This window comes from Aquarana catesbeiana, linkage group LG04 (assembly GCF_042186555.1).
Source record: "Aquarana catesbeiana isolate 2022-GZ linkage group LG04, ASM4218655v1, whole genome shotgun sequence".
In the NCBI taxonomy this organism is placed as follows: Eukaryota; Metazoa; Chordata; class Amphibia; order Anura; family Ranidae; genus Aquarana; species Aquarana catesbeiana.
The window spans coordinates 570,451,375-570,523,463 of record NC_133327.1 but is presented as its reverse complement, the minus strand read 5'-3'; positions in this window follow the sequence as shown (position 1 = coordinate 570,523,463).

The following is a 72,089-nucleotide window of genomic DNA, read 5'->3' as shown; positions in this document are numbered from 1 at the left end:
TGATCCCGGAAGCGACGGGCAGCATACTGAAGCCGGCCGGCCTTTGTTTTTAAACTAGCCTTTGTTATACAATGGAATTGTAAGTGTATCTCTTTTTACTTAATAAATTGTGAGAAAACATATTACGCTATGGAAGCCTTTTTTATCTATCCTTTCATGGGGGATGAGTGCCCAACCACTGCCTAGAAGACTCATGGTGGGGAAACCCATTGGGCTCCGTCCTTATCAAAGACCCGAGATTGGGGTAGAAAGCCACATGCCTGTATGATCTCCTTAACAAGAGATCATAGGAGCTGGTAAGGGGCAGCATTTTTATTGGTGGAGGAACCCTTCTGTCACCACGTTCTTCTGGGTGTTATGTTCGCATGACTCACATCGCATGGACGCTTGTCTCACCTACCTTTGAAGGAATGTTTTGCCAGTGAACTTTTTCTTTTCCTTTCTACCTTTGGAATGGACTGTATTTACTCATTTATCCATGTTCTATTCATTTTGTGTGATATAATTTAAAAAAAAAGTTTTTTGTCACTGTTTATCACTTTACTGTGGGTGCATAATCCTTACATATAGAGGTGATTGAATTGTTATATTCACATTTAATATTTAAGTTTTTAGCGCAGCTACTTTTGTTTTGTGTATATCATAGTGTGGGTGTCTCACGTTATAGTTGCGGCTTTGTGTTATTTGATCTTTTATACACTGTACACTTTTTGTATGCAGGTTTTATGGGGATAGCGCAGTAATTTTTACCTTTTTTATATGAAGATTTACTTAACTACTTAAGGACCATAAGCATTTGCCCCCTTAATGACCAGGCCATTTTTTGCGATACGGCACTGTGTCCCTTTAACTGACAATTGTGCCATTGTGCGACATTGTACCCAAACAAAATTTTTTCCCACAAATAGAGCTTTCTTTTGATGGTATTTGATCACCTCTGTGGTTTTTATTTTTTGCGCTATAAACAAAGAGCGACAATTTTGAAAATAAAAATATTTTTTTTAACTTTTTGCTATAATACATATCCAAAAAAATATATAAAAAATTCATCAGTGTAGGCCGATATATATTCTTCTACATATTTTTGGTAAAAAAAAAATGCAATAGGTGTATATTGATTGGTTTGCGCAAAAGTTATTGCGTCTTTTTTTATTGTTTCTACTGGTTATGGCGGCGATCTGTGATTTTTAGCAGGACTGTGACATTGCAGCAGACAAATCTGACCCCAAATTACACTTTTTGGGGACCAGTGACATTATTACATTGATCAGTGCTATAAAAAGCACTGATCAATGTAAAAATGACACTGGCTGGGAAGGGGTTAACACTAGGGGGCGATCAAGGGGTTAACTGTGTTCCCTCAGTGTGTTCTAACTGAAGGGGGGATGGACTACCGCATTTTCTCATTGTTTAAAAAATGGACTTCTGAATCTACCATCCCAAGAGGACACAGTGGAAGGACTAAACTTCATATTTGTTGCAGATGATGCATTTGCATTATCTGACCATGTGTTGAAACCATTTGCCCTTAAAAACCTTACAACTGATGAAAAAATTTTTAATTACAAGTTATCTCATGCTAGACGAGTTGTAGAAAATGCATTTGGTATTATGACCAACCGCTTTCGTATCTTCCATACAGCAATAAATGTAGCCCCCAAAAATTGACACTATAGTTCATTGTTGTTGTGTGTTGCATAATTTCTTAAGGCGTACTACCTCCACCTACATGCCACAATCCATGGTGGACCAGGAAGATACTCTGTCTGGGGATGTCATGCCTGGTGAGTGAGGTAATGATACTGAAGGGCTTTTAAACCAAGGCCGTGCCCCACCACGTCTTTCTAGTCAACTAGCCCGTCAGAATCGCCTGGATTATATGCAATATTTTCTGGATCGTGGAGCAGTAGATTGGCAAAAAAAACTCTAAATGGTATTTGTAAATTTGATTGTCTGCATTTAGCAATTATTTCAGTACTAACCACAGGTGTCATGTTATTTTTGCCTTAAGAAATCAAATGTACAAAGGTACTGTTAACTTTTGGCTTTAAATTTTGATGTGTGGTGTAATTTTGTATGTATTATCTTTAATCTAGATTTTCTTATCTGTACATATAAAAGTGTATAACAAAAACCTATACGATTACTTACCTGACTGTCTGCCATTTCCTCTAATGTTCCATCTTCTTCATCTCCTGAAATATTTCCATTGATACAGTCTAAACCTGACACAGAGAGTCGTGCTTCCTCCTGGTCAATCAGAAAACGGAGACTGTCAAAATAGCACAGGGGTGGCACGTATACTTGATCTGCACCTGCACCAGATCTTTTGTAATGATTAATTTTTTCAATCCTTTTTTGAATATAGTACGTAGATTTGCTATTTTTTTGGTCACATAGAATATATCTGCTTTGGCATACACAACAGTGCATAGTTCTGCTAATTCCGCTTAAGACGGTCTGAAAAGTCTTTAGAGCATACTTTCCATAGACATGGAAGGTCTCGGTACATTTCAAGTAATTGGGGCAGGAAATGTGGTGAGGTAAATTTGTCCACCATTGCTCCTGAAATAAGAAACAATGCATCATTGTACAGCCAAACTACACCAAACAATTAATACCCTAGAACTATTGTACTGGTCTGCTTACCTTCAATTGTTACAAATCGTCTGTGGATTGGTCAGTGTAATCATTCATGACAGCTTTCTGTATGCTGGGTCGGCGTGTACCTTGGTGCTCTATGAGAGTTTGCAAGTTCTGCCCCTCTTCATCCGGCGCCATCTTTAGCAGCAGAACGATGGCTGAAGAAAAGGACCATGCCGTTCCTGAATGAATAAGCCGGCACAGGGTAAAAAGCAAGCAACACCTATGTCCCTGGATGAGATGAAAACTATGGTGAAGATTCTTGATAAAAATGATTATGATGGGAGGCTCTACAACTACCCCAGGCCTAATACAAGAATAGACACCATCATGGAGAAGGTTGTCCATGTGCTTGAGACGAAGTATGGTGTGGAGCAAACAAAGGACCAGCTGCACAAGAGATGGTCTGACTTGAAGCATAGGGAGGAAGCCCAGTTGCAGAAAATACAATCAAAATAATCAAATGATCAAAAAAGGTATTTTAGATTATTTTCTGCCATTTCTGCTCTCTCAGCTAGGCAGGCAATCCATCTAGTCTTCTCTGCAATGTCTTCATCAATGCAAACTATATTCTTTAGCAAGCATGCTTTTGTTATTACATTATTATGTGCAGGAATACTGTACTGTGCTGCAGGAAAGGTGTTTTTTTTAATATGTGTAAACTTCCATTTTAGCCACATTTAAAACAATTTACACTTTTCAGGACTCTACCCATATTGTGCGCTTGAATTTTTAAAGGCCAATGTTTTATGATTTTCTATTATCTTAAACCTAGAAAGACACAAGAAAGCACACTTTGATACCAGAACTGCAAAAACAGGAATGGATATCGTTCAGGTTGATGACACTGCTATAGGACCTGATGATGATGCAGAATCATGCCAAACTATATCAGATGTTGAAGCAGACCAGGCACAGCATTCCTCTGATAACATCACAAGCAGCACAGGTAAGCCACTACACATACACTTTAACATCAACTACATTTAAAACACATTTTCCTGTTTTTTGTTTTTTTTATATCTTCAACAGCACATCATCTGTCTGAGGAACATAGATTCAATTCCCTCACTGCCCAAAGATTGCTAGCTGATTTTTTGAAGTGCTCATCAGAGTTAGAGAAATGCAAAAGATCACTTGACCTCTGTCCAACAAAGTTTTATGTTTGTAGTTGACACTAGGGATGGGCCGAATGGACCCCTGTTCGGTTCGCACCGGAACTTCCGAACACAGTGAAAGTTCGGACCCGAATAACGAACCCCATTAAAGTCAATGGGACCTGAACATCAAAAATCAAAAGTGCCCATTTTGAAGGCTTATATGCAAGTAATTGGGTATAAAATGGTTATAGGGGTCCGAGTCCTGCCCTGGAGGACATGTATCAATTAAAAAAACAGTTTGTGAAAAACGTCATTTTTAAATGAGCAGTGATTTTTTGATTTTTAAAGTGAAAGCCTAAAAATGAAAAATTCCTATCAATATAGTGCCTGGGGGTCCCTTTAGTCTACCAGTAAAGTGCCAGATCTGTACCATGTCTAGAATCTGCTGCAGCAATAATTGCATTTATAAAGCCAAAAAAAAATGACATTTTCCCTGCAAACTGCTTTATTTTGCTCAACAACAGCTGGGGAGCCAGTGTGTATGATGAGGCCACAATGTAGTGCACTGGGAACAAGATTAGAGATTTTTTGTTACATTCTGGTGTCACTTTGACTTTGTATAGAAGTAACGGGTGCGTAAAAATTGGTCTTTGGGTTTCGGTGGTGACTTCCCACCATAACCCTATAGAGGTACTCTTGATGAAAGCAAGAATTGGCCTTGCTGTAAAAAATTGCAATGATATGCACCTGTCAAACAGGTGCAGAAAAATTACTCTTTTGGTGTCGGGGGCACCTTCCCATCATAACCCTATAGAGGTGTTCTTGATAAAGGCAAAAAAAATTGCAACGATATGCATATGGTTGGTGTTTTTGCCATGTTTGATGTACCTGAAACAGTTTGCAGATAACAACAGTGCGATCTGCTGAAGAAGTTTTGAAAAAGGCCCAGACAGCTGTGCTTTGGGGAGTGGCCCGGGAGATAACAGCTGCAGAATGTGATGGAACAGGGTGGCTGCTCTCTACTTTTTCTTGATGTTGGCCTCCTTGGGGTTGTGCCGCCTCACCTTCAGTTTCCTCCTCTGCTCTATCTGGCACCCAAGTCGCATCAGTGGCCTCATCTTTATCATCTCCTCCAGCTTCATCATTACCACTGGAGACAACTTGGCAATACGCTGCGGCTTGGGGAACATGAATGCCAATTTGTCTACCAGTGTTCCTCCCTCTCTCTAGGCTGTTCTTGTCATCCTCAACCTCAGAACCAACATCAGAATCCAGTAATGGCTAGGATCATCAAGAAGCAAGTGTCTGATGCTGTGGTCAAATAACTCAGCTGACTCCTCAATGGCTGATGTTGGGGCTATGGAAGGAATAGATGTGGACAAGGAGGCAGGTTTATCCACTATGGCAACTGCAGGGGACTGCACACTTGTCTCTGCTTGCATGACAGAGGATGAGGAGGATAAGGAAGGTTTAGTAAGCCAGTCCACCACCTCCTCTGCATGCTGCGGCTGGATAATGCGGACAAACTCACTAAACAGAGGAAATTATGCCCTGCCTGAGGACTGACCACCACGTCCACCTTTGCCTGTGGACACATTTGTTGCTAGCCCCCTTACAGTGCCAAGGAAATGTCTGCCTCTCCTTGTTGTCCTCCCAGACATTATTGAGAGGGAGGGGGCTTATAAGCAAATGTAAAGAAGAAGTTGAAATCTGTACATAGATGCACTTTAATCAATGTAAAGAGGTATTTGGTGCACTTTCATTTAAATATTCACACTACACAGACACACTCCACGGATACACTATAATATACTGCAATATAATTCGCCAAACGTACAGTGACGCACAAAACTGTATGCCGTTAAACTGCCAGTAACGCACACAGAACTATATGGCATTAAACTGGCAGTAACACACACAAAACTATATGGCGTTAAACTGACAGTAACGCACAAAACTATATGGCGTTAAACTAGCAGTAATGCACACAGAAGTAAATGGCGTTTAACTGGCAGTAACGCAACTAAATAGACAGTGTTCAACCGACACTATACTAACGCTATCTGAACTGTCCCTACTTTAGCTATACACTAATGTAAAGATTACTGACACGGTCTCGCTACACTACACTGAAACCATATGAGCTGTCCCTACTCTACACTAATGTATGTATGAATGACACGGTCTCACTACACTACAGTGAAGCTATCTGAGCTGTCCCTACTCTAGCTGCACACTATGCAAAGCTGAATGATGGTCCTCCTCACTACACTCATACTATCCCTAGACTGACACTAAACTAATATTCTCCACTGACAATTGAAGCAAAATAGCACAGTATAGCACACTAACTAACTAATAGCACTGAACAGAGTCCTGTTCTATCTCTCTTTATACCAAAATCACACTTAAAATGCCTGCCATTGAAAGAATACTTTTATACTGTGGGGCGGGAATGAGCGAAGATTGGATAAAGTTATAATGGCAGTGTCCAATCATTACTCTGACAGTGCTCTGTGCCCTGATTGGTGAAGCTTTCACTGCTTTAGCCAATCGGGACTTGCAATGCACTGTTCAGCACCGCAATGCGTTGTGGTTGGTTCGGGGGGCCGAACAAACGGTTGAATGACCCATTTGTTCGGCTGTTCTTCGAACATCCGAACAGCAAAAGTTCGGCCCAAACTTATGCTCGGGCCGAACCGTTCACCCATCCTTAGTTGACACACTATGTAAAATTGAACATGTGTCACTTTTGTCAATGTATTTTTTCTTTCCTGTTTGTATAGTTCAGTTCATGTGATAATTGTTTGCAAAAAATTTGCACCAAAACTTCAGCTATTTCTAATGTTGAGGACAAGCACTTTTTTGCGGAAATACACACTGTATCTGTAACGTGGGTGCTTCATGCACACTTATACCTCAGGCCTGCCTAGGAAAAACCTGGTTTGAGCAAAGCTGTCTTTAAAGTTTGTGCAGTCAGTCACCTCTACTATGTATGCAGGCACAACAAGTCAAATATGTATGGACACATATGGTAGTAGTGTTTTCATGCAACCAAATATCCCATATGTGGACATGCATTCATTGCACTATAGTAGGGGTGACTGCCATCACAAACTTTAAAGATAAACTCAAACCAGGTTTATTCTGCAGGCCAGACTACTGATAATGTTTGTAAAAAAAATTACAGTTTTGAAAACCATAAAATGAAAAATCATTGTTTGATGGATGTATAATGTTATGTAAAATGTGACAATAATGTTTAACATTTTTGGACGCTATTAAAAAAAAAAAAAATGCACAAAAAAGTTTGTAAAAATATTTCTTTACTTTATCAAAAAAATAACAATTGCAATAAAGTTTTAATATTGCATATTTGGTCTGTTGTACTATTTTTTTTACAAGATAGGTATATCAAGATTGACGAGGTTGCAGGTTATATAGTTGGTGGTGTGTACGATTTGGTGTGACCTTTTGACGTGAACGTTCTTTGGCATGGATATTTCCCTTCCGGTTAAATGTTTTTCACCCATGCGCAGTAGCAACCATTTGTTTTTTCACAGACGAATAACACATTAACCTTGCAATTTATCGTTCATACGGCGGAAGTTTTCCAAACCTACCGTTCATTTTTTTGCCATAAATACGTCACAACCGATTAACGATTTGTGCCCATTAACTTACCAAAAAATGAATGAAGTGTTTAAATGACCGATTTTCGTCCGATTTTTCGTCTCGTATATGGCCAGCATAACTCTCTTTTATGGACAACACCTGACTCCGATCAGTTATACACCTGTTCAGGAACACTTTTCCTGCTAAAACAGGCACTATCTGCACCTTTACACAGTGACAGACCAGCCACCTGTCAGGCTATATGTATACTTTCATTTGAAATAGGAGGTGAAAAAAATACATTGGTCAGGCAACGCAGACACCTTTGCTGCCATAGTGCAATGTGCTGGGTGTTCAGTGTGCTCTTGTGCCTTAAAGGAGGGTTGGGCTCCCTCTATTCACTTGCACTCCATCTATCAATCAGATTGCATATGCTCCAACTGTGGAGACTCTTAAAAGTCAGAGGGAAGGACTACAGGTAACAGGGTGCCTTGCAGCTTACACATGTATTTGAAAATGTGTGCGACTAAACCCCTGTTTTTAATGCATACTGTTAGACAGGTCAATTCAGTTGGTCGTAGGCTGGTCAATTACCTTGTTAACACAAGGATGTTTTATAATGATTTTTAGACAACCGTCACATACTGTATGTACTCTTTTGTACATATGCAGATAAGTCATTATGAAATTCCCAGCGGGGGAAGATGCACTATTATCTGATGTATGGGTTTCTTTTCTACTTGATTTCAAGGTGACTTTATCTGGCAAAATGTCAGTTGGGATCCAATTTTAATTAACCCCATTTTTTGTGTATTGCAAATGAATATATAGTCTTTTATGAGCAATGGCTGTAGTCTAGATTAAGTTGTTATGAAGGAGCCTCTAGCTTTCTCGAAACAAAACGCAAACCGATTGTTATATGTAGTAACATCTCTTTTTTAAATGTATTCTCTCTTTATTTTTGTTTTCAAAAATATAAACAATTGACAATACATACAATTTAATATTCTTATTACATATATATAACCTCCCCCCCCCATCCTTCTTCTATTTATCCATACACACAAAATCTCCTCTATTCGCCACTATGCTCCCTAATTCATATTTCTATATGTCTCTCTGATCTCTTAAATTGTTTCCAGTTTATCCAGGGAATCTTCACATGTATGCATTATCTCTTCAACTTTGTATATGTTATCAACTTTTGTGGCCCATTCCCCAATACTAGACATTTTTTTGTAGGTAAGGCAATAAAGACCTCTTGTATTGTATTGGTATTTCCACACAGTGAAATACACTTTCAAGGATCCCACCCTACCTGCTTCCTCGTTATATCTTGTATAGTAATCCCTTCCCAAAATACTTTTATTTTTGGGCAATGCCACCATATGTGCCCCAGAGTACCTAATTCTCCACATCCCTTCCAACATAGAGAGTATGCCTCCCCTTGACACTTCTGAGCTATAACAAGGCTTGTATACCACCTTGTCAATACCTTAAGCTCATCTCCTTTGTTTTCAGATCTACCAAAGAAAAGCTTGCCCTCTTTAATATTTTTAGTCTCTGGTGTTCATTCTCCAGCATCACAAGCTCCTTCTCCCACTTGCTCACATGTGAAGATATTTTTGGTTTTATTTCTCTAATTAGTATACAGTAAATACGAGAAATTAAATGTTGAGTACCGTATATACTCGAGTATAAGTCGTTCCGAGTATAAGTCGAGACCCCTAATTTACCACAAAAAACTGGGAAAAACTTATTGACCCGAGTATAAGACGAGGGTGAGAAATGCAGAGGGTCAATAATGTCCATCTGCAGCTGCATGCCTCCCTGTGTCCTGTGCAGCCTACCTGTACCCTGTACATGTGTGTCCTGTACATGTGTGTCCTGTACATGTGTGTCCTGTGTGCATGTGTGTCCTGTGTGCATGTGCAGCCTACCTGTGTCCTGTGTAGCCTTCCTGTGGCGATCTCCTTCCTCCCTGTGGCGATCTCCATCCTCAGACAGCGGCCGTGTGATGATACTGTTCGGCGGCCATTCCACAGTTCAAAAGCCGCGCCTCCTCCTCGTCTGTGATAGGCTGACCGCTGACTGCCTATCACGGACATTCTCTCATTCTCATACCACGGACGAGGATGAGAGAATGTCCGTGATAGGCTGTACACTGACAGCTGTTCAGCCTATCACAGAAGAGCAGGAGGCGCGGCTTTTGAAAGCTGGAATAGCCTCCGAGCATTATCATCACACGCTGGCCGCCGTCTGCCTGCATGACACGCTGATCATGCAAACAGACGGCGGGGACTCGAGTATAAGTCGAAGGGAAACTTTCAGCCCAAAAAAAAGGGCTGAAAAATTCGACTTATACTCGAGTATATACGGTATTTCTCAGAGGGCTGAAAAGTTTTTTTTATTGGTAATAAGTTGTTTCTTGAATGTATTGGATGAGGTAAAGAAGCTATAAAGTGCAGTATTTGCGCATATCTCCAACTGTCTAATTGTACTATACCCCATTTTCCCTGCAATTCTTGAAGTGAACATAAAGTGCCCCACTTGAATGTATCCCTTAACTGTAATGTGTCATTCTTTACCCAACATAAAAAAAAAAAACAGAGACTCCTCTGTGACAGACCTAGCCGGGAGAGAGACTTTTGGAGGGGACTGTCAGAAAGGTTACCTGGTTGGGCGCCGGGGCGCGCCGGGGCGCGTTGGCGCTCGTGTCCCTGTCCGTGCTGGGGCGCGTGTCCCTGGGGGCGCCGGTGTGTCTGGGCCGGCCGGCCGTGGCGTCCGGGCGTTCGTGCGTACGCGCGTTCGCGCTAGCGCGCGTCCGCGTTAGCGTGCGTCCGCCTGCGGGCGTTACCTTTGACATGCCCGGTAGTGTGGGCGTGCACGCTGGTGTCGGGGGCGCGCTCGGGCGCGTGCGGGGGCGCGGCGCGCCTTGGCGAATCGGCGCGTGCACGAGTGCGGCGTTTTGGCGCCAATCAGTCTATTTGAAGCCTGCCTCTGCACTGACCCGGTGCTGCCTGATCAAACAGCTCTGTACCTTGTCCCGTGATCATCTTGTGTTCCTGTATCCTCGTAGTGTTTACCCGTTGTGACCCGGCTTGCCTTTGGACCTTCCTTGACTGCTGCCTGAACCCGACCCCGGCTTGTTTGACCTCGTTTCTGCCTTATCCCTTGTACCGTTGCTGCCAGCCCGTTGCCGACCTCTGCCTGTGTGTGACCAGCCTGATTAGCTCCTGCTCAGCATCTGCTCTATCCAGCCTGAAGACCCACCGGTTGCTTGCCAGACCACAGTGCTCCAGGACTCTAACTTCAGGCCCTCATACCACTCCGCATTCGCGGGCCTCCTGTCTACTCTACCAGGGGCCCCGAATCGGATACATAAGGGAGCCTACCCTCTGCCCAAGCGGACTCACCTGTCTGGTAAGTGTGGGACCTGACAGGGACTGAATGCTAGCCTCTTGCCGATCGATCATGGGCCCTGGCATTTGGGGGAGCGGTGCTCTTTGTGAGCTGTGTGCCTGGGGACCCTTGAGGTGGTATTACTGTGGATTAGGGTCCTGGTACCCCAGGACACACAGACTCTGGGGACCCTGGATTTGCCATATTATATAGTGACTGATTCATAATGCTGGGACAAATACTGTTGGGAGGTGCTGTTGTCAATTCCAGCCACCTGTCTGTCTGTTGCCTGCTAGAATGTGTATTGTAAATAAGTCTCTAGTATGGGATCTAAGAGTCATTAGATCCCCATTGTTGTTTGTGTTAGTTAACTCTGCTATTGTGATAATGTTGATTGGGTTTTGTGAGCTACAAGACGGCCAGTCTTTCCTAAAGGTCATGTTTGAGTCATCTAGGCTGTCTAAATAGATTAGTTAATTAGCCCAAGTTAATTAGGTTTCTGGTCACAGGTGTATGTTCAGAGTAATATGAGCCGGAGGTATGCACCTCCACTTTTAGTGTATAAAAGAGCCTGTATTTTTCAATAAAAGAGTTTCCTGGTTGAGCTTAAATACAGCCTGCCTAGTGTTTGTTCTGAGCTACACAACTGGACTAGAATAGCACATAGCTGTAGTTCTAGTCCCGGGGCATCGGATGACTGAACCATCAGATGTTGCGATCTGCAATCTGATTCTATAGCCGCAGAGGAGTGTCGGGAGAGTGGAACCGAGCAAGCAGGGCCTCGTTACATCCTCCTTCCCTGGTAAAAAAAATAACAAGTGTCAATCAATTCAATTAAAGGGGAATTCTATTCCCAGTTAAATTGTTTATGTGCGTCATCGCAAATTCTGAACATATTTGTAGTGAGTGGACTAGTGTTTTTTCTTAACTCACGGACATTTTGTGGAATCTATATAACTTTATCTAGTGCTACTTTACTACGTGCAACCTCTATCTCAGCCCAGCTTTTTTTTAAATTAATTTAATAAATTTTTTATTAAGATTTTCAAATATACATACACAAAAGAAGGATAGGCCTGTAGGAAGATAACTATAACATAGCCGAGTTTACATTACAATATAAAACAAAAAAAAACCTTAAAATGTTATATTAACATGTCTCAACACAGTTCACATTTGTAACCTCAGATTTTAAAAGGTGGAGGGGGGGTCGCCCCCCCAACTCATAATACAGCTGGATTTCAGTCTGAGTGTCTGGAGGTGGGGACGGCGCCCTTCCAACCAACCAGTCCCAATCTCAACCCAACTTTTATTTGGATTATAATTCAACCATATGTGAAATTCCTATGGCTTGATAATATCTTTTAAAATCTGGCAATGCCACCCCCCCTTCTTCTTTTACCTTTACCAACACTGCACATGCAAATCCTATTCTGCCAAATAAACTTCAACGCTACTGACCTCAATATCTTAAAGTACACCTGTGGTAAATCAATTTGGATCATCTAGAATAAATACAGTACTTTAGGAAGAATTCTCATTTTCACTGTATTTATTCTGCCCATCCAGGAAATGGGTCTACATCTTAAAGCGGAGCTCCACCCAAAAATGGAAAACCTGCTTTAAGGGAAGGTGACCCCCTGACATGCCACATTTGGCATGTCATCTTTTTGGGGGGGAGCAGAGACCCTCTTTTTAGAGGGTTCCAGCTCCCACTTCCTCCCAGGGCACTGCGGCGCTGGAAGGTAGATCACCTCTCCCCCTCCCTCTCGGCAATCATCTGGGACACGTCACAGGTACCAGATGATTGCCTGGCCAGTCACAGCGAAGCCACAGCCGGGCGCCCACAGTGATAATGCCGACGCCGCAAAGAGGAGAGGGAGATGAGCGGGGCTTCCCCTGCATCACTGGACCCTGGGACAGGTAAGTGTCCAATTATTAAGTATGCAGTATTTGTAGCTGCTGACTTTTAATTAATTTTTTTTAATTGGAACTCCGCTTTAATGAACTCAGTTCCCCCTTCACCAAGTTCAACAGTGGAATATAATTCATCCTGTATAATGTAATGTACCACCTGCGGACCGTCCCACGCACATATACTGCAGCAGGGGGCCACTCTGTGCCAGATTACATACCTAGTACGGGATCTGTCACATTCCTGGGTCTGGGGGGCACGGGTGCACCACGGGGGGGCACACTCCTGCTGTGATTGGACACAGCAGGAGCCAACCAGCAGTTCCGGCGAACTCAATGTCCCCGGGACCCTACGATCTATTAGGACACAAGCAGAATGGCAGTCTGCCTATGTAAACAAGGCAGACCACTGTTCTGTGAGAGGTGAATGTACTGATCCTGTGTTTCTGATAAGCAAGAACATGAATCTTTACAGTCCCGTAATCAAAACACCTCCCTCCACAGTTAGTAAGCACTCCCTAGGCATACATTTAACCCTTTGATCGCCCCTGATGTTAGCTCCTTCCCAGCCAGTGTCATTAGTACAGTGACAGTGCATATTTTTTAGCACTGATCACTGTATTAGTGTCACTGGTCCCCAAAAAGTGTCAGTTAAGTGTCCGATTTGTCCACCGCAATATCGCAGTCCTGCTATAAGTTGCTGATCGCCGTTATTACTAGTAAAAAAAAAGAAAATAACAAAAAGAAAAAATAAATATCCCATAGCTATAACTTTTGTGCAAACCAATCAATATACACTTATTGTTTTTTTTTTAAATAAAAATATGTAGCAGAATACATATTGGCCCTAATTGATGAATTAATTAGACTTTTTACATTTTTTTATTGGGTATGTTTTATAGCAGAAAGTAAAATAAATAGGTTTTTTTTTCAAAATTGTCAGCCTTTTTTTTGTTTATAGCGCAACAAATAAAAACCGCAGAGGTGATCAAATACCGCTAAAAGAAAGCTCTATTTGTGAGGAAAAAAGCATAATTATTTTTTTTGGGTACAGTGTTGCACAACCGCGCAATTGCCAGTTAATGTATTGAGTTTATGTATTGCCGTATCGCAAAAAATGACCTGGTCATACAGGGGGTAAACCTTCAAGAGGTGAAGTTTTTAAAGAAGGTGTTAATTTTATCCCTAGATATTTAAGCTCTTTTTTGCCAGATGAAAGGGAATGTTGGTTGGTTTCCCGCTGTTCTTTGGCTGATACTGTAACCTTCAAAATTTCTGACTTTGAAAAAAAATATATTTTTTTTTTTACATTTCTGCATTTATTTTCAAATTTGAGACTTTCCCATACTGCCTCAATTCCTCTACCACATTTGGCAGCGTTAGCCTTGGATTTGTTATATAAAATAATAAATCATCTGCATATGCAGAGGCCTTAAACCTACTTTCACCTAATCTAATCGCTCTTACATTCACATTTGGTTGGATCGAGGTCAACAACAGATCCAGAAAAAGAACAAACATCATGGGCGACAAGGGGTACCCTGCCTTGTTCTATTGATTAACTCAAAAGATTGGGACAGTGAACCTTAACCCTTACTCTTGCTGTGGGATGGTAATATAATGCTGTTATCCATTATATCATTTTAGGCTCTAATCCTAGATCTTTCAGAACCGCAAACATGAATCCCCAGTTGACCCTATTGATTGCTCTTTCAGGGTAAATTGACAGAAACATGACTGGGGACTGTTCTTCTTTGACTCTATGAATTACCATCAATGTTTTAAGACAGTTGTCTCTGCCCTCTCGCCCTTGTATGAAGCCCACTTGATCCTTATAAATCCATCTCGGCAACAGGGGTCTCAAACTTTCTCAACCTCTCTGCTAGTATTTTTTTATATATCTTCATGTTTATATTTAATAGCGATATTAGCATATAACTTGAGGGTAACGTTGGGTTAAGGATTCTACTCGCATATTCATTTCCTCACACAAAGTTTGGGAACCAATTGCTTCTGGAATTAGGGAAAAAAACATCTGGGTTAGGGATCTTCCCACTTGCCATACCCCCCATTGCCCTTATTACCTCCTTCTGTGGTATTGGTCCCTCAAGGGTATCTAAGTCATCTTTAGAAAACTTTGCATGGCTTTCTCTTTCTTTTCATCTGTCAAACCTTCCTCCTTACTGACCTGGTATAGCTTATTATAGTATTCGTGAACACTTTTGCTATTTTGGGTGTGGGATATACCAGCTCATCCCTCTCATGTTTTATTTTAGCTATAAAAGCGGCCGTTTTTTTATCCTTCAAAATATTTGCGAACTGCTTATCAGGCTTATTCCCCCATCGTTACCTCTCTCTCTCTAGCAAAATACTAAATGCACGCTTTGTTTCTTGTTCCATACTTTCTTTTAATCCCTTTTCCCTATTAGTGACTCCAAAAGAAAGATATTCCCTTGGTCTAATTTATACTTTTGCTCTAGTTCTGCTTTCCTTTCTCTCTTCTTTTGTGTACCTATTGCTATTAATATGCCTCTTATATACAGTAAGCCTTATGTGCCACCCAAACTGTTGCTAGTGAAGTTTCTTCTGGATCATTAAGGAAGAAAACATATCTATCTCTTCTCCAGTTTTCTCTAGTACCTTAGGATCTTGTAAAAGAGAATTATTTAATTCCTGGCATGACCTATTGTCCATATCCAGATTAGGGGTCAAAATTGTACATACCCTGCCCCCAAATCTCCCCAAGGTAGGAGTGGATCCAGGGGGGCACTTGACCCCCACCCCCCCGAGAAAATAGTGAGCGGACCAGCGGGTAAGTGGCCGGCAGGCCAGTGAGTGGGCCGACCAATGAGCGAGTGGGCACTTCAATCATCCTGACACCATATCAACCATGGTGCCATGATGATTGAAGCACCAACACCAACCATTGCCCCGACAAATTGCCCACGAAAAAACGCACCCCCCCACCTTGGGTATAGAATGCATTAACATAAAAAACCTCATGTCCTCACTTTAACAGAACAATATGGAAAATTAAAGTTTTAAACCATTCACAAATCAGTCAATTATTCAGTAGCTGCCTAAACATACAGTACTTAGGCCTAATACAATGAACTGTATTAACAGATAAAATATTTTGTATTCCTTTTTTTCCAAGTTTCAAAAAGCTTTATTGTTGAATAAAGAGTAACATTGAGACAAGGTGTCACCCACGCAGGGGTGTAGTGGGGTATAAAGCAGAGAAATAATAATTGTCAAACGTTTTCTCAGTGCGAACAAGGAATGGGCTATCAACTTCATATTTGAAATGTTAAAGGAGAACTTAAAGTATGAAACAGATACTTGAAATACACTGTGAGTCTCAATATTTCAGCCACTAGTCGCCCAATCGCCCAGGCACTCCTATTGGGAACAATCTGTGCCGTGAGCCACCAGGCAATCTGCATATTGGTTGCTGAAAGTACCAGTGTATACTAACGGATAGGAAAAAATGTGACTAATAAACTTGTCAGTCCAAAAACGTTGTGATGTTCTCATCAAGTAACAAAAGGGCAAGAAACCCAAACTGTGGAGCGTGAGCTGTGAGATCACTCTGTAAGTGGACAATAGCATATTTAAATGGAAAATGGAAGAATGTTACTGTCATAGCCCATATTCCCATCAACAGAGGCTAAAGGGGTTAATGGGGAAAGGGACATAAAAGAGGGGAAGGGGATAGACAGGTTGGAGTGAAGGGGGGGAAGCAGATAGGAAGGAGGGAGAAGGGGTACAGGTGCGTCTTCACTGAGAGCAAGTCAGTGAGGTAAGGTTGAAGTCAGAGGACTGCTGGGAAGGAAGGGTGGCTATGGGCCTATAGAGATATGCCGATATGACAGGGTTTCCAAATCTATTTAAAAATGTAGAGTTTGTCTAGAAAAGTGTTAGATGTTTTCTCTTGGAATTGTATTCCTTTTTCACAACAAAAAGTTGATTCTGCCAAAAGCATTGGATTGTTTAACCAAAGTTAGCTGGTAGATTTAGCAAGGAAGTCTGCTTTGGCAATGGGAAAATATTCATGAGCTTTGATCTGCTTGGCTTCCTTACAATTGCCAAGACAAATTAAAGGAGTTGTAAAGGCAGAATGTTTTTATCTTAATGCATTCTATGCATAAATGTTAAAAAGCTTTCTGTGTGTAGAAGCCGCCCCAGCAACCTCTAATACTTTTTTTTTAACAAAAAAGTTTATTCAGATCTTCACAGAACAAATAATCTATATCGGATTATATACAGATACAGACATCAATCAAAGTTTTCCTTACATATCTTTACAGATGTAGAAAATTAACAGCAAAATCAGCATTGTGTTGACGTGAACCTTGCGTCAGATATTTCAAAAGACAGTACAAGCCTATTTGCTAAGACATATATCTAAGGTTGGGGTGGGAGGGGTCCCACTGATTACCTTCAGTGCACTTACCCTGACCTCTCAGAATCAAGGAGAGACATAGAAATTGGTTGGAGGAAGGGGTTTATGTTAGGTGTATTAGGTAATGGCCTGCACATCTCAATCAATAGTTAGATGTTTTGCCTTCACCCATGCTGCTCATATTTTCCCAAACTTTTTAGGGCAGTTTCTTCCCATATATGTCATTTTGTATAGTGGCAATGCCTTATTTACCAAGGAATGCCAGAGTTGTCTGGTGGGTGGTTGAGGTTGATTCCATTGCAGTAAGATTGCTTTCCTAGCATATAGTGTGGTGTAGAAGATAAATAATTTCTTCCCCCATGAGACCTCAAGGAAGTCGCAGATACCCAGCAGAAGAGGGATGTAGGGGACCTTCATTTTCCCGATAGAATTAATATCGGTAAGTATACTTTTCCAAAATTCTACCAATCCAGGGCAGGACCAGACCAGATGGAAGAAGTCTGCACTATCCGGGCTACATCTAGGGCATCTCGCTGTCCCATCAGGGTAAATTCTCGCCAAGCGTGCTGGCGAGTATGCACGATGGAGGAACTTTAATTGCATAAACCTATCCCTTGCTGAGATTGCAAGGGGCAGATATTGCTGAATGCCCTCTTCCCACTCCTTATCCGCTAACTCCGGAACATCCCTCCCCCATAGTTCGCACAACTGGGAGACTCTAGACGTGTCCCAGGACGCAAGAATATTGTATAGTGTGGATAGTGTTTTCCCACTATCAGGGGATCTGAGCACACTCTCCACTGGCGACATTTCCAGAACCAGCGGACCAGGGAACTGGGAACAGAATGCATGACGTAACTGAAGGAATCTAAAGAACATGTGATTCGGGAGGTCTTTTTCTCTTTTCAAGGCATCAAAGGAAATTAGTTGTCACTGAGATACTATATCCCCCAGGGTTGTGACCCCATGCCTAGCCCACATGACTGGGTCTAGGATGGAGCGAAAATGAGGCAAATGGGGGTTGCCCCATAAGGGAGTTGCTGGGGACCAATCATTGGGTCCCATGAGCTGTTTATGAACCGTGTCCCACACCTTAAGGGTCGCTCTCATGGGGAGAGTTACATGTTAACTAGATCTAGGGCCTCTGTGCACCAGATTCCTTAGCTCTGCATACAAACCAATCAGCGCTGCCTCCATGGTGGAAGCGGGGTTGGCCGGGTTCTCTGAGAACCACCATTTTACAGTTACTAAGACCGCCGCCCAGTAATATTTCAAGAAACAGGGCAAGGCCAGTCCCCCTAGTGTACCCGGTAGTTGTAAAGTTGTTTTAGCTATTCTAGGAGCTTTCCCATTCCAAATAAATGAGGTAATGATACTATCCAAGTGTCTAAAGAAGGTTATCGGTATAGGGACCGGAGTCTGTCGGAATAGATAAGTAAATTTGGGTATCATCTTACCTAAATTGACTCGGCCAACCGGAGTTAGTGGTAAAGATTTCCAAGTGGTGCATCTTTGGGATAATTGATTGACCACTGGGTTTAAGTTAAGGGTTACATATTTTGTTAAATCTCGATGAATTTCCACACCCAGATATTTAGACTGGGGGACCCTACGAAGCTGACCATCCGTCTGCAAGGAGGCAGATGCAGCGTGGAGAGGGAACAGGATTGACTTTCCCCAATTTATACATATGCCAGAGAACTTTCCAAAGTTATTGATTACTGAAAGGGCTGCCTGCAGGAAGTACCATCGTCTCTAAGGTACAGTAAGGTGTCTTCAGCATATAACCACCCCGTATAATCCCCCGGACCTCTGGTGTAGCTCAGAGGAGGGCGGCCATAGGTTCAATCACCAGGGCAAAGAGCCCCGGTGAAAGGGGGCACCCCTGTCTGGTTCCCCTGCTCAGGGGGAAGGTCGGAGAGAGTACTGTGCCTGTGCGTACTCTGGCCGTTGGGGCCTTGTAAACCATCCTGACCCAGGAGACGAAGACTGGACCAAACCCGAATCTGTGAAGGACTTCCCAGAGATAGCCCCGCTCCACAGAGTCAAAGGCCTTCTCCGCATCAAGAGAGGCCACAATTTCATCTTCAACATCTCCCTCCCCAGAGTCCAGGACCACATACAACCTACGGATGTTTATGTCCGTACCTTTGCCCGGCATGAAGCCTGACTGGTCTTCATGAATAAGGGTGAGTATTACTTCGTTCAGACGCCTGGCGAGAATTTTAGTCAGCACTTTTGCATCTGAATTAAGAAGGGATATGGGCTATGATGTGTATAATTGGGAGTCGTTCCCTGGTTTGGGTATTACCACTATGATGGCTTGTGCCATAGAGAGTGGGAGCTCCCCAGTTTGTAGGGTCCCAGTAAACATGGCATGCATCCTAGTGGCCACCTCTCCAATGTATTGTTTATAAAATTCTGGGGGGGAGACCATCTATTCCCGGGGTCTTTCCCGTCTGCAGGGAACTCAATGACTGTTGAACCTCCTCCAGAGTTATTGGGGCATCTAAGCTTTCCCTCGCTGCGGTTGTAAGGACCGGGAGCGTCACCCTATCTAAAAATTCAGAGAGCTCCTCAGGAGAATATTGTGCCCTAGAGGCGTACAGGGTTGAGTAATAGTCAGCAAAGCAGGCATGATATTCACAGGATCGGACGCTAGGGTCCCATCGCTCTTACGGATGCGGGCTATGGTGGAGACTGGGGACTGCTCCTTGGCCAGCCAGGCTAGAAGCCTGCCTGTTTTTTTACCTTGTTTGAAAATTCTCTGTGTTTGGGCCAGTTGGCGTTTGTTTGCCTTGGCCACTCTGAGCAGCATTACCTCCCGGTAGGCTACTTTCATATCTTGGGCTATAATAGGGTTAGAGGTAAGGGTGAACCTAGTCTCTAAGTCTAGGGCCTTAACCTCTGCTTCCTCCAGTAGAATCCTATCGTTCCTATGTTCCCTAGCTATGGATGACATATAACAACCTCTGATATAGGCTTTAAAGGTATCCCATACAGTCCCTGACGTAGAGGAGTTGGCGTTAGTTAACCAAAAGTGTTTAATCTCCTTGACCATCTCCGCTTCTATAGTAGGGTGTTCAATCCAAAACCAAGGCAGTCGCCATAGTCTGTCTGCTTGCGGAGTAGTAGTTTGCACCATACACATCAGCGGGGAGTGGTCAGAGATTCCCAGAGGGAGCAACTCAATGCCTATAATTTTGGGAAGCATGGGTAAACTGGCATATAGAAGGTCAATACAGGATAGTGTATTATAGGAGGAAGAGTGGCATGTGTACATACGATCTGATGGGTGTTTCCATCACCACATGTCCTCCAATCCGAGTACCTGAGACCAGCGGGACAGCACTGAGTCAGTGGCAGAGTCCGGGGACAATTTATCTAGAGAAGGGTTTGGAGGAATATTAAAATCCCCCGTGAGGATCACATTATCTGTGGGGAACTGAGCAATCAGGGTGATTATTTTCTGTAGCAGGGAGAGATTAGCTGGGGGCGGCAGGTAGACACCCACCAATACCATGGCTATCGTATCTATGATAGCATGTATCAGCACATACCTGCCCTCCGGGTCTGTAAGAACATCGAGGGGTTCAAAGCTGAGAGATCTGTGGACCAAAATACTAACCCCCTGGGCATAACTAGTGTGCGTGGCGTAATTATGATGTCCCACCCAAGGTCTCTTTAGTCCCAATACTCTATATCCCACCAATGTGTCTCCTGGAGAATGCAAACATGGGGCGTATATTTCATTAGATAATCAAAAGCCAGAGAGTGCTTGATTTTATGGTTGAGTCCTCTTACATTTCAGGACAACATTCTTATCAGAGCCATATCCTGGGAGGGCAGACAAGATCACCGGAGAACCATATACGTCTGGGACCCAAAGGAGGCTTCGTCCTACCCAGCACACAACCTACCAGGGGGCCCTTCAGGCACCTGCAGGAAGGGAGCAGAGCAGGAGACTTCAAAACACAACCTAATCCCTTGCTGTTATAGAGCCATCTGTATCGAAATGCACTCAAGCATGTAAGAGAAAAAGAACATACAGTAAAACAACAAAAAAACAGAACATCCCTCCCATCCCACCCCACACCCCGTTAACTGAACCTCGGGGTGTTTGAGTACCCAGAACAAACATAAACCAACTCACATGTAGGAGAGAACTCCTAAGGGGGCAGTGTGTTGCAATTGACACACCTAGGACTCGATTCTCTTTGCTGGAGTTCAGGGACTCCACTATATGCATTACCTGTAGGCCATTGCTGGTAGAAAAATTATTTTAGGGGGGAACAGAACAACCCGTCAGCGTTTAAACAGCCACTTACACTTAGATTACTCTTAGGGTTCAAAGAACTGTTAACTTAACCTGTATAAAAATAGACAAGATTAGCCAGTAAGTATCAAACAGTCATGCTTATACTTGAGACCTAACCCAGGGGGAAGACGTCCCACCCCTAACCCTTCCTTCAGTCCAGTACCTCCATAGGCGAAACACAGTTCTGGTAGAGGTATCAGTGTCAACTTCATTCTCATATCTCTGATAACATGGGCGCAGATTCAAAAGTAAGGGATGGCCAACACCACACGACACCCCTCCACCCCCCCCCCCATTCCAACAGCGTAAACGTGGCCCCCCCGACCCCTGAATATAGGTTGTCTGGCAAAGCAATGTTCAAAATTCCACAGTGCCAAAAATCAGGGCATCAATGTCGCACTATAAATTATGTCCCCATGAGGGTCAGGGGAGCCAGTCCCACCGGTCACCCGGTCCCATAAAATGAGTGGGTTAACAGAGATAAAGAACTGTGTTTCTTACCGCAGGTGAAGTAGAAGGGCAGTTGTGGTATTCTCCGAATTGGGGATCAATGATCGCGTGGCAGGGATTCAAGCCACCTGGACACCTCCTCTGGGGAAGTAAAGAATTTGGTAGCTTCGCCGTCCACCACTCTGAGCCGCGCGGGGAATAACATGTTATACTTGAGCCCCCTGTGTGCACTTTTGGTCCTTGACCTGGTCGAACGTCCTGCGCTGCCTCTGCGTTTCCACTGAGTAATCAGGGAATAACATGATCTTCGCATTTTCATATCGCAGTTCCCCCACTTTTCTTGCTTCCCTCAGGATCAAATCACGGTCACTGAAGTTCAGCATGCGAAAAATGAAGGTACGTGCCGGTGCTCCTGGTGGGCCACGAACTGACGGCATTCTGTGGGCTCGTTCCACCGCAAAAGTGAGAAGAAAATGGTGCCTGTGAAAGGAGAGTGCGCAGCAGATGCTCCGTATAGGCCTCCGGGTCCCGTCACTCAACTCCCTCCGGAAGTCCCACCAGTCGCAGTTTGTTTCTGTGATTTCTGTTTTCCTGGTCCTCAGCACGAGATTCCAGCGTTTTCATTTTAACCTGCAGTATGCGAAGGGAGGCATTGTGGTCACGGATCATATCCTCAGTGTCCTCTACCCTCCGCTCTGCCTCCGTCAGCCTGTCCCGGTATTTGTCCATATCTCATCTTATGAGGCCCATTTCCAATTGCATCTGCTCTATTTTTGTAGTGAAGGTAGTTTGGCAGCCTGTTACGGCCTGCATAAGTGCTTGAAACTGCTCTGTTCTCATCTGGGACAACTCTGCATGTGGCTCTGTGTGCTCCATCTGGGACGCCATGTTTAGGCGCGCCGCTCCACGTGGGTCTCGGGCCGGTGGCGGTGTTTTGGAAGCCGATTGCCGTTTCCACTGTGCACCAGAGTTCATCCTTCGCATGCCTGGTCTCAGTCCCAGCTTAACGGATAGAGCAGGGTGCTTGTATATCCCGAGTAGTTGGATAATGGTGTCTGCCAGGTGTCCCTCACTTCCTATCAGGCCGTTCCATGTGGGTCTCAGGCCGGCGGTGGTGTTTTCAGAGCCGGATGCCGTTGCCACTGTGCACCGGAGTTCCTCCTTTACATACCTGGTCTCAGTCCCAGCTTGTCGGATAGAGCAGGGTGCTTGTATACCCCTTACAGCTGGATAATTGAGCCTGTCAGGTGCGGAGCTCTTGTCCCTCACGTCCTATCAGGTCGCCATCTTGACCACACCCCCAACCCCTAATACTTACCTGAGCCCCATCTTTGTCCAGCGATGTCCATGAGTCCCTTGGCTGTCTTCCTCCTGATTTGCTAAGACACAGCAGCAGTGCCACTGGCTCCCGCAGTTGTCAATCAAAGTAAGTTAGCCAATCAGGAGAGAGAGGTGGAGGGGCCGAATGGCAGCTCTGTGTCTGAATGGACACACAGAGCTGCAGCTCAGCTTGGGTGCCCCCATAGCAAGCTACTTGTTGTGGGGGCACTCGACAGGAGGGAGGGGCCAGAAGGAGCGAAGAGGGACCCAAGAAGAGGAGGATCTGGGCTGCTCTGTGCAAATCCACTACACAAAGGAGGTAAGTATGACTTGTTTGCTATTTTGTAAAGTTTTGTTTAAAAAAAAAAAATCACTTTAAGTTGGATTTAAGACCTTTTGCTTTGGTATCCACATCAATGACCTCAGATCAGGAGTTACATTTGGTTTGAGTAATCTGTAAAGGCTATTTCTGGCCTTAATTCAGGAGATGTGATGGCTATTTTGTTACAACCTTGCCTTCAATGCTAACCATGTTTGATTGGCCAGAGCAGGGATGGCCTTATGGAGGAAAAAGAATGAAAACAGTAAAAATAATTTAAAAAAATTCTAGTCTGTATATAATGCTAAAAAAAAATTACAACATAAAAAACGTGGTGGCAGGTGAGAACATGGCTTTGTCTGGGCCAGCATTTTGCTCCTAGCTCTATCTATGGTCAGGTTTCTGCCCTTTATAACTTGTTTAAAAGCCTGTTGGCAGTAATCCTGAATGCTCGACTTTGAACATGTTCACCAGCAGCCAAACATCACATATAGTAGTAGGTTTTTGTTCTGTTACTAAATATGACAGCTACCTTTTTCCTGTCAAAAGATATTAGATAGGAGCTCCAGGCTCCCCCCCAAAAAAATTAAAAGTCTGCAGTTACAAATACTGTAGCTGCTGACTTTTAATATCAGGACACTTACATGTCCAGGCATCCAGCTATGTCCTCATCTTAACCGATTCTTCAATTGACTATCAGGTGCTGGCACTGCCATCTTGACTAAGGGAAACTGCCAGCTGGTTTTCTGCTGCGCATGCACGCATGTGAAGTGTCTCAGAAGGCTGCGGAGGAAGAAGGGGGCCGAACTTTTGGCTCAAATCGCCACGGAAAGGTGGCAAATGTGGCAGCGGAGGGGGGGAGACAAGTGGAGCTTCCCATTTTGAGGAGACGGCCGCTTTAAGGAAGTGGTGGGTGCTGTTACCAACCAGTGATGTCACCTTTACTGGCTGGGAATCTATATAAAAAAAGAAGCCGAGTATGTTTTTTTTTAAAAAAAGGGCCCTTCAGGTCTAGTATGAATTTTAAGGGGAACCCTATGCAAAAAAAGAAAGAAAGAAAAGAAAACAGGTTCCCCACATCCAATTCGCATGACAGGAGATTGTGACCGGCTCTCTATGGAGCCGGGTTCACATATCTCCGTTGCGGCTGTGGAGAGGCTTGCACAGGAACGCTGTGCATCTTTGGCTCAGTTTCAGGGCCGAATTCAGGCAAAAAATTTGGTCCTGATCTATCCCTTAAAAGTAGAACAGGGACACACCGGACCCCTGCTGCGAGCCGCATTCACCGGTGGTGTGAACCCAGCCTGAGGAGGAGTAGGAAAGAAAAGGAAGCAAAAAAAAAAAGGGAATGCTTTGAGGTATGGCAAAGGTATGGCAATATTGGAGGAGATATAGGAGGAAGAAAAGCATGCATTAGCAGCAGCTACAAAAAGGTGCTGCTATGCATTCTTGGGTAGGAGAAAAGGCCCCAAACAATTGGTGCTTTGATCCCTTGAGGAAGAGAAACAGAAAGAAAAGAGCCAGAAACAATCCACTAGTATATATTAATATTATTATACAGGATATATATAGCGCCAAGAGTTTACACAGTGATTTACAGCCAGCAGGAGAAGAGAAGAAGGAAGCCGGAAGTGCTGCGGTGGGAAAGAGGAAAGCCAGGGCAGTAGGGGGAATCTGCCTGGGCACACCTGGCACACCCTGTGCACACGCCTATGAGCAGACAGTACAATTACAATACAGTTTAGTACAGTAGGAATCAGAGGGCCTTGCTCGTTAGAGCTTACAATCTAAGAATACAGTATATTTAGAGGGTTGCAGTGCATAGAACTTTGCCAAATAAAAATATTTTTCTAATGCACCCTGGTGTAGGAGAAAAATCAGAGAAAGGATGTACTAGAATTACTTCAAAATATAATATAAAATACTTATTAAACATTCTACAGGTTCCAAAAAACTCTACAGGGCTACTATTATTGTCTGAAGCATTACAGCAATGCTTTGATAAGTAGTTAGGTTAATTAGGACCTATTCACTGCATAACTCTTGCAGATCTCGCATACCTATGCACAGATATTCAGTAGAAAATAAAAAGTTATGAATCAGCACTTTTCCTGATTAAGTCATGCCTAGCAGTAATCTATGTTCAGTGACAATATCATGCTATTAGAGATTGACTAAAGTGGAAATGCATTGTCAGAAAGGCCTTTGGATAAAAAGTAATTCAACACTTTAATGGAAGATATATGTTTCAGTCATATATATACATTATTCCTGTGAATGACATTTTGAGCATGCTGATATATTCAAACATGTTTATTAGGAGATCAAAGTCTGAGTGTCAGCAAATTAGTTTGTCTTCATCATTTGAAAACAATGGTCTTTACTGTCACTAGAACAATTCCTGCCTTCACTAAGACAAATGGGAAACAGAGTGCTCTTGACATTTGCAGATTTCCTTTGAATTGATGACGCTACTGAAATAAGTAGAATCTCTGATTCTTAAGTATTCAGCTGCTATTGTTTTTCTGACTTTGACATTTTTATTAAATAATAATAGATATAAAATTTGTGCTTTGGAAAAACAAGTAGAGACACTGCTAGACACATAGATACATTGACACAGAGAACAAACAAAATCTTAAAAAAAAAATCACACAAAGTCCACTAATGAAAAACTAAAGTGAAAAGCAATACACCCATTATACTGTATATGGATAATTAAATATAGAAAGAAGTGGACTTGGTTATGAATAGACTGCTGTTGTAAAGCTACTGACCAGGTGAATCAACATGTAGCAATGGGTAACAATACACTGTATGTCTTGCATTTGAAGTGGGGTACTTATGTAGGGCTCTGCGGGCGGGTATGTGTCTGTCAGCACTGGAATCTATGTCATGTTTTAGGTTTGCCGTATTATGTCTGGAACCTGTAATGTTTGTTATATGCACCATGTTTTTCAATAAACTTCCTTCTGGGAAAAAACAAATAGAAAAAAACCCACAAAATTGGATCAAAACACATACAACAATATCTGGTAAAAATTAGTGCATCTTTTTTCCATCAGTACAACGTATAAAACTCCATTTGTAAGAAGAGATCTTCTTTAACCACTTCAATACAGGGCACTTTCCCCCTTTCCTGCCTAGGACAATTTTAAGTTTCAGCGCTGTCACACTTTGAATGACAATTGCGTGGTCATACAACACTGTACCCAAACTAAATTTTTATAATTTTTTCCCACAAATAGAGATTTCTTTTGGTGGCATTTTCAAAAAAAGAAAAAAAAAGGTTTTCTTTGTTTCTGTTATAAAATGTTGTTTTCCCCTTCACTGACAGGCACTGAAGAGGCTGCACTAATGGGCACTGATGAGGCGGCACTGATGAGGTGGCACTGGTAAGGTGGCACTGGTGGGCACTGATTAGGAGGCACTAATATGTAGAATTGATGGGCACCGATAGGCTACACTGATATGCAGCACTGATGGGCACCGATAGGCTACACTGATATGCAGCACTGATGGGCACTGATAGGCGGCACTGGCTATTTAGGCTCTTTACCACGATTGGAGATGCGGTGTGTCAGAGTGACATGCCACACCACTGATCGCCACACTGCGCACACCCGCAGGCTTGCACTGGCTTGTTATCCTGCTGGACGTCGTATGAAGTCCAGTCAGGATAATTGAACCACTCCCCGACCGTCATTTTGCTATATGCTGGGCAGGAAGTGGTTAAAAGATCAATAAAGCCCTGTATCAAAATATCATGATCATAAATATGATATCAAGTACAATAAATTTTCCACTAAATTAGTAATCCACTTCACCCACTATAAATATCACACGTACTACTTGATAACAGGATCACATGTGTAGCACCCTCTAGTGTGTGCTACTAGTAGTGAGAGTAGGTAAACTATACTCTGACTCATGTTTAGCTTGTGAGTTTGTAACTGGGTCAGGTTTACTAGAGTTCAGGACTGGGTGACTCATCCTGGCAGCTCTCTGGTGCCTCCTCCTGTTTCTAGAATGTTGGTGTCAGTGTTTGGGTATGGGGAGCCCAATAACAGGGGTACACACCTTGGATAAGGATACTCAGGAGGTAAATCCATCACCATTTCCAAAAATGTGGCACAAAAGGGAAAGTCCAATAATCAAAGTCAAACGTAGCAGAAGGTCAGGGCAGGCAGCAAAGGATCAGAGTTAATAAACGTAGCAAAGGTCAGGTAGCAATATCACACAGCAAGGAATAGGTACACACCGTGGGTAGTTCCAAAACAACTGAGTACTCTCTCTCTGGAACCTCTCAGCTTTATCGTGGTTAAACAGGAAATGTCCTCCGGAGGGTGTGGTGGAAGTGATGCATTTGCTGTCTATAACAGGAAGCACTTTGGTGTTGCCATCTTGATATGAGGATGCCATCAGACATGTGCTAGAGACCTCACTATACTCACATGGGGGTGCCACAGGACACAGGCCACCAACAAGAGTGCCAAGGACTGACATGTTGCTAGTGCGAGGACCCCTGCGGCTGGTACAGGTAGGTTGTGGGTTGTGACAGTTGGAGAACATTCTAGAAGATAGTGTGTGAAACCTAGGAAGGATTGCCATGATTATTTAAGGGCCCTTAGCCAATCCCCAGGAGTGGGCCTGGCAGGGGACTAGGGAACCCTTAAATAGACATGGCTCATGCCAGTCAGGAAGTTGGGTGGAATATGGAGAAGCAGTGCTGAGGAGAGGCTGTCGGTGGCCCTTGAGGGACCCCTGCCAGTGAGGGGTTTTACTTTAGGCTGGAGCTTGGGAGGCTGGCCTGAAAGGATACCACCACAGGAGGCAATAGGAGGGACCCTAAGTGGAGAGGCAGCAGGAGCAAGGAGAGATAGCGAGTAGATCAGCACGGTGCTGGGACAGACAAGGGGAGAGACTGCCAGCTGTAGCAGTGCTCTCTTGAAGACAGTGGTGTGTCAAGTCTTCATCCAACCTTGCCCTTCTTCATGTATGTGTCAGTTGGGATGACTAGGAAGAAAAAAGCAGCCAGGTGGGCTGGTGGCAGCCAGGTGGGCTAGCATTTCTGCAAGCAGTAGAGCAGGGATCAGTGTCTACGGGGAAGCAGAAGGTGGTGAGAGATGCTGTTCACTCCACATGTGCTACTACTTTGTCAAAGGACAGCAAGTTCCTAGCCTGTAATGGGCTGTTGCTGAGCTAACAAATGACTGTTTGTTTCTACAGGAGTGACCCAGCAGAAGCTGTACAAAGGGAACCAAGTTTGTGCAGGAGGAAGGAAGAAGAGGAATCTGTAAAAAGAGCTGGTTTCCGAGTTTGAATGCCAGAATGAAATGCTGTGTGACTGGCTGTGCAGCAGTGAACTCAGCAACTCTTACAAGGGTAGTGCTACACATGTGACCTTGTTTAGACGATTGAAAGCAAATCTGTTCTGGGGAGGGGGAGATACAGATCTTCAATGCATATATCAGGTCACTGCTTCATTAAGAAGTGGTGAAATATATTTATGAAATGAATATGAGTAAGATATGCAGAGAGTATTATTTAATAATACTTATTTTAATAACTTTCTGCCACTTGTGCTCTGTGTGATTTACCCCAAAGTCCCTCTCCCAGTCTTGTATATTGGGAGTTTTTTTAAAGGATTGTTTGTCCTGTAAGTGTTTGTATAGTAAGGATGTGCCTTTAAGTTTGGTGCTTGTATTTGTATAGTATAAGGCTATATGCCATGGTAGAAGAGTGGTGAGTTTGTTGTGTTGCTTTAGTAGGTGGGATAATTGGATATATTTGAAAAATTCAGATGATGAGAGTATTTTATCTGTAAGGTTCTGAATGTCTTCATTGCTGGTCCCACATATAGATCTTCTAGGAGAAGATTTTTGGTGGTACACCAAGAGTTCAAGGACATGTCAGGTATCAGGAGAGCTATGGCTGTGATTGGTAATTTCAGAGGTAGTAGGGTACTTGTGCTCCCTGCTGTCTTGTAAAAATATTGCCAAGCTTCTATAGATGCTTGTATAGTAGGGGCGAGTGTTGGAGTCTTGGATATGCGGAAAGGGCTAATTAACAGATAGTCGTATAGGTTACCCCCTTATCAGATAGTCGTATAGGAACCTTTCGAGTTCAGCCCATAGGGTGTTGGCACGAGGGTCACACCATGTCCTAAACTGTGCTAGGAGTGTTGCAGCATGTGGGAGAATTTACATTTTAAATGAAGCTAGTCAGCCTGACCAGGATAGCTCAAATTTCCCTATATTATCCAGTTTATGGTGTAGGGTGTGGAGGGAGTGGCTGTAGTTTTCTTTAACTAGATCCGATAGTCTAGGGGTGAGAGTAATCCCTATGTAGCCTATACCTTTTTCTTTCCATGTGTAGGGGAAATTAGTGCTGATATCTTTTCTAATGTCACTGGTCAGACCAAGCCCTAAGAGGTATGACTTGGACTCATTGACTTTATAGTATGATACAGTGTTGAACAATTGTAACTCCTGATGTACAGAAGCCAAGGAGGATTTAACGTCCGTCAGCATCAATATGATGTCGTCTGTGAATAAGCTGATGGTATGCATCCTACTAGACATGTGCACAGCCAAAAAATTCGTTCATTTTCATTTTCATTTCATTAGTTTAATTTTTTTCTTTCGTTTTTCAGGTCATTCGTTATGATCGCAATTCGTACATTCATAAATTCGTTCATTCATACATTCGTACATACGTAATTTCGTACATTCGCTCATTCGTACATTCGTGAATTCGTACATACGTAAATTCGTACATTTGTAAATTAGAAAATTTGGAAATTTGTAAATTCGAAATTTGAAAATCAAAAAACCCAAAAATACGAAAATCTGAAGTAGTAACTAACTAATAAATTATAGGTATTGTAATTTCCTTTCAAATTTGGCTGTCAGTGAACATAACAAATACAAATTTATCCGAAGTTACGAATTATCCGAAATAACGAATGCTGCATCTAAACAAATGGAACAGAACAAATTAATAATAAATAATGATAATAAAAAGTTTTTATTATTATTATTGTTATTTATTATTATTAATTAATTACGTTCCATTTGTTTGAATACGGCATTCGTTATTTCGGATCATTCGTAACTTTGGATAAATTTGTATGTGTTACGTTCACTAACAGCCAAATTTGAATGGAAATTACAATATCTATAATTTAATAGTTACTAGTAATAGTAGTTAAGTTATTATTAGTTAATTATTATTTCAGATTTCTGAATTTCCGAATTTCCAAATTTATGAATTCACTAATTTACTAATGTACGAATGTACAAATTTACGAATGTACGAATTTACGAATGTATGAATTTATGAATTTACAAATTTTTCGAATTTACGAATATTCAGAAAAATTTGTTAAACGGGTTTTTGTTAATTCAGATGTTTCTGAATTAACGAATTTGTCGAGATTCGTTAAAAAACGAATTCGGAACAAAACTAGTTGCACATGCCTACATCCTACCTCCCACAGAGAATCCCTTGATTTTTGGATGTTGGCGAATATATTCGGCCATAGGTCCCATGAGTAAGTTAAAAATGAGTGGGGATAAGGGGCATCCCTGGCGGGTTCCGTTTGTTATATTGAATGGGGTTAAAAGCATGCCCGATATATATACCTAGGCTGAAAGGGTTGTATATATATGTAAAACCTGCTCTAGGTAATCCCAATGGATTCTATCAAACGCCTTCTCTGCATCCAAAGCTAGGAGCAGAGAAGATGTTCTATTTTTATTAGCAAGATGTATGATATTAACCACTTCAATACAGGGCACTTAGATACCTTCCTGCCCAGACCAATTTTCAGCTTTCAGCGCTGTCGCAGTTTGAATGACAATTACGTTCACTAACAGCCAAATTTGAATGGAAATTACAATATCTATAATTTAATAGTTACTAGTAATAGTAGTTAAGTTATTATTAGTTAATTATTATTTCAGATTTCTGAATTTCCGAATTTCCAAATTTATGAATTCACTAATTTACTAATGTATGAATGTACAAATTTACGAATGTACGAATTTACGAATGTATGAATTTACGAATTTACAAATTTTTCGAATTTACGAATATTCGGAAAAATTCGTTAAACGGGTTTTTGTTAATTCAGATATTTCCGAATTAACGAATTTGTCGAAATTCGTTAAAAAACGAATTCGGAACAAAACTAATTGCACATGCCTACATCCTACCTCCCACAGAAAATCCCTTGATTTTTGGATGTTGGCGAATATATTCGGCCATAGGTCCCATGAGTAAGTTAAAAATGAGTGGGGATATGGGGCATCCCTGGCGGGTTCCATTTGTTATATTGAATGGGGTTAAAAGCATGCCCGATATATATACCTAGGCTGAAAGGGTTGCATATATATGTAAAACCTGCTCTAGGTAATCCCAATGGATTCTATCAAACGCCTTCTCTGCATCCAAAGCTAAGAGCAGAGAAGGTGTTCTATTTTTATTGGCAAGATGTATGATATTAACCACTTCAATACAGGGCACTTAGACACCTTCCTGCCCAGACCAATTTTCAGCTTTCAGCGCTGTCGCAGTTTGAATGACAATTGTGCGATCATCCATCACTGTACCCAAACTAAATTTTTATCATTTTGTTCCCACAAATAGACCTTTCTTTTGGTGGTATTTGATCACCTCTGCGGTTTTTATTTTTTGCTAAACAAATAAAAAAAGACCAAAAATTTTGAAAAAAATAAAAGTTTTGCTTTTGTTTCTGTTAAAAAAAATTGTAAATAAGTAAGTTTTCTCTTTCACTGATGGGCACTGATAAGGTGGCACTGACAGGCACTGATACGGCGGCACTGATGAGGTGGCACCAATGAGCAGGCACTGACGGGCACTGATGATGGGCACTGATATGCGGCACTGATGGGCACTGGTAGGCGGCACTGATGGGTGACACTCATATGCAGCACTGATGGGCATTGATAGGCGGCACTGATGGGCACTGATGGATGGCACTGGGTGGCACTGGTTGGCACTGATGGGCACTGATAGGTGACACTGATGGGCAATGAAAGGCGGAACTGATAGGGTGGCACTGATAGGCGGCACTGCTGGGCACTGATGGGCACTGATACATGGCACTGATGGGCACTGATACGCGGCACTGATATGAGGCACTGAAGGGCATCCCTGGTGGCACTGGCAGTGGTAGGCATTGAAGTGGGCCCTGACTGGCAGCTGCCTGGGCACAGATTGGCAGCTGCCTGGGCACACAGTGGCATTTCCCTGGTGGTCTAGGGGCATACCTGGTGGCCCAGTGTGGATCGCTTCCCTGGTGGTCCTGGGCAGCTTCCCTGGTGGTCCTGGGTAGGATCCATGGGGGGGCTGTGCTGATAAACAATCAGCACAGACCCCCCTGTCAGGAGAGCAGCCGATCAGCTCTCCTCTACTCGCATCTGTCAGACGCGAGTGAGGAAAAGCCGATCACCGACTCTTTCTATTTACATCGTGATCAGCCGTGATTGGACATAGCTGATCACGTGGTAAAGAGTCTCCGAGCAGTCGTCCGATCAGGAATATCAAACCACTTTGCCGCCGTCATTCTGTAATAGGGTGGGAGGCAAGTGGTTAATTAGGCGCCTGGTAGCATCAGCAGTCTGTCGTCCCTTGGTGAATCCAGATTAGTCCAAGTGGACCACAGAGGGTAGAATATCCACCAGCCTGCTAGCTATTAATTTGGCGTAGATCTTCAGATCGTTATTGAGTAACGATATAGGGCAGAAGTTTTGTGGGATTTTAGGGTCCTTCCCCGGCTTCGGTAGTACAACAATCATAGCGCTAAGCATTTCAGATAGGAAAGAAGATGAAGAGACAGCTTGATTGAATACCTCTAATAGATTGGAGGTTAGTATATCTCTAAATGTTTTGAAATATTCCCCTGTGATGCCATCTGGGCCTGGTGACTTGTTATAAGGTAAGGAATCTATGGTCCGAGAAATTTCTTGTATAGTAAATGGAGAGTTTAATTTGGCTGTATGTTCTTCCGTAAGTTGTAATTCAGCTATCATGTGGGATGTGGGTTGGATTGTACTGGGGTCGAGATTTATGTTGTAGCTTGAGGGTGGTATAATTTGGAGTTGTTAACTGGATGGATTATATAGGGTATTTTTGCTTTGTGTCTGTGCCCTCTAAGGCGAGCAGCAAGTAGTTTACCTGCTTTATTGCTGTTTATGTAATAGGACATTTTAAGCCTCCTCTTTTCAAAGTCCTCTAGCAATATTACACAAAGCTCATATCTCAATTTAGTTAGTTCGTCCAACATTGCTGAAGTGGTATTAATTTTGTTTTGGGCCTCTAGGGCTTGTATACGGGAAGAAATAGTTTGAATCTGCTGTCCCCTCATCTTCTTGGCCCTCCCAATTGTATCAGTAAACCCCTCATAAACGCCTTATGTGCATTCCAGGTTACAGAAGGGTCAGCCACAGAATTCACATTATGCTCAAAGAATTCTTTAAGGTTTTTCATTAAATCAGATTTGGAGGGATCATCCTGGAATATCTGCGGGTTGGATCTCCAAATGAATGTAGGATTGATATTAAATGTATCTTCAACCCGCACAGACACCGATTCATGATCCGACCAAGTGATAGCTTTAATCTTAGACTCTTGAATTTTAGTTAGTAACCATTTGTCTGTTAGGAAAAGGTCAAGTCTCGTAAAGGTTTTATGGCTTGTGGAGAAAAAGGAGTAGTCTCTTTCTGTAGCATGTACAGTAAGCATCTCCATGCATCGTATAGATCATATCGGAGAAGAAGGAGTTGGAGTGCCTGGTGCTGTCTACTAGATGAAGTGGTGGAGTCCATCTTTGGATCTGGGGGTAAATTGAAATCTCCACACATCAGTAGATAACCTTGTCGGATTTGGGAAATCTTTTTCAGAATTCTGTGAAAACGGGTCTGATGATCGTTTGGTACATATACATTTACCACCGTGTAAGTTGTGGAATTAATGTCACAAATCAGAATATGGTATCTGCCCATAGGATCAGAGATCTGTTTGTGTAAGTGGAAGGCTACCGTGTCCCTTACTGCAGTGAGTACTCCTCTTTTCTTAGTATCCGCACTAGCAAAAAAAAAACATGTGGGAACTTGGGGTTTCAGCAGGAGGGTTGAGAATGGATGGTGAAGTGGGTTATTTTGTGCTGTCTCTTTCCATAGAGATCTGCGCTTTGCTGGGTGGTTTAGACCTCTGACATTCATAGTTAGAAAGGTGATGGTCATCTTGGAAATTGGGCAAAGTAGGTGTTATGTAGCAGGTGCTGGTAACACTTGCATGGCTTGGTTATCTTGTTGAGCTAGGTTCTGAAGCATTTGTGGTTGAGGTTTTGGTTGTCATCTTTACGGCTGTGCCTTGGCGTAGTCGTTCCTGAGGTGGGATGGGTAGAACTGCGACTGCAGACTTGAACAGTGGTTAGCGGCAACATCAAAAACAAGAGAGAAGATAGAAACAGTTGTAATAAACATAGATCAGTGCGACCTGGGTGTGGCATCGAGCCACTCATGTATGCATAGGGGGTATAAACAGAGAACAGTTCCCCTTAACGGCTTTCTCCTAATCAGGGAGCAGCAGGTATTTTCCATTGCTGGCTGTATTAATTTCAACTGTGTCTGCGAGCATTTTTAGAAGTGACTAGGTTCCAGTCCTCCACAATGTGGTTAGGGCTTTGTTTCTTGGAGAGCTGCGGGGAGACCTTTGGCACAATGTGTCACATTTTGAGCAGGTGTATTCCTTTGGCGAGAGTATCCACAATGTGATCTTTACCTTCTTTGGTGATGATCAGTTTAGTCGGGAACCCCCACTAGGCGATCTTATGGTTCCTTAGTGCTTTTGAGATGGTATTCAGGATTCTGCGTTTCTGTAAAGTGAATTGAGAAAGACCGGCAAAGAATTGGAGATCCCTGTATTTAGAAGGGAAAAGATCTTTGGTACGTGATGCTGCCTTCAGACATTCCTTTACTTGAAAAAAGTGGAGACGTAGAATGACGTCTCTGGGTATATTGTCAGGCAGGTGTGCCGGCTTTGGTAATCGGTGGATCTTGTCCACTGTGGTATCCAAATCCGCTAAATCTGATAGTATAGATTTGAAAAGTTGTGCATATTCGCGCAGTTCAGGTTGCTGGACCGATTCTGTGACCCCTCTGATTTTTTAATTATTTCTTCTGGAGCGGTCCTCAATGCCTGTTAACTTTGCTTTAATTGCCTTCATGTCATCCTCTGTGTTGTCATGGGCATCCACTAGATCATTGATGATGGTCGCAAATCCCTCCATCTTTGTTTCTATGTGATCTACCCTGGATGATGTAGCCTGCAGCTCTACCCCAAACTTATGAACACATGATAACATGTCAGCATGTAGTGAGCTCCTCAGGGACACTAACATCTCTTTTAGATTAGTGTCCAGCACTGGCTGATCGTTTGTAGGAAAGAGATCAATTGAGTCAGGGAGCTCCCTCGTGTCCTCCCCTGAATATGGTCCCCGTCTCTCCTCCTGGCTCAAATCCATTGCATCCAGCCTTAGTCTTGCCTTCTCAAGGCTCCCAGATGAAGGGGTATGAAGGAGAGATTGTTGGCTTTTGTATGGTGCATTTCTTTTTACTGTGTTACCTTTAGCAAGTCCCTGCTGAGGTGTGCTGGATCTGGTATGCTCTGATGCGTCGCCGCCATTTTGCCTGAGCCCCTGTGTAAAGTATGCAGTGAGCTTCTGCGGCTTCCTGCTGTCCTTATGCCGTCTACCCCGATGTTCTGCCTCAGCTCCGGTATGCTCGGTGGTCCGTGCTGAGTGGTGTGCGGTTCGGTGTGTGCCGATTTTGCCCTTATGGCCGTGGAGCTGCTGGATTATGCGTCCATTGCTGTCCACGGCAAGCTCCGCCCCCCCTAAATTTAATTTTTTGTATGTGTGCACTGTAATCTATTTTGTTCTGTCTGTGGTCTTATAGCAGCACCGTCTTGAAAGCAAACACATTTTTAGGGTGTGCCACCACGGCCGATCCTAGGGTCACTGGCGCCTGGGTGCAGAAATATTTCTGGCGCCCCCACATGGGCGTGGTCATCTTACCAACTCCTCCCCTTTACAAATGTTTCTATGGCAACGACTCAAACACAGAGATGCTCCCCTAAGAAGTCTTTGTTATCCTAGGATCCACCCATGATCTTTTAACAATAAAAAAAATACAGGAAGAACGTACACTAATGAGACCTGGAGGGGAGTCTCTCTGATGCACACAAAGAGGGCTTCTGTTAGACAGTCTGTTAGAAAGAGCACCCAGTCATAGTACAGGAGATGGTCAGAGACTGCAGACATAGTACAGGAGATGGTCAGAGACAGCAGATATTGTACAGGAAATGCCCAGAGACTGCAGACATAGTACAGGAGATGGTCAGAGACTGCAGACATAGTACAGGAGATGCCCAGAGACTGCAGACATAGTACAGGAGATGCCCAGAGACTGCAGACATAGTAAAGGAGATGGTCAGAGACTGTAGTTATGATACAAGAGACAGTCAGAGACTGCAATCATAGAACAGGAGATGGTCAGAGACTGCAGACATAATACAGGAGATGCTCAGAGACTGCAGTCATAGAACAGGAGATGGTCAGAGACTGCAGACATAGTACAGGAGATGATCAGAGACTGCAGACATAGTACAGGAGATGCCCAGAGACTGCAGACATAGTACAGGAGATGATCAGAGACTGCAGACATAGTACAGGAGATGATCAGAGACTGCAGACATAGTACAGGAGATGCCCAGAGACTGCAATCATAGAACAGGAGATGGTCAGAGACTGCAATCATAGAACAGGAGATGATCAGAGACTGCAGACATAGTACATGAGATGGTCAGAGACTGCAGACATAGTACAGGAGATGCCCAGAGACTGCAGACATAGTACAGGAGATGCCCAGAGACTGCAGACATAGTACAGGAGATGGTCAGAGACTGCAGACATAGTACAGGAGATGGTCAGAGACTGTAGTTATGATACAAGAGACGATCAGAGACTGCAATCATAGAACAGGAGATGGTCAGAGAAAGCAATCATAGAACAGGAGATGGTCAGAGACTGCAGACATAATACAGGAGATGATCAGAGACTGCAGACATAGTACAGGAGACGGTCAGAGACTGCAGACATGGTACAGGAGACAGTCAGAGACTGCAGACATAGTACAGGAGATGGTCAGAGACAGCAGACATAATAAGAGGTGTTCAGAGACTGTAGTTATGATACAAGAGATGGTCAGAGACTGCAAACATAGTACAGGAGATGGTCAGAGACTGCAGACATAGTACAGGAGATGGTCAGAGACTGCAGACATAGTACAGGAGATGGCCAGAGACTGCAGACATAGTACAGGAGATGATCAGAGACTGCTGACATAGTACAGGAGATGGTCGGAGACTGCAGACATAGTACAGGAGATGGTCAGAGAGTGTAGTTATGATACAAGAGATGGTCAGAGACTGCAATCATAGAACAGGAGATGGTCAGAGACTGCAGACATAATACAGGAGATGATCAGAGACTGCAGACATAGTACAGGAGATGGTCAGAGACTGCAGACATAATACAGCAGATAGCCAGAGACTGCAGACATACTACAGGAGATGATCAGAGACTGCAGACATAGTACAGGAGATGCTCAGAGACTGCAGACATAATACAGGAGATGGCCAGAGACTGCAGACATACTACAGGAGATGGTCAGAGACTGCAGACATACTACAAGAGATGGTCAGAGACTGCAGACATACTACAGGAGATGGTCAGAGACTGCAGACATACTACAAGAGATGGTCAGAGACTGCAGACATACTACAGGAGATGGTCAGAGACTGCAGACATACTACAGGAGATGGTCGGAGACTGCAGACATGTTACAAGAGATGGTCAGAGACTGCAGTTCCTATGGATGTTAGTAGATAATGGCCGATCGGCCCTCTCACCTGACCCAGCGATACAGCAACGGTTCCTCTGATCAGGAGTCAGCTCACTCTGAATTGCCCATGGTGACTCCGTTGGGTAGCACCCAGATCTGTATTCCGGCAATGACTCCATTCCTTTCTCTGCCAGGGATGGCGCTAGGCTGTGTGGCTTTCCCTCTGGTGGCGCAGGGCAGCGGGGTTCTCTCTCTGATGATGTTCTCTCAGCACTGTCCTCTCCCTCTGGAGTTCTGGGTGTACTTCCCTGAAAGCTTTCCCGGGCTCCTGTATCTCTCTCTCTTTCCCATTCAGCTGAGCATGCTGTGTGGGCTGCAGTTTCCGTGTTACAATGGGGCTGCCAGTCCTCGGGACTATATGTCCCACAATCCTCTTCTCTGCTCCTTTTTCTATTCTGTTTCCTGCCTGGTTGATATGAAGGCAGGGGAAGAAACATAGTGTGCAGCTGTGCTGGCAAGCACCACTCACTAGTACAGCAGCACGCAGGAGGAGAGGGAGGGGGAAAGGAGAGGGAGGGGGGAAAGGAGAGCCCGCAGCTGCATTGGCTTCACTAGGGTTGGGGTCACCCCCCTTCCACCAACTATAGTCGCCCCTCAGTACAGACCCCCCTCCACTACATATAGACCCCCCTCCGTCAGTGCAGAACCCGCACTAAGTATAAACCCCTCCCTCAGTACAGACCTTATTCAGTACAGATCCCCCCCAGGTAACCCCCCCTCCATTAGTACAGACCCCCCCAGGACAGATCTCCCTCTCCATTAGTACAGACCCCCACAGGACAAACCACCCCTCCATTAGTACAGACCCCCCCATTAGTACAGACCCCCAGGACAGACCCCCCTATTAGTACAGACCCCCCTCCATTAGTACAGACCCCCCTCCATTAGTACAGATCCCCCCTCCATTAGTACAGACCCCCCAGGGCAGACCCCCTCTCCATTAGTACAGATCCCCCCTCCATTAGTACAGACCCCCCCAGTACAGACCCCCCATTAGAACAGACCCCCCCTCCATTAGTACAGACCCCATTAGTACAGACCCCCTCTCCATTAGTACAGACCCCCCTCTATTAGTACAGACCCCCCCATTAGTACAGACCCCCAGGACAGACCCCCCTCCATTAGTACAGACCCCCCCATTAGTACAGACCCCCCTCCATTAGTACAGACCCTATTAGTACAGACCCCCTCTCCATTAGTACAGACCCCCCTCCATTAGTACAGACCCCTCATTAGTACAGACCCCCAGGACAGACCCCCCTCCATTAGTACAGACCCCCCATTAGTACAGACCTCCCCTCCATTAGTACAGACACCCCCCATTAGTACAGACCTCCCCTCCATTAGTACAGACCCCATTAGTACAGACCCCCTCTCCATTAGTACAGATCCCCTCCATTAGTACAGACCCCCCCATTAGTACAGACCCCCCAGGACAGACCTCCCCTCCATTAGTACAGACCCCCCCTCTATTAGTACAGACCCCCCCATTAGTACAGACCTCCCCTCCATTAGTACAGACCCCATTAGTACAGACCCCCTCTCCATTAGTACAGACCCCCCTCCATTAGTACAGACCCCCCTCCATTAGTACAGACCCCCCTATTAGTACAGACCCCCCAGGACAGACCCCCCACCATTAGTACAGACCCCCCATTGGTACAGACCCCCCTCCATTAGTACAGACCCCCCAGGACAGACCCCCCACCATTAGTACAGACCCCCCCATTGGTACAGATCCACCCTCCATTAGTACAGACCCCCCTCCATTAGTACAGCCCCCCCATTAGTACAGACCCCCCTCCATTAGTACAGACCCCCCCTCCATTAGGGTACATAAATACACCCGGGCGGCAGCTGGAGAGGAGAGGACAGTGTGCAGCCGCGCCGCCCGTGTGGAGAGCAGAGCAGTTCAAAGCAGGCAGGAGTAGGGGGAGATACAGAGAGGAGAATGTGTCAGGCACGGACCGCCCCACCCCCTGCGCGCGACATCACTGCGCGGCTGGTCTCTCTTCACAGAGAGACCAGCCGCTCTGCCTCCGATGTCATCTCCGGCTGGCAGCTGCTCTCCTTCTCTGACAGGAGGAGGGAGGGGCTTGAGCAGCAAACACAGCGGCGCCTTTCTTCTTGGAACACCGGCAGGGAGCCGCCGCTGGACACAAACAAGAGGAGGAGGAGGAGGGAAGGGAGCACTCTGGCGTTCAGCGCCCCACCTCTCTGGCGCCTGGGTGCACTGCACCCCATGCACCTCGTCTGGGATCGGCCCTGTGTGCCACCCAAGTCTATTGTTTATTTAATTTTACAGACTACCAACAGAAGTAAAATGACCAGCATTTTCAAACCTGTTGAAAGTTCTATGGTTAACATGTGGTTACATCCCTTTAGCATCTGATGGAATATATATATATATATATATATATATATATATATATATATATATATATATATATATATAAATAAATTGCTGGGATTTTAACACAGGTAAATCTTATATTGGCACTATATCCACTAAAGTTATGATCAAGTAAGATTTTTGCATTTTGCAGAGCAAAGTAGGGACTGGCCAGAGAGGGATTACTTTGACACAGTTGGCTAGCTTAAAGCGGGATTCCGGCCACCTAAAAAAAAAATTTAAAGTCAGCAGCTACAAACACTGTAGCTGCTGACTTTAAATAAGTAGTAGTAGTAGTAATAACCTGTCCTGGGTGCCCGCGATGTCGGCCACCTGAGGCCGACCCGTCCCTTGGCTCTCGGGTCCCGGCACCGCCATCCTAGGTAAGGGAAACAGGCAGTGGAGCCTTGCGGCTTCACTGCCAGTTTCCTACTGCGCACGTGCGAGCGGCGAGGCGATCTGTGAATGGCCCCGTGGTGTTCTGGGAACACACACAGCTCCCAGAAGACAACGGGGCTGCTCACCGAGGATAAGAACACGCAGCGTAATAGGAAGAGGCAGATTGCCTAGCAACAAGGGTTTAGGTAAGTATAAAAAAAAAAATTTTCCAAATTTTTTTAAAATTTTTTTAGGATTTTTGGTGGCATTTTTTTTCCAGGGTGGCCCTCCACTTTAAATGTGTATTGTAATGTATGTATGTGTAAAATCCCTATTTTTATTTAAAGTTTGCTAGGAAGGGTGTATAGCAATGTGCTTAGAGGTTCATTCAGAAGGTTTAGTGTTAACATGTAGTCATACCCCTTTATAACCCTTATGGGTTATATATGTACAGTATATGTTATTAGAATATGAGCATTCTTATATCATATTTCAAGTGAGTTTTATGGTAACAGTGTTATCAATTTGAATTTAAGTTTTATGTGGAATGATTATGCCCCTTTTTCATAGATTATGTTCATTTTGTCACAACTTATGTCACTTTATTATTTCAATGAAAATGAAAAAAAATATTTTAATATTATTGTGTTAAGTGCTCATATGTCCATATCCTGAATGACCAATGTTGACAAAGGTTGCAAGAGTGCATGGATAACCAGTAATTACTGTGGATTGTGTTTCCATTTATGGGATGAAAAGGTCAGGCCTCCAACCTTTTTGCATTAATCTAGTATTGAAGGATACTTTTCAGTAAAAGTAGAAGCCCCCTTTCAACCGTATCCATCAAGCGTTGATTAATTCAGATGTATGAAATCTTTTCTATGTACAGTCACTGTTGTTCTGAATTTGAGAAATATGATGACCTTTCCTTTACTATAAAAATGTATGCTGTGCACATAGTTCCAAGCTTTCAAATTTGAGCTTTAAATCAATAGCTAAAACATTTTCATTAATCCCTCAATCTATTCCGCCCATCAGTCAAAGTCAAATCAATTTACCATGTTGGTTATCTTACCTGGATACTTGGAAAATACCATTTGCGAAAAGCAGTTCCATACGCATGCCTAAGACAACGTCTGTTGAAAAATGTTTAATCATCTATTTTATATTTTTAAAACCATCTGTTAAAAATAAGGGTCATTTAATTATGGTGATAAAACAATTGTTTGATAGGTGTTTTCAATACCCAATCCTACTGTTTCATAAAGGCATGCAGCTGAAGGTTTCCGGTTATCATCCAGGCATAGCTGTTTAGTATCAGTGCACCCACTCTCTTTCTGTCAGTAATCTGATGATCTGGGAACTCCCTTTGCTTACTTGTTTGTAATGCAGGCTCCTTGCTTTCTCTCCATACGTAAAGTGTAAGTTCCTTTTTTTACAAAAAATTAGGTTGAAAAGTTGAACTAGCATCGTACACCAGGAGACAGCAGAGCGGCACAAGGGTTTTGAACACCCAGACACTGTCTGGATTTCAGCAACCAGCATTGAAATAAAGTGATAGAGTGGTGAAAAAGAAGTAATAGAGGTTAACTTTCACGGTCACTGACTACCAATGGGAGGGCATAAATAACACTGCGAATTACCACCAGTGCAGGAGGAGTGCACTGCCCTGATCACCAATGTGTGGGAAAATGGGGTTACAAGTACTAACACTGCCATTGACACCAATTCTGTGGGGTTGTTAATACGATCACTTACACCAATTTGGGGCTTACTATTGCAATCTGTAACATTGTGACCATTGACACCAGTGCTGGGGGTTATTACTTCAGCTACTGACACCAATACAGGACCCCAAACACCTTGATGCTATTCATAAAATACCACTAAATTCTTCTACTAGAAATGATGGCGGCAACTTCATGTGTTGTATAAAAACTGAATTACTATTACTAACATGAAACTCACAGGATCGAAGGTACTATCTTTTTTGTATACCTTAAGACACACGTGCATGACTATTAAGTTGAGTTTAGTAATTACAAGCATGTTATGTCTTCCCTTGTGCACACCATCCACTGCTGCCAGAATAGGATTGGGGGAAACGAGGGGCATTAAAATGGGTATACTATAAATATACAATGCAATTTATAAAGAACCAGTGAGTAAAATACTGGTAATGTTATTGGATTGGATATGTACTGTACAATAGATTCCTACTTTATATTTGGTACAATATATGCACAGTAGATCTGTTCCACTGCATTTAAACGCAGTCCGCCTTTCATCATCAAGTAATGTAGTCTATAAAAATAAAGGTGGCAGTTTTATTAGGTAGGTTAGTGCAAGAGCTAAGATGAGCATACAAAGTGCAGTAATAGTAACCCTAACCCATGCCAACTCATTACATTAATTATTCAGTAATGATAGATTAGTGGAAGGTTATTTCAAGTTGATTAATATGAATAAGAACAACTTGAATTTGTGTAGCATAACTGGTTCTTGCCATATGCAGATATGTTCCCGAAAACAGAATGTTTTTTGGCGATTACACAAAAGCTGAGGGAGCCCTGTCAGCTAACCTTGTTCCCTTCCCTGTGGCCAAAAGGGAACAAACATTTTTTGATGGAGTTGGAAATGTCATATTTGGACCAAATTTGCAAAATTTGGTCCTGACTGTGTATGACCATATCTATGGCATGGTAAGTCTACCCTGTAACAGATCTGGCAATCACCAATGGGGTCTACACATTATATGATATCTGAGGGAAAATGTTGTATTCGGAATGATCATAAGACTTTCATACAGTGTATACAGAAATTTCAAGAGCCAATTCAGACCTTCCAAAAGAAAATTACTGAAGGAGCAAACTGCACAATTTTTTTTTTTTGATTTTCTTGTAATGTGAACTGGTTTCATACAATAAAACATCACATGAGAAATATTGCGCACGATCGCAAAAAGAATTACAACCCAGAAGAACATGCAGCCATTCATAACCAAAAGTAAATATCATAGACACTATAATAATAATAATATATTATATAATCATACAGTATGTATATGAAAATATGTATGCATTAATTGTGATGAGAGTTGTGCAGCAACATGTTAGTCTTCTTGTTTCTGTCTTCCTACAGAGCATTATGTAGCAAAAACTTGGTTCTACCCAATTTGACCAGCACTCTTGGAATTAGTGCACAGATTTTATTTTTTACTATTCCTGGTAGGTTTTGATGGTTTAGTTTGATCCTTATGTGTTTACTGTACCTACTATGTATGTATGCCACTGTTTGTTTTTCTCAAAATGTGTCTCGCCTGTGTTGATTGCAAGTTCTACCTACATTTGCCATAAAAGTTATATGTGGCTGTATTGCATTTGTACTTACAGTAAAGCAGGACATAGAGGGTTTGAATCTTGGCCGGTTCAGCAGGGACTGGCCGAGATTTGAACCATCTATGGGCAGGATGAATTACCCAAGTCGACCCATCGATTGACTTGGGTACAACCAGCATATATGATTTTTAATGGGATTATTGCTGCAGATATAGCTGCTAGTAATGATCACTATGAGTTCTCCTGGTAGGGATGGTTCCTTCTCCCCACCCGAAGAACTCTAAAGCTTTGCTGGAGGGATGCCTTGATTGCAGAAAAGAAAATCTCACCATCTATGGCAGGCCTAAACCTTTAATAAAAGCATTAAAACAGAAAAAAATTGAAGGGTCTTAGGTTATAAAAGTTGATTTGGACACAAACGATGCTAAAATTATTCACTCACCAGAAATATTGAGTTTATTTTTTACACAATATTCTTCTTTGTTAAAAAATAAATATCTGATTTCAACATTTAACTGTTTCTATGTACAGTTTTAGGCAGGCGCGAAGAAAAAATTTAAAGTACAAATAAATTCAAAAATATATATTCTACTTGTTTAATTTTTATCAATTTAATAAATGCAGAGTGAGCAAACAGAAGAAAAATCAAAATTAAGTCAATATTTGAATACCCTTTGGCTTCAAAACAGCATCACTTCTTTAAGGTACACTTTCACACAATTTTTGAAGGAAACCATCAATAGTCAGCAATATGTTTACATTTCAAATTATTTTTCAAATTCAAATTAGTTTTATTCAAATTTGTTTCGATTTCGAATTAAAAAATTTAAGAATTTAGTTAAAATTTACTTCAGATTCGTTTGTTTTCAGAATTAGTTCCTATTGTGATTCGGAAATTTGGATACATCCGGGGTAAGCGAGGGAAAGAGCAAAACTCCTTAGTCAGCCCGGCAATAAACCTCCTAGTGGTTGGCCAGGAGGAACATAAATATTTATAATCCAGTATTATTGTGACCTCTCACTTTATGGCCAGGGTTACACCATAGCTACTCAACAGAGTTAAATTTAATGGTAAATTTAATCCGACGCACAAAGTGCCATGTATGCTCAGAATATATAAAGTGATGAAAGCTATTGGCTACTGCCCCGTTTATAGTCCCGACGTACGTGTTTTATGTCACCGCGTTCAGAATGATCGGATTTTCCGACAACTATGTGTGACCGTGTGTATGCAAGACAAGTTTGAGCCAACATCCGTCGGAAAAAATCCTAGGATTTTGTTGTCGGAATGTCCGATCAATGTCCGACCGTGTGTACGGGGCATTACAGTGTAAATTTACTGTCCCCTCAAAATAACTCAACATACAGCCATTAATGTCTAAACCGCTGGCAACATAGGTGAGTACATCCCTAAGTGAAAATGTCCAAGTTGGGCCAAAAGTGTCAATATTTTGTGTGGCCACCATTATTTCCCAGCACTGCCTTAACCCTTTTGGGCACGGCGTTCACCAGAGCTTCACAGGTTGCCTCTGGAGTGCTCTTCCACTCCTCCATGACAACATCACGGAGCTGGTGGATGTTAGAGACCTTGAGCTCTTCCACCTTCCTTTTGAGGATGCCCCACAGATGCTCAATAGGGTTTAGGTCTACAGACATGCTTGGCCAGTAGGGATGAGCCGAACACCTCCCCTGTTCGGTTCGCACCAGAACATGCAAACAGGCAAAAAATTTGTTCAAACGCGCGAACACCGTTAAAGTCTATGGGACACTAACATGAATAAACAAAAGTGCTAATTTTAAAGGCTTATATGCAAGTTATTTAAGTTATAAACTTAAAAAAGTTTTAAAAACTGAAGTTTTTTAGGAGCAGTGACTTTAATATTGCTTAAAGTGAAACAATAAAAGTGTAATATTCCTTTAAATTTCATACCTGGGGGGTGTCTATAGTATGCCTGTAAAGGGGCGCATGTTTCCCGTGTTTAGAACAGTCTGACAGCAAAAACATTTCAAAGGAAAAAAAGTCATTTAAGACTACTCGCGGCTAATAATGAATTGCCGGTCCGACAATACACATAAAAGTTCAATGATAAAAACGGCATGAGAATTCCCCACAGGGGAACCCCGAACCAAAATTAAAAAAAAAAATGACGTGGGGGGGGTCCCTCTAAATTCCATACCAGGCCCTTCAGGTCTGGTATGGATATTAAGGGGAACCCTGGCCAAAATTTTTTTTTTTAAATGGGGTGGGGTCCCCCTCAAAATCTATACCAGACCCTTAAGGTCTGGTATGGATTTTAAGGGGAACCCCGTGCCAAGATTTTTAAAAAAATGGCGTGGGGGGCCCCCCAAAATCCATACCAGACACTTATCCGAGCACGCAACCTGGAAGGCCACAGGAAAAGAGGGGGGGACGAGAGTGCGCCCCCCCCTCTTGAACCGTACCAGGCCACATGCCCTCAACATTGGGAGGGTGCTTTGGGGTAGCCCCCCAAAACACCTTGTCCCCATGTTGATGGGGACAAGGGCCTCATCCCCACAACCCTTGCCCGGTGGTTGTGGGGGTCTGGGGGCGGGGGGCTTATCGGAATCTGGAAGCCCCCTTTAACAAGGGGACCCCCAGATCCTGGCCCTCCCCCCTGTGTGAAATGGTAAGGGGGTACTCCTACCATTTCACAAAAAAAGTGTCAAAAGTGTTAAAGATGAGAACACCGGAGGAAGAACCAGAAGAACCAGAAGAACCAGAAGAAGAAGAAGATGGAGGAAGAAACTGAAGGAAGATAGAAGAGAGAAGAAAGTAGATAGAAGATAGAAGATAGAAGAAGCATTTAAATAAAAGAATTGCCAAAAACCGTCTCTTGTCATTTTTAACATTTTTGACACTTTTTTGTGAAATGGTAGGGGCACTTTTGTACCCCCTTACCATTTCACACAGGGGGGAGGCTGGAATCTGGGGGTACCCTTGTTAAAGGGGGCTTCCAGATTCCGATAAGCCCCCCGCCCGCAGACCCCCACAACCACCGGGCAAGGGTTGTGGGGATGAAGCCATTGTCAAAATGGGGACAAGGTGTTTTGGGGGGCTACCACAAAGCACCCTCCCAATGTTGAGGGCATGTGGCCTGGTACGGTTCGGGGGGGGCTCTCTCATCCCCTCCTCTTTTCCTGCGGCCTGCCATTTTGCGTGCTTGGATAAGGCTCTGGTATGGATTTTTGGGGGGACCCCACGCCATTTTTTTTTAAATTTTGGCCGAGGTTCCCCTTAATATCCATACCAGACCTGAAGGGCCTGGTATGGAATTTAGGGGGACCCCCCACGTCATTTTTTTTCAAACTTTGGTTTGGGGTTCCCCTGTGAAACGGGGATATCCAAAACAATCTGTTAATAGTAAGGGTGTGCCAATTCCCCTGTGGGGAATTCCCATGCCGTTTTTATCAATGAACTTTTATGTGTATTGTCGGACCGGCAATTCATTATTAGCCGCGAGTAGTTTTAAATGACTTTTTTCCTTTGAAATGTCATTTTGCCGTCAGACTGTTCTAAACGTGGGAAACATGCGCCCATTTACAGGCATACTATAGACACCCCCCAGGTACGAAACTTAAAGGAATATTACACTTTTATTGTTTCACTTTAAGCATTATTAAAATCACTGCTCCTGAAAAAACGTCTGTTTTTAAAACTTTTTTTTGCCTTGATCCATGTCCCCTGGGGCAGGACCCAGGTCCCCAAACACTTTTTATGATAATACCATGCATATAAGCCTTTAAAATTGGCACTTTTGATTTCTCCCATAGACTTTTAAAGGGTTTTCCACGGCTGTCGAATTTGCCGCGAACACCCCAAATTGTTCGCTGTTCGGAGAACTGGCAAACAGCCCATGTTCGAGTCGAACATGAGTTCGACTCGAACTCGAAGCTCATCCCTATTGGCCAGTCCATCACCTTTACCCTCAGCTTCTTTAACAAGGCAGTGGTCGTCTTGGAGGTGTGTTTGGGGTTGTTATAAGTGTTGGAATACTGCCCTGCGGCCCAGTCTCCGAAGGGAGGGGATCATGTTCTGCTTCAGTATGTCACAGTACATGTTGGCATTCATGGTTCCCTCAATGAACTGTAGCTCCACAGTGCCGGCAGAACTCATGCAACCCCAGACCATGACACTCCCTCCACCATGCTTGACTGTAGGCAAGACACACTTGTCTTTGTACTCCTCACCTGGTTACCGCCACACACACTTGACACCATATGAACCAAATAAGTTTATCTTGATCTCATCAGAACACAGGGCATGGTTTCAGTAATCCATGTCCTTAGTTAGCTTATCTTCAGCAAACTGCTGGCTTTCTTGTGCAACATCTTTAGAAGAGGCTTCCTTCTGGGACCACAGCCATGCAGACCAATTTGATATTCACTGACAGGCTGACCCCCCACCCCTTCAACCTCTGCAGCAATGCTCGCAGCACTCATACGTCTATTTACCAGAGACAACCTTTGGATATGACGCTGAGCACGTGCACTCAACGTCTTTGGTGGACCATGGCGAGGCCTGTTCTGAGTGGAACCTGTCCTGTTAAACGACTGTATAGTCTTGGCCACCATGCTGCAGCTCAGTTTCAGGGTCTTGGCAATCTTCTTACAGCCTAGGCCATCTTTATGAAGAAATTATAAAAATAAGTATAGCGCTAATAATGACCAAATATACAATATGTAAATGTATAAATGTGAATCAAAAAACACTTCAAGTGCATGATTAAGGTGAATGCATATAAATAAATATAAAAATATATAGGGAAGACCAAAAGTCTATATGTAAAATATGTGACAACAAAGTAAACTTCAAAGTACTGAAAGTCCACATATGAAGTATCAAATGATGGGAAACTTTCTTCTCAATTTTCAATCAGAGGGGAAGTACCAAAGTGAAGGCATTCAATAGGAAGAGGTAGGTACCCATACCAGATCAGTAGGACGCACATACCATATGGCAGTGCATCAAAAAGACTTTGGGAAGATCTCCCGTGATGTGATGATGCCGGGACTGGACGGTATCTTGCAAGCCGCAAACTCCAATGGACACAAGATGGAAGGTGATCACAAACGGAAATTTGAAGGCTGTCGATCACAACAATCGTTTCCAAGGAGGAGATGGTCCAGGGGTGGTCACTATATAATACAAAAATATAAAAAGTGATCACAAATAAAGATAAAATGGCAATGAGGGAAGCTAGAGGTGCTTTTTGATTCACATTTATACATTTACATATTGTATATTTGGTCATTATTAGCGCTACACTTATTTTTATAATTTCTTAGTGGACTTGGTTTGTTTGTGTGTTAGCTGCTTTTAGTTTTTATATCTTTTGGGTTTAGCGCTGCATTTTCACCCTTTTTCTACATCTTTATGAAGAGCAACAATTCTTTTTTTCAGATCCTCAGAGAGTTCTTTGCCATGAGGTGCCATGTTGAACTTCCAGTAACCAGTATGTGACAAGTCACATGACACCCAGGAGGAAAAGTGGCTAATTGGGCCCAATTTGGAAATTTTCACTTAGGGGTGTCCTCACTTTTGTTGCCAGCGGTTTAGACATTAATGGCTGTGTGTTGAGTTATTTTGAGGGGACAGCAAATTTACACTGTTATACAAGCTGTACACTCACTACTTTACATTGTAGCAAAGTGTCATTTCTTCAGGGTTGTCACATGAAATACATAATAAAATATTTACAAAAAATGTAAGGGGTGTACTCCCTTTTGTGGGATACTATATATATATATATATATATATACATACATATATACATACACACACACACACACACACACACACAAACAGAGTCTTAGGATGGCAAAAATTTTTTGACAAATAAAACAGCTCCCATATAGGTATTTTATCTTCATGCTTAGCTTTTTTACAAGGGTACAGTTTAAATAATTACTGTGATGCCCTTTTACTGTGAACCCCGTGCCAAGATTTTTAAAAAAATGGCGTGGGGGGCCCCCCCAAAATCCATACCAGACACTTATCCGAGCACACAACCTGGAAGGCCGCAGGAAAAGAGGGGGGGACGAGAGTGCGCCCCCCCCTCTTGAACCGTACCAGGCCACATGCCCTCAACATTGGGAGGGTGCTTTGGGGTAGCCCCCCAAAACACCTTGTCCCCATGTTGATGGGGACAAGGGCCTCATCCCCACAACCCTTGCCCGGTGGTTGTGGGGGTCTGCGGGCGGGGGGCTTATCGGAATCTGGAAGCCCCCTTTAACAAGGGTACCCCCAGATTCCAGCCTCCCCCCTGTGTGAAATGGTAAGGGGGTACAAAAGTGCCCCTACCATTTCACAAAAAAGTGTCAAAAATGTTAAAAATGACAAGAGACGGTTTTTGGCAATACATTGATTCAATGTCCTCCAATTAACTTTCATTATGCAACTACAACATAAAACATTTAAATTCATATAATACGTCTTTCCTCTGTAATCAGTTTAGATCTATAAAAAGGGGATTAAAGCCCTACTTACTAGCTCAATGGGAGAACAGAAATATAAAGAATAGGCAATTAAACACTCTACATTTCCTTTAGGGGGCATTCACACTTGCAAATGCACCCTGCCTGTAAATACATGTGAGAACCCCAGTGGGGGTTCCTGCAATTAGCTGTAAGAGGCAGCCCCACTGAAAGCAATTGGAGGCTACCAGCTCCTGCAGCTAATTGTGCCCACTCACATGTAGTCTTTCATGTTGCGATCACATGCGAGTGATCAGCCCTGGACACAGGCAGTCTGCATCCAGGGCCAATCACTCACACGTGATCACAGCATGAGAGACTAGACTACATGTGAGTGGGCATAATTAGCTGCAGGAGCTGGTAGCTTCCCATTGCTTTCTATGGGACTGCCTCTAGCAGCTATTCACAGAAACCCTCACTGCAAATAATCATAGGCGAATGCACCCCTCTACAGGAATAAACTTAGAGGGGGTGGTACAGAGGGTTTACAGTTTACTCTTATTTTTCCTAGAGTTGAGTTATAAGATGCTCAAAGCTGTCCTAAAGCTTTGCAAATGCTATGTAAAAACTTGATGCACACCCTGTTTTCAATCTAACATTTATAAGTGGAAGCCTTTGTGGCACTGTTTTCTGCAGCCAATTTTTAAAACTGCTAAAAAATATAAATGTCCGTTCCTTATTACCATGCCAACTGGGATTGTACTATTCAGTGTTCCTGTTCAGAATGCACATAGAAATGTTGTGTTTGGTTCCTGTTAATGGTTCAAAGTGTTTTCCAGGCGTATATCTTTTATTATAAAGCTGGGACTGATCATGTGATTAGAGCAGGTACACCAGCCTTTCTCAACCTTTTTACCCTTGAGAAATGAGGAAACCTTTAAATAATTTTCAGATTCTCATGGAACCCCTGTTAAAAAAGAATTATGCCTACAGCTCATGATACATTACCGTCATTTATATGTCAAAGAAAGTTTTTTAATATACAGTAAGAATAGGTAATGGGGCATACTTAGTGTCCATTCTAACATTAGTGGTCAGTTTGGAAGTAGTGGAAACTTACCCCCTTGCATTAGTGATCAATCCACCATTGCTCAAAGCTCAATGAACCCCTACCAACCTCAGGAGGAACCCTGGTTGAGAAACACTGAGGTACGCCTTCACCAAAGAATATTCAAGGAAAAAAAATCAATAAGTGGTTATGACCTTTTTGGTTGTGGTAAACACATTTTAGAGTGCATTATATAATATTTGTCAGTTGTAATAAATTAATTTTAAAGGTGTGATTATTGGATAGCACCCATTAGAAAATATTGGGGCTGGGGTTCACATGCTGCACATAAGAGGATCTGGCAGAAATTCTTTTGGCTCTGGGTAGGACCACGCATAGTGAAAATTGGGGACAGCAATGTAGTATAGGATCAGGTGGGCAGCACTTTGGGGGTAGAGAGAATGCCTTAAAGTAGAACTATAGGCAAAACCTTTTTATTAATTTTTGATAGAGCAAGGGAGGATTATACCCCCCGTAGAATATTTTTTTGCCATCTATGTCCCATTGTGGAGATTTCCCTTCACTTCCTAGCCAAATAAGAAGTGAGAGGAAATCCCTGAAAAATTAGGACATTTCTTGTAGACATGTGCGCAGTCAATAAATTAATTTTGTTTCGTTACGTTCAGTTTTGTATTAGAATTAATTCGTATTTCGTAATTTGTGTCTGAAATTTCGTAAGAAATACAAATTTTCGTTAGGTTCGTTAACTTTTCGTAACAATTACGAATGTTCGTTATGATGAATTTATCATTATGAGGGGCTCCCACCATCCCTGTGCTGTCTTCCTGGGTTTTTAACTTTTAGGTTCGTTAACTTTTCCTAACAATTACGAATGTTCGTTAGGAATTTGGATCCGAAATTCGTAAACAAAATTTCGTATTTTGTACTAAATTCGGAAGCATAGCAATTTGTATTTTGTATCCTCCCGAATGTACAAATTGACGGAATTTTGTACAAATTTTCGATTCGTACAAAACTAATCGCACACGTCTAATTTCTTGAGGACCCCGAGGTCACCAGAACTAGTGCCCACGTTGGAAGATTTCCCCAATTATTACTTTTCTGAGGACAACCCAAAATGTGGGATTTATTTCACTTTCAATGATAATAGTAACCAAAACAAATAGAGAGAGTGAATCTCCTTAACAGAGGCACAGAAAATAATAAAAACTGACAGATGTTCTAATCCCTCTGCATTTTATCCAAAACTATACCAAAAGTACAGTTGTCCTTTAAGATCTATCATCCAGTTAAAATATTTTGGAAACATTTCAAGATTATTTTAATGATTTTACAAAATTCATTCCAGTACTGTACTAGCAGGATTTCTATTCTTTTATTCATGTCTCAGAAATGAGCAGTCTGCAAGAAATATTAGTTGCTGAATACCAGGAGCCTGATTAATCGTTCTTTGTAGTGTTTTCCATTTTGCTATATGACATCTCATACATATTAAACACCGCTACCCCCTTATCTCCATCAAATTTTCTCCTCCACACAAACAATGCATCGAAGTGCGCTGTGGATTCGGGCTTTATAGCTTTATATTGTGTTTTCAGTGAACCGTGAAACTACTGCTATTGTTCATTAGGTATGGAAACATTTCCCTACACAAAGAAAAAATCATATGTGACTATATGGCAGCACACAGTATTCTGCTCATTTGGAATTCATTCATTGAAGAACCTTACTCATCTAGATTTATTGTGAATGAATTGATTGCTGAAAAGTTGAAAAATTAGAATGCATGTTACACAGCTTTACTTAAAAGAATAGCTTACAGGTACGGCTTTCCTTTACTGCTGTTGCTTGTTTTGTAGGATTTTCAGTTCAAGAACTGCAGAATCTTAGATGCTGCTACTAAATATTTAAAATGCTTTTTTTCATTGTATTTGTCTTGTTTAAAATTATTTGTAATTTTACTGTATGCTTCCAAAAAAGTAACTGCCTATTATACATCTATGGAATTTAGATTCCTTATTTGTCTATTAGATGTAAAACTGCAGAATATGAACATGAATAAAGAATGACATAAGTATTCAATTGAACTGCTATCAGGCTAAAGATTTGTCCAGGAAAAATGGAAATCTACTGTTTTATGAGAATCACCTTGTATAGTAACTTTGAAGGCACCCACTGCCTAGAGTCCTTTTCAAACAACAGCTGAATAATCATTCAAGCCTAGCTCTTCAGGTGAGAGAGTTGTCCTGGAAATGTGGAAAGGCACAACAAGATTCCTGCTCCTGGTTTAACAGGGCTGCCTGTGTATAACATACACATGCAGTGTCTCCCCTGCACAAAAATTAGTGTGCATGCTTGGCACTGGAATTGGCACCCAGCGGCCTGTGTAAACTGAAGGACTGCAGAAGGAAGTCACTGAGTGGTCTTCAACTTGTATCTGTTTACCTGTGACCTGATCTGCTTATTCTGCCTCTACATGTATGACCCTGCTTGTTTACTGAGTTGCCTTTAGGCTTCTGCCTCCTCGTTAGGGCCTTGGCCTGTCTTCTGGACTCTGCTACCTGCCTTCTGCCTTGTACTTTTCTTGCCTAGCTGTTACTAACCTTGGCTTGTTTCCTTTTCTGTTTTTGCTTCTTGAATTAGTACTAAGCTGTTCAGCTATTCCTGACTTTGGTTTGTACTCTGACTTTGCTTCTGTCTCCTGATCTGGTGTGCCATTGCCTTACTGTGTCCACGCTTGATGAGAGCCTCAACCTAGTTCCTATAACCTGCTTGGGTACCATGGTGTTCCTCCACTTGGATCCTGCTCCATGATCCTCAGTCCTCTGCTCCACACATCTGGCATCAACACAGATCTGGTACTGCCTGCAACTCTGGTACTTGTGCCAATCTGTGCCCTCACACTCTGTTACCACCATCAGGAGTGTTGGGCAAGAAGTACAAGAGGAGCCCCCTTTACGTACTCAACATCTTCTAGGCACGGGATAGGTGGCTTTGCTCTTTCATATAGTTACTGCCAGGACTTGACAATACTGGGTGTCCTAAGCACCAGAAATGTTGATCCTCATGTGCACTTAATATGGCTGTCTTTGGGGGGGTGGAGCTAGCAGCGGACATGTGAGCAGCTCTTCACAGGAGCTCCGGCCGGGACGCAACATACTGCCTTAATCCTGAGTGTCAGAGACACAGATCCTTTACAATACCGGCACCCCCTCACTCACCGGATCCTACAGATCGTCTGGGTATGGTTAAATACGGGCCGGCATCCATGGAACCGGCCACGGAGCGTCTGTCCCGCTATGCCTGGGGAAGCCAAGATTGCGGCGCGCACGAAGTGGCAGAACAAGGCCCCAGCAGAACACAGCGGAGCGGAGCTGACAGAACATCCCCACAGCCTGGGAAGGTAAGCCCGCTACCCCGCAGATCTCTGGGTAAAAAAAGAGGCTTATCCCTGGATAGACTCCCCTGTGATGGTATAAAAGATTCAGAGTCAGCAGATGGTGCAGAGGAAGCCTCTTTAAAGCAAATTATGGAGGCCATTTACACATGCCAAACTACTTTGACTGAACATATTGATGGGATGAGGGCAGAAATGTCCTTTCTGAAGCAGGATGTGCAGACCATTAGAGAGAGGGCCTCGGAAGCTGAGCAAAGAATTAGTGACATGGAGGATGTTGTGCGGCCTATGGAGGATAAGGTACAATGTCTACATAGAGAAATAAATGCACACACAGATAAGCTGGGAGACATGGAAGACAGACAAAGGAGGAACAATGTCCGTTTTGTAGGTTTCCCTGAAAAAGCTGAGGGAACGCAGCCGGAAGATTTTTTGGAACTTTGGCTTAAAGATAATATGGCTGACACTACTTTCTCCCGCGTATTCGCCATAGAAAGGGCACACAGGATTCCTTCTAAACCTCCGCCTCCTGGAGCACATCCGCACCCTATGATTGCACGCATTTTACACTTCAGGGATCGTGAAAGCATACTTAGAGCAGAACGCACTGGAGGTGAATTGCAATATAATGGGAACCGTATATCCATTTATCCCGACTTTTCTGTGGCTACGCAGAAACAGAGAGCCAGCTTCATCCATGTTAAAAAGAGACTCCCAGACTTACAACTTTCTTACAGCATGTTGTACCCGGCGAAACTAAGAGTGGTGGATGGGGGAAAGGTGTCGTTCTTTAATAATCCCACGGAGGCCTCAAGATGTTTGGATACCAGAGGGCGTCGCAGCCCAAATGATCACCGGTAACTGTGTAAGGGGATAACGCTGAATACACATGATGTTTGTTGCAGAGCACCCTATACCAGTGTGTAGAGGTGACCATGCTCATGATACTTTCTGACATTACAATACTATGGCACAGCGTCCCGCCTGGTTCGACATACAATATATCTCAACACTTACCTGGACTGTTCCTGATATAGGAGAGAGAGAGAGGAGATAGGGACTATTGGAGGAAAGGAAATTTTTTTTTTAAAAGGGACTATTTTTTGTTCCTCCATTGAGTTGTTATTTTTATGATTATTTTTTTTCTCTCTTCATTCGTATCTCCTTTCCCTCAGGCATTTTCCTTATCATCTATAGGGAGATATCCCCTGGTTGAACTGTATCAGGTTTTTTTTTTTTTTTCAAGTCGGTTGATTTTACGCCTTTATATGACACATCATATATGATTATGTGGTGGTTCTGTTCTTCTTAGAGAACCGTGACCCCCTGAGGTCACTTTAATTCTTCTGCCTTTTTGTTATGGGAGTCAGGCACACAACAAGTTGGGTGTGTGTGCAGGGAGGGGGGGACAGGGTTCATGTTACTGTTCAATGTTGGTTTGTGCTGTGTGCTGCTGATGTGTTTTGTTCTCTCCCCACAGGAGATCTGTCCATTCGGAATGAGACTTGCAAGCTATTATTCTTGGGTACTCTGCAAATGTTCTTTTCTACACGTAAATGGAGGGTAAGATAACGCTGTTGTCATGGAATGTGCGTGGTATGAACTCCAAGATTAAGAGATCTCTCATCTTTGACTTCATAAAATGATACAAACCTCATATCATACTATTGCAAGAAATGCACTTGCAGGGATCTAAGGTTATGGCACTAAAAAAAGCTAATGTGACGAGGGTACTGCATGCTGAATACTCAACGTATTCTAGGGGTGTAGCTATTCTAGTCACAAAAAAAGCAGCAGCACACATATTTCAAGTCAAACTAGATCCGAATGGCAGATATGCGATCCTGGTTTGTCGAATGTATAATGTGTCTTTGACATTGGTATGTGTCTATATTCCACCCCATTCTCCTTCCCAATACTAGATAATATTATTAAGGAAGCTATACTGATTGCTCAAGGCCCATTACTACTTTTAGGAGATTTTAACGCAGTGTCGGATGGAGTTCTAGACAGACATGGGACCGTTTCTGAGTCCCGACATAATTTATCTTCTTGGTTGGAGAGTTATGCACTCACTGACGTTTGGAGAAAGAGGAATCCTGGTGTCAGGGAGTACTCATGTCATTGTGAGACCCATAAGACACTCTCTAGAATAGATTTGGCACTGTCATCTATAGATGGCCTTCCTTACATGTCAGACATCTCCCTAGAGCTATATCGGACCATTCCCCTTTGGAGGTTACTTTGGATCTGAATGCTCTACGGGGAAGGAGACAATGGCGGATGAATACAAAATGGCTCCAGGAAGACTATATTACTATAAAATGCAAAGAGAGCATTGGTCACTATTGGAAGGAGAATGGGAAGGAAACAACATTGGCTACTCAATGGGATGCCTTTAAGGCAACTATGAGAGGGGTATTTGCCTCAGAAACAAGGAGTTTCACCAAAGCACTTAACTCAGATATGAAAGATGCAGAGATTAAGACCTCGGAAGCTGAAAGGGAATACATTCATGATTCATCTCCAGGTAGATACCAATTTTGGCAGGACAAAACACGACAATATAACCTACTTTTAACTGAACACACTGTTACACAATTACGTCAGGCTAGATGCTTTTTTGAGTTTGGCGATAAGAGTGGACGCCTCTTGTCTTTTCTGGCGAGCCCCCTTTATGCTCCGGTTTCAATAGGGAAGATTAGGAAACTAAATGGCGAGGTAGTTGAGGAACCCCAAGAGATTCTAAACGCCTTTCTAAACTTTTACGAAACTCTCTACCAGACGCAAACCCAACACACAAATCAGGAATTGGCGCTGTATATTGAGAATTTAACTCTCCCATCTCTAACCCAGGAAGATAGAGAACTTTTGGAACAGCCGATATCACTGGAGGAGATTGGTGGCGCAATCTCATCCTTCAGGCCGGGCAGATCACCTGGCTTGGATGGGTTTCCGGCTCAATGGTACCAGTTGCATAAAGAGCAGCTGGTGCCAACACTACAAAAAGTTTTTATAGCTGCAGAAAGAGAAGGCATATTACCTGAGTCTATGCGGGAAGCTTTAATTGTAGTGATACCTAAACCAGGGAAGGATCTGCAGGAATGTGAGTCATACAGGCCAATATCTTTGATAAATTCCGACATCAAGATACTGGCCAAAATCTTGGCCAGTAGGTTGAAGTTGGTGATCCTTAAATTAATCCTTAAATTAATTAATTCAGATCAAACTGGATTTATACCTGGCCGTTCTACTCAAATGAACCTACGTAGACTATATGTTAATCTTCAGACCCATCATCTTAATAAAAGGTAAAAGAGTTGTAGCATCCTTAGACACCAAAAAGGCGGTCGAATCCGTAGAATGGAATTATTTATTTTCTCTTCTAGATAAACTGGGTTTTTGGACCAAAATTCATTTCATGGATCAGACTTTTGTATAATGACCCTCGAGCAAGTATTAGAGTAAATGGTTCTGTTTCTGCTTCTTTCAAGATGAGGGGAATGAGACAGGGTTGTCCCCTCCTCTCCTATTTGCTTTGGCCATAGAGCCACTGGCTGCTAAACTTAGAACTAATGACACTTTACAGGGGTTTCTGGTTGGAGACCTGGAAGAGCGTGTGTCGCAATATGCAGACGACATGCTCCTATACTTGAGAGATTCAGACGAGTCACTGGCCACGGCAGTCTCGTTGATCTGGGAGTTCGGAGATTTCTCTGGCTTCCGAATCAACTGGACCAAGTCAGTCCTCTTTCCGCTGGATCCACAGCCGGACTTAATACTTCCAGCTCAGTGTCCTCTGGCCATTGTAGAGAAGTTTAAATACCTGGGAATAGTGGTCCAATTACCCCTAGATTCATTCATTGAAACCAATCTATGGCCTATAATCAGAATGTTTAGTGATAGAATACAGAAATGGAAGGATCTTCCGCTTACACTCTATGGCAGGGCCAATCTATTTAAAATGGTTTTACTTCTGAAATTTTTGTACGTTCTTTCTAATGCACCAATTTATATCCCGAAAAAAATATTCAAACATATAAACTCCCTATAATATGGCTGTCATTACCTACAGCAAGCCTGGCACCTAGTTTTGTTGAACCCTGATTATGTCTATCCATTTTATGTAGATATTTTATGTTTTTATTATGTTTATTATATTCTGTGATGTTACAAAGTAAAATTGCAAGCCATCTATACTTTGTTGGCTCTATAAAGGTTTATAAAACCAAAGTCTAAGGTACCTTGCAATGATTTATTTTGCTTAACTAAATGGTAAGGTTACAGTTTTAATCTGCCACTGGCATAAAAACTGTACTTCATGATCTAGCACCTCTCTGTTCTGCAAGCTCCACATGTCAGTTCACTCTGAGGGTGGTGCTATAAGGAGTGGGGGCTCTGTAAGATTAATATACAGACTCAAGTGCCCATGTCATGCAGCCTCATGTGCCATGAATGTTTTCTGGGTGAAGCAAGTAAAATTTGTCATATGTTGGGGCCCGAACACTGAATATATATATATATATATATATATATATATATATATATATATATATACTGTATATACTGTATATATATATATATATATATATATATATATATATATATATATACTGAATACCGAGTAAACACTACATAATGCAATGTCTTGTGAAACCAAAAGACATTCATTTGAACCCATCACTGAAGTGATGAAAGCTGTGGTTCAAGTTTTCCAGGAATTTATCAACAATGTCCCATGAGATTTGTTGCAGCTATGTGTGGTAGTTTATCTCGACGATGTCCTCATATTTTCCAAGTCCCTAGACAGCCATCACAAAGATGTCCGCCGTGTGCTGCAGAGGTCAAGAGATAATAATCTGTATCGCAAATTGGAGAAGTGCGAGTTTCATTGTGAACAGGTTAAATTCCTGGGTTATGTCATTTCCATTGCTGGTTTTTTGATGAACCCAGAGAAACTTTCAGGAGTACTACAGTGGCCCCAACCCATGGGTTTACGACCATTGCAGCGTTTTCTTGGCTTTGCCGATTATTATCGGAAGTTTATTCATAACTTCTCATCTCTGATCAAACCCCTCACTGAAATGACCAGAAAGAATGGTAACCCACAGAATTGGTCTCCAGAGTCCATTAATGTCTTTGAGAGTCTCAAGGCTGCTTTTGCTTCTGCTCCTGTGTTGGTACATCCTGATCCTATAGTACCTTTCATTCTTGAGGTTTAAGCATCTGAGACTGGAGTTGGTGCCCTGCTGTCTCAACATCCTACCTCTGATAGCGCTATCCTTGTGGCTACTTTGTCAAGAAATTATTTCCTGCGGAGTGCAATTATGAGATTGAGGACATAGAGTTTTTAGTGATCATTTTAGCCCTTAAAGAATGGAAGCATCTCCTTGAAGTGACCACTGTGTTGGTTCTTATTCTGACTGACCATAGGAATCTCACATTCTTGCCTGAGGCTAAACGCCTCTCTCCCAGAAGGGCACAATGGGGTCTTTTCTTGTCAAGTTTTAATTACATAGTCTCATTCTTACCCGGTACTAAGAATGTAAGGACTGATGCTTTGTCACATCAGTTTTCCTCCACTTCCAAGATGGAGTCGGTTCCTGCGATTCCTCCCAATCACATTCTGGCTATGGTTCACACCAGTCTCACTTCTCCTTTGGGTGGCAAAATTCTTGCCGCTCAGATCCATTCTCCTCCTGAGAAACCTTGTGACCGCTGCTTTGTCCCTGAGAGTCTCTGTACTGCCGTGCTCCAGACTTACCATTTTCCCAAGGCTGCTGGCCACCCAGGGAAGTATCAACTCTTTTGGTCTATTTCCTAACAATTCTGGTGGCCTAGTCTACGTGCTGATGTAGCCGCCTTCATAGCTGCTTGTTCCATGTGTGCTCAGAGTAAGACACAATAACACCTTCCAGTGGGCCTCCTACAACCCATACCCAATGGAGAGAGGCCTTGGACCCACCTGTCAATGGATTTCATTGTGGAGTTACCCAAATCTCAGGGAAACACAGTTATCCTTATGGTGGTTGACCAGTTCTCAAAGATGTATCATTGTATTCCACATAAGAAGTTGCCCACCTCTAAAGAACTGGCTTCCATTTTTGCTCGGGAGTTCTTTCACTTACATAGGCTACCCAAGGTGATCGCCTCGGACAGGGGTAGCCAGTTTGTGTCCAGGTTCTGGCGAGCCTTTTGTGCACAGTTGGAAATTCAGCTTTCTTTCTCCTCTGCATATCACCCGCAGTCCAATGGGGCTGCAGAACGAGCCAACCAGTCCTTGGAACCTCTTACCTCGGGTGGAGTTTGCTCACAATAGTGCCGTCAATACCGCTTCCCAATTGTCTCTATCCATGGCAAATTATGGTTTACAACCATGCATGTTGCCTGACTCATTTGTTCCTCAGAGCATTCCTGCATTGGAGGAGCATCTCCGTGGTCTTCGTTCCAGGTCCAAGAATCATTGCAACATGCCAGTGATGGGTACAGACTCCATTCTGACCGCAGACTCCTACCTGCGCCTTCCTACCAAGTTGGGGACAGGGTCTGGCTGTCATCTCATAACCTCCAACTCCATGTTCCCTCATTTAAACTGGCACCATGGTTTATTGGGCCTTTCCGTATTCTCTGTAGGATCAACCCAGTGGCTTACGCTTTAGACCTTCCTTCTAATATGCGTATTTCAAATGTATTGCATGTCTCCTTATTAAAACCTTTGGTATACAACCGTTTCACCACTTCGGTACCATGTCCTGACCCAGTTCAGGTTGAAAACCATGAGGAATATGAAATACAATCTATCATTGATTCCTGTAGCTTATGTGGGCGAATACAGTACCTGGTGCATTGGAAGGGGTACGGTCCGGAGGATCACTCTTGGGTCTCATCCTCAGATGTACATGCTCCTGTCCTCCTCTGTGCCTTCCACAGACGTTTTCCCCTCAAACCTGGTGGTCCTCGGAAAGGGAGGGGTCATTGGGGAGGGGGTACTGTCATGCCTGGGCTCAGCCCTTCCTTCTCAGAGCTCTGTGCTCAGCTGTCGGTTAATTGCCAAAGACTCTTCCTTCCACAGTGACTCACCTGGTCTTCATTTAATGCTCGTCAGCTAGAGCTGCTGGTTATATAAACTCCTTGGATCAGATCTTCTGTGCCTTTGCCTTGGTCAACATATCCGGACTCTCTTTGCTGTGTTTTCCTTCTGGTTCCTGATCCTGACTTCGCTGATCTGTGGACTTCTGTTTCTCTGGCTTGTCATGACTACCCGTCATGGTCCAGGTTACTCTGGCTATGTTTTGATTATGTTTGCTCTGTTTATACCATTTTACCATTTTATTAAATAGTACTTCTGTCTCAGTCTGATTCATGGTTCCTGACAACAGCATGGAAATAGGAACACAGCTGAACACTGAGAACACTCTCATTGCATCATACAATAGATTTACATGCACATTACCCTATGACACTACAGCACCACCTGCTGCATAGACAGGTATAATGCATATATAGTTACAGTACATAAGCAACTTGCTGTTGTTCTTCCAACAACCCTTCTCAACAGCATGTGCCTTGCCAAATTACATTGAGCTTCCTCTGGATATAACTATGATGTTCCTTCAACAAAGGCTTGGTGAGTGCATCATCTCCTCTGATGGGCAGTATTGAATGTCAAAAACACCTTGCTCTTGATTATCTTGACGTTGATGTGTTTGGTCCTAGGATTGACCCTTTCTTATTGCGTAAGCTTTATACATCCCTGGTAGGGATGAGTCAAACACCCCCCGGTTTGGTTCACAGCAGAACATGCAAACAGGCAAAAAATTTGTGCGAACACCGTTAAAGTCTATGGGACACGAACATGAAAAATCAAAAGTGTTCATGTTAAAGGCTTATATGCAAGTTATTGCCATAAAAAGTGTTTGGTGACCTGGGTCCCGTCCCAGGAGACATGTATCAATGCAAAAAGATGTTTTAAAAACTGCCATTTTTGCCATAAAAAGTGTTTGGTGACCTGGGTCCCGTCCCAGGGGACATGTATCAATGCAAAAAGATGTTTTAAAAACTGCCATTTTTAATAATGCTTAAAGTGAAACAATAAAAATTAAATATTCCTTTAAATATCGTGCCTGGGGGTTCTCCTTACAGTCGACAATTCAAGTCGAGCTTACGTGCGACTCAAACATCAGGCTCATCCCTAATCCCTGGTTGTCTTCAAAAATAGGAATTGCTTTTAACATGTCTACCCCAATGTCCACAAAAAGTTGACAAATCCATATCGCTTCTTGACAGTTCTGCTGATCTGGGGGTCCCAAAGGAATTTCCTCAATTTCCATGGATTTCCTCTCACCTCCACTCAGGAAGTGAAGGGAAATTTCTGCAATGGGACACAAATGGCGAAAAAAAATCTGACAAAGGTTGTAACCCTCATTTACACTATCCAAAATAAAAAAAGTATTGCCTATGGTTCTACTTTAAGTCATTTTCAGGCCTAAAATGTGCATTTTTGTGTGCAAAAAAATGAAAATAAAAAAGTCTCTTGCAGTGAAGGGGTTAAAGCAGAACTAAAGGCAAAAAAACAACAAACTGCCAGGTGACAGGCTGTTTATCACAAAAGAAAAAGGTTATGCTACTTTGGTGATAAAATAAACATACCTGCATGTGTGCTGGGCTGAATGAACTCCTGGGCATGTGCAGGAGTTACATTACTCTGCACTGGGCAGTAAGATAAGCTAAACCTGGAAGAAGTCTGGGAAAAGATGCCATTAAGGATCCATGTGGATGTTGGATTGTTGATGGGGAGGTAAGTATTTGCAACTTTAGTTACACTTTAAGTGTAGGTAAAGACAAACCTTTTTTTTGTTTGTTTTGGATTGAGTAGTGTATGGTTAAGTGGTTAAGTGCCCAATTGTATTGGGTTTTTTTCTGTCTCTGTTCCATTGGGAAGATCTCTCTTCACTTCCTGTTCAAGACACGCAGGGTGAATTAAGAAGACAGCTCTACAAAACAAGGTTGGGTTAACATGATTATAAAGTCTTGTTTTTTCCTTTAAAAATAATAAACATATTATACTTACCTGCTCTGTGCAGTGGTTTTGCACAGAGCAGCCTGGATCCTCCTCTTCTCGGGTCCCTGGCTAGAGCTCCTGGCCCCTCCCTCCTTTTGAGTGCCCCCACAGCAAGCAGCTTGCTATGGGGGCACCCGAGCTGCAGCTCCTTGTCTGAATGGTTTGGCCCTGCCCCCCCCTCTCCTCATTGGCTAACTGACTTTGATTGACAGCAGCGGGAGCCAATGGTGCCGCTGCTGTGTCTCAGTCAATCAGGAGGGAGAGTCTCGGAATGGCGAAGCACTCGTGAACATTGCTAGATCGAGATGGGGCTCAGGTAAGCATTAGGGGGGCCGAGGAGGGCTGCTGCACACTGAATGTTTTTTATCTTAATGCATAGAATGTAATAAGGTAAAAAAACTTCTGCCTTTACAACCGCTTTAATCTCTTAGACAGCGGTCACTAGAACAGGTTTACCAAACGGTAGATTTAACAACACAAAACTGTTGGATTTTCCATCACTTTCTGTAATGGAAATGTAGCACTCAGATGTTTAGGCAGGGCTGCTATTAAATTTAGTTTCCAGGCGATAGTTGCCTTGGCCAATTGTTAGGAGATCAATTGATTTCTCCCTAGTTCTGAACTTGTTGCACTTTTCTCTTCTGTCACTAGGTGGCACTGTAGCTGGTGACATTGGCTAAGACAAGGGCATAGCACAGGCAGATTAGGAATGAATGGGGTGCCAGCGGGCAGGGGTTTACTTGGGTCCCTTGACCTGCTGGGAGAGCCTATTTATTTGGGTGGAGTCAGGTGATCGGGGTTCTGTGCCACCTGGACGACTGTCTGAGTGGACGTGTGCCATGCTGCCCCAGGCTGCTAGGCCGTAAGCCTGTGGCCTATCCCGGGGACATCTAGCTGCTAGGCTGTCTGAGGGCCTATCCAGAAGCAGGAGAGCAGCGTAGGATTGGGACATCGGGCTTGTAGTCCAACCAGAAGTAACGGTTCTGCCACCCAGGGAATCAGTTGTGGTCGGAGGTAGAGGGGAAGCTGTCGCCACTAAAGGACCATCCACCTTGGGACAATGAAGAAGTGGAAAAACTTCAGCAAGTGCCAAGTCAGGGACCCAGTGGGACAGCAGAAGTGACTTAATGCCAGGAAGAAGAAGGAATTCAATACAAATTAGAGAGTAGTTGAAGCCTGTGTATAACCTGGACCTAGGATTCAAGGAGGTTCATAGGGATACAGGGGTCTACCTAAATTATAACAAGGATGCTTCAACGTGCCCATCACTTCATTACTGTTGTTACGGTATCTTAAGTCATGGCACGTTCACTTTAATGTTATTGGTTCATCAATGTTTTGTCTCACGTTCTACAATATTATTATGTCATATTATTATGTCTTCTTTTTTAGAAATTCCTACAAGTATTATCTCAATAAGAAAGGAAATATAGGACATAGACGAAATATTACAAAATGCATTTAGTCTATATATTTCAATAGCACACCATTGGTCATTTCAGAGCCAGAAATGGTCTCTCCTGAATGGCTTGCTTTGTTATAAGGGGACACTTTGACATCTCTGAATGCATACTAATGCTATATAACTGCATCTTTTACACTGTAGTTCATTTCACATTAAACTGAAAGTGACACTAAACTCTGGTTTTAAAAAATATACTGTATATATTCAAGTACAGTATGCATTCTTAAAGTGGTGTTCTGGCCGAAATTATACTTTTTAAATAAAAATACCCCTATAATACACAAGCTTAATGTATTCTAATAAAGTTAGTCTGTAAACTAAGGTCTGTTTTGTTAGTTTATAGCAGTAGTTTGTTATTTTATAAACTTGCAGCAGGCCGTGCCATCTTAAGTGTGGGCATCTGAAGCCAGACTGTATTTCTTCCTGGATCTCATCCTTGCAGATCTCGCACATGCTCAGTGCAGCACAAGCAGCGTAATAGGTTTCAGGTCAGGTTTCCATAGCAACAGCAGTGTCAGAGGAAGTTGCTGCCCCTTCCCATAAGGCATTGCAAACAGGAAATGATGCGTTGGGCCACGGCCAGGGAGGAGGAAGTGAAAATGAATACAGCAGATATACAGTAGGTGCTGAGAAAAAAAATAAAAAAAATATCCAATTCGTTCACAGTGCACAGTTTAGTGAGGGATGCTGAAGAGTTGTAAAAGTGGGTGGAACTCCACTTTAACTCAAAAAAGCACCTTCTCTCAGCCTCTTCCAAATTTCCAAATCCCTTTTTTTTTTTGCTGCTGTGATCGAACTTCCTGTTAGAGAATGTCTACTTTGGTTCTTCATGGTCCCACTGTATATAGAAACGCCCTCTCACCCCCTCATGCTCCCTCCTGAGATAGCCTAGATATTATGGACTATGCAATGTGTAGTATGCATAGAGCAGTGCACATGACCGCAACTAACATGCACTACTCAATCCAAACAGAGATAAGCGGAAAAATAGAGGTTTGGGAGCTCACTGAGGACATTACAAGGAGGCAGAAAAGCACAATAAGAAACAAGATCATGAAAATTGCTTACAGGGCCATTTAGATGTGTATAGATTACTTTTGGAGAATAAGAGTATAGTTTAGTGTCACTTTAAGTTTTAAAATCCGTAAGGCTTTCCTGCTAACCTTGCCAACATTTGCCTTGATAATTTTCCATCCATACTGGGTAAGTATATCCTTTTTCACTGTTTCTGTTTTCTCTAATAATGGAACATTAAAGGTAGTCAATTGATCTGTTGGTGTATGAGTGGTTGTCTTTGGGATTTCAAATAACTGCTCTTCACCTATCACTATGGTAACTTGTACAATTCTGTGCTATATAATTAACTTTTATAGGTTTTATGTGCTGCAAATACAACATCTCCTGATTAAATAATTGAATACAAAAGTCTTCTTAGCTACACGAAGAGCAGCAACCTACAGCCACCAATCAGAATTCAGATTTCAACAATCTATCTTCAAAAAGCTAAAATATAATTTGACATTAGTCTTTGCATTGCTTTTTAGAATAAATCTGTTAAAACTGAAGATTAGCTAAAACAATTCCCTACAGCCGGGGTCAGCAACCTATAGATTGCGATCTACCAGTAGATAGCAGACAGGTGTTTGGTGACTGGTGTGGGGTCGCTGACCCACCATTCCAGAGCGTCAAACAGAGTGCAATGAAGAGGGACTACTTGTAAAGTTGGAGCTGTAGTAGGGAGCAAGAGCCATATAAGCCAATGCCTCCTCTGTAGTGCTGGCTCCTGTCCCATGCGGAGAGGCACCAACTGCACTCCACCTTGTATCCCGGCTAGCGATCTTCAGAGTGGTGCCAGCAGCAGGAAAGAAGAGATCTTCAGGTCAGTGTGAAGCAATACAATGGGCATAATAGTATAAGGCTGCTTCCACACTGATGTGCTACAGTTTACCCACAACACGGGTGCAGTGCAGTGTAGCTGCTGCTTTCCTGCGTGTTTCCTGCTGCTGCCGATTGCAGCTAAGGGCTCATTCACAAGTGCAGCAGGCACTGCTGCTCCTCTGAAAAGTGATCCAAGTGTGTTTGACAGGTGGTGAGGAGGTGATCCTCACCATCTGATTTAATAATTGCCGTGCAATGCATGCAATTGTGACACGGTAGTACAGCAAATAGAGGTTTAAATCAGGTGCGAGAAGGTGACACTGTGCCCAATGATCTTTAACTTCTCCCATGTTGTTTAGGTAGATCTCCACCTCTTTAAGGTTGCCTAGCCCTGTCCTACAGATTTAGTTTTAATTACAGGTAATTGATGAAAGAGAAGTATGGGGTCAACAAAATAAAACCATATACTCAACTATGTGGCTGAAGCATCAATGCTATACTGCATCTTTTCCCCACCGCCTCTGCACTGAGAACTGAGCGATCAAAGACTGCTGATTGTTCAGCTCTCCTCTCCATTCTGAGCAGAGAGTGGTGACTGTCAGTCACCAGCTCTCTGCTCTGCCTCTCCAGCACTCACTGCAGCGCTGGGCTGTGGAGGGGGAGGGAGCTGCTGGCTATGTCTCCCAGTAGCGCAGCTGAGAGGCTGAGTCAGCTGCCAGTCCGGGCATCTGGGTGTATCCCGTCTGCAAAGTCAGGATTTTTCCCCAACTTGAACCACGTAAACCGACAGCAGGGTTTTGCTGTTGGCTGAAAACAGGACACAGGAGTGCAGAACAAACTGCATTCCTGTGATCCATAGGAGAAGTAGGGCCAAATAAGCTTTGGTCATACTTCTGCTTAAGGAAGTCCCACACTGTCCAGGCATCTGGATCCTGGAGAATACTATATATTAAGGTAAACTTAAGTGCTGCTACATCTAATTTAGGTAAATATGTGAAATATAAATGTGTGAAACTAATAAATAAGCTGACAAAAATGAGAAAAAAGTAAATGGAACTACCTGTAAGTTTACTCACCCACTATTAAGTGTATATCAGTGATCTAAATAAAAGTGTGTGCTGTCCCTTTAAGGAATCATCAATCCTAAAAAAACTATAAATATTGTTTTTCTACACTAAACGTATACCATGTGCTTATATACAAATCCCCCTGGATACTGTGTGGCCTCCCTGTCACACCTAGAGAGGAGTGGGAGGGCAGCATTTATGAGAACCCATTATCTATATTTTCCTCCTGCAGCCACTGAAAGCCAGCTTCTCTTCTCCCTCCCCGCATTCAGTGATCAGCAGCTGCAGGAGGAAAATACAGCCAATCGGCTTTAGTACTGTAAATTTTGCCCTTGCTGCCCCTCCTCCCCTCTCTTTCTGCTGCCCAGGTCTCCCTCACTTCCACCCATCCCCACAGCATTGCCGGCTTCCCTTCTCTCCTGTCCCGCCGGCTGCTATGGGATATGTTTCAGGATGGAGAACATGTTATATTTACTGTCCCCTTCCTTTTCTGAATGAACACAGTGAATGATTGGTACTAATCACTCACTGTGTTCATTCATAACGGAAGCGTAGTAAGCTGTGTTTACTATGCTTAAGTTTGTGAATGAACAGGAAGCTGCTCAGCACAGAGGACTTCCCATTCATTCACTGTCCAATGCAGGTGAGGCTGTAGAGAAAGGGATGGGGAAATCTCTGTTCTCAGTCCCTTTCTGTCTCAAAAGTGAAGGGTCTCTTTAGACCCCTAATATTTCACCAAAGCCGCTCAACAGGGCTCATAAAAAATTTGTGAGAAAAAAATAAAAATAAAAATTTGCAAAAAAAGTATAAAAACAAAATTGAAAAAATAATACAAATGAAAAACTACTGACACCATCCAGTGCACTGCTGCCTTTCCCTAGTGTGTATGTGTCTATACATATTATACATATTCTCTCTGTGTGTAATAAGCAACAGGAAAGCAGTTGAGCACAAAGCAATTATTTTTCAAAGCAAAATGTAATTTTAGAAAGTATTCAGTGATTATCTCATGTATGATGCTTTTTCAGAAAGCAGTTTAAGGCACAAGCATAAAAAGAGTATAACTGCTATGGTTTATTTTATTGTTATGGTGTCATTTACTGTATAATAAGGAAGAAAATAAAACTGGAAGGAAATGTACATAATTGCGTTTTCAGCAAGGGTGCTGTTGATTTTATGTAACAGACTTTTACCAAGAATCAACTCATTAACTACTCCAAGAATTTTCTTTTTTCTTTTTTTTTTGTAATTAGCCATAGCTTGGTAAAACACTTGGAGACTAAACACATAAAGCAAAAAGAGCAGTAAATCTGAGGGGTTTATTAATGTAATTAGTGCAAAGTTATACCTGGGTAATTGATGACAATGTACAAGTCAAGTCGGGCAAGATTTCCTGGAAACTCCAAACTGATTACAATGTCCAGAGCCATCAAATGCTAGTACTCCCATATGGGAAAATGGTATGAAAAAACCAACCTGCTCTGATACTCAGCTCTGATGACCAGACGTTATATGAATTAATATGCCCCAATGGATAGTCTATCAATTCTATTACACAACAAAGTGCTGCAAATCAAGAAACATAAGACAGATAATAGGACACATTTACTGCAAGATTGAGGCTTGATTCATATGACTTGATTTACTCATGAAGTCCCTGCTTACTTAGCAAAATGAATGTTCAGTGATGCTGTCTTCACTTTGAATTATATGCAAGAGTAAAAAGGATGTCTGCTGAATGACTGAAGTAAACTTGGCTTCACCTTTCTCACTAACCCACATTGATATATGGATACAAATTAACAGTCTCCACTCCTGAAAGGAGAATTCCACCCTTACAATCAAAAATTAACATTTTAAAATCTAAAACTTGTCCCTGTTTAAAAACAAAAACAAATACTTACTAGTCTATGGAGTCCAGTGTTGTCTTTCTTGTGGGGGAAGTTCTCCCTATACTGCTTCTCTCCGGAACCACCATCTTAAATTTAATTCATATCTGTTGTATGCACAAACATGGGATCTGCCAGACACCCTGCACCATTTCTGCACCTGTGTAAGATCCCATAAGCTGCCACCTGAGATGCGTAATGTAGAATTCTCAGGAGACCGTTCTCATGAATACACACATGTGCAAAATGTGCACAATGGATCCTGGATTGTTCAAGGGCATTCCTGCACATACATAAAGCAGGGTCTGGGTACATTACCACTACCTAAGTGAGAATGACAGAGCTGCACTAAAAAATGACTTTAAAAATAAATAAAGTGACTTCCTCTTGGTGATCTAGATCCAATCTATGTTATGGCTAGGGATGAGCCGAACACCCCCCTGTTCGGTTTGCACCAGAACTTGCGAACAGGCAAAAAATTCGTTCGAACATGCGAACACCATTAAAGTCTATGGGACACGAACATGAATAATCAAAAGTGCTAATTTTAAAGGCTTATATGCAAGTTATTGTCATAAAAAGTGTTTGGGGACCCGGGTCCTGCCCCAGGAGACATGGATCAATGCAAAAAAGTTTTAAAAACAGCTGTTTTTTCAGGAGCAGTGATTTTAATAATGCTTAAAGTGAAACAATAAAAGTGTAATATTCCTTTAAATTTCGTACCTGGGGGGTGTCTATAGTATGCCTGTAAAGGGGCGCATGTTTCCTGTGTTTAGAACAGTCTGACAGCAAAAAGACATTTCAAAGGAAAAAAAGTCATTTAAAACTACTCGCGGCTATTAATGATTGCCGGTCCGACAATACACATAAAAGTTCATTGATAAAAATGGCATGGGAATTCCCCACAGGGGAACCCCGAACCAAAATTAAAAAAAAAAAATGACGTGGGGGGTCCCCCTAAATTCCACACCAGGCCCTTCAGGTCTGGTATGGATATTAAGGGGAACCCCGTCCAAAATTAAAAAAAAAATGGCATGGGGTCCCCCTCAAAATCCATACCAGACCCTTCAGGTCTGGTATGGATTTTAAGGGGAACCCCGCGCCAAAATTTAAAAAAAATCTATACCAGACCCTTATCCGAGCACACAACCTGGCAGGCCGCAGGAAAAGAGGGGGGATGAGAGAGCGCCCCCCCCTGAACCATACCAGGCCACATGCCCTCAACATTGGGAGGGTGCTTT